Genomic DNA, 61,096 nt, shown 5'->3' on the forward strand with positions numbered 1-61,096 from the left:
ATGTGATAAACCTATGCTTGTTGGAGGAGGGAAAAGAGACAATCAGTATGGTACATGGATGCGGGCTGGGCATGGAAATAGAAAAATGTCACCTCAGAAAAACCAAACAAGTGTTAACTATAATCCCCAAAGACAGCATTGGAGCTTTAAAAACGGAGACTGGGTGGAGAAAGAGAACCAGGAAGCTCCAGTGATAAGGAAAGACAATAATGGAGTGGGTGGAGGGGAAACAGGAATACCCACAGGAAGAAACAGAGATGGGATTGTGGAACAGAGACATGCTCAGCCTTCTCCTACAGGTAGGGAGATTATTACAACGCAACCTGGATTAGGCCAAGCTACATGCAGTGGAAGGCGAAGTGACACCGAGGAGGAGGACGTTACACCTTGTGAGGGAGTCAGTAGCATTACTAATCTAGAAGTTGGGATTGATGAGACTGTAGAGGCAATGATCACAGATGAAAGAAGGCAAGAGGCTAAACAATTGGACGGTGAACATCAGAACAGGGACCATATCCATAATGATGAAGGACTAATAGAAACTGAAATAATGCTGGTGGATACTGATAGAGATAAAAGGAAGAAAGTGACAGGGCTGAAACAAATCAGAAGAATCCTGAATCCCTTGAGGCCACCACGGAACAGAAGATTATCTATAAGGGATAGTAACAATAAACATGATGATCAGAAAAATCAAGGAAAAAGGAAAATCAACGAGATGGATGTGGAGATGGAATTTGCTGGGGGAGGAACTGGGGGCTGTAAGAAAAGTAAGAATGATATTGGAGCTGGTATTCGAAGGGAAGAAGCTGAGGGGGAGGGGTCCAACCCAAATTGGACCCCAGAGAGACAATGAAGGTGTTGGTGTGGAATTGTCAAGGAGTGGGGAGCCCCTTGACAATTCCCCAACTGAGGGAGGTGAATAACCTCTCCTCTCCAAACATGATTTTTTTGTGTGAGACCAAAAACAAGAAAAAATATTTGGAAAAAGTAAAAAATATGTTAAGATTCGATGAGTGTGCAGTAGCTGAAGCCATGAACAAAGCAGGTGGAATGGCTCTTTTATGGAAAGAGGAGGTGACAGTAAAAGAGGTTCTGATGTCTGCCTTTACCATTGAGGCACATGTGGATGACCATGAAGCTAACATTGACTGGTGGTTCATTGGTCTTTATGCGAGCTGTGATAATCAGGTGAGAGGTCAGCAATGGAAAGTGATTCAGAACAGAAAACGACTATGGGGAGAAAGGTGGATAATAGCTGGTGACTTTAATGATATTGTCTCAAATGATGAAAAATGGGGTGGAAATTGGAGGGAGGAAAGAAGCTTTAGGGACTTTAAAGAGTTCATCAATGGAAACCAGATGATTGATATTGGATTTGAAGGTCACCCATGGACATGGTGTAACAATTGGGATGCTGAAGGTGAAATTAAACAAAGGTTGGATAGGGGGCTTTGCAGTTATTCATGGTATCAGACTTTCGATCAAGTCAAGTGTAGACATATGGAGACCTATGCTTCAGATCACAGCATGATCATGATAGACACACGTCCAATGCCAAGTAAGAGGAAGAAGAGATTTTATTTTGAAAAGAGATGGCTGAAAAGAGAGGACATTGGTGAGGTTATTAGGACTGCATGGGAACTGCAAACTGAAGGATCAAGAATGTTCCAAGTGACAAAAAAAAAATTAGGAACTGCAGAGTGGCTCTACTGAAATGGAAAAATTCCTTCCAAGCAAACTCAAGAAGAAACATAGATCAGATTAAGAGGCAAATGAGCGAGCTAAAGGACAGGGATATCAGGGCCAGCAAAGGCAGCATAGCCATGCTCAAGGGGAAGCTAAAGGAAGCTTATAGAGAAGAGGAAGTGTATTGGTCACAGAAATCAAGAATTCAGTGGCTCAGGGAGGGTGACAAGAACACAAAATTCTTTCATGCAACTGTGAAAGGAAGGAGGAGGAGAAATAGGATGAACAAGCTGCAAAGGGAAGATGGATCATGGACTGAGAGTGAGCACGAGCTCAGCTATGAGGTTGCCGACTATTATAGGAAACTCTTGACCAGTAGGGGAGAGGGGGACTTAACTGAGGTACTTGAGGGTATATCACACACTATAACAGTGGAAATGAATGAAAACCTCATTAAACCCGTGGAAGAAGAGGAGATTAAATTTGCTCTTTTCTCTATGAGTCCTGAAAAGGCCCCTGGGGCTGATGGTATGTCGCCAATCTTTTTCCAAAAATTCTGGGACATCATCAAAAAGGATGTAATAAATGCAGTCCAAACTTTTTTTCACAATGGTCATCTCTTAAAAAGTGTCAATCATACGGTGATCACTCTCATACCTAAAGTGCTGAATCCCACTTCTCTGAATCAGTTTAGACCCATAAGTCTTTGTAATACCGTGTATAAAATCATTGCTAAAATTTTAGCAAATAGGCTTAAAAATGTATTGCATTGTTGCATCTGCAAAAACCAATCTGCCTTCATCCCTGGTAGGCAAATTTTGGACAACATTATGCTTTCTCATGAATATTTGCACCATCTAAAAAATAAAAGGCAAGGTAAGGATGGGTTCATGGCTGTGAAGCTGGACATGTCCAAAGCTTATGACAGAGTACAATGGAGCTTCTTGGATGCAATGATGGCCAAAATGGGATTCCACAACAAATGGAGAAACTGGATTATGGAATGTTTAAGGACAGTAACCTACTCTTTTTCTATAAATGGGGATGTTAAAGAATATGTTATCCCAGGAAGAGGTATCAGACAAGGGGATCCCCTATCCCCCTATCTATTTCTCCTTTGCTCAGAAGGGTTCTCAAGCCTTCTCAGACAGGCAGCAGGGAACAAGAGGATATCAGGAATGAGAATTTGCAGACAGGGACCAAGTCTTACTCATTTGTTCTTTGCAGATGATTCCTTAATCTTCTGCAAAGCAAACGAGCAGCAAGCAATAGAACTGATGAGAGTGTTACAAGTGTACGCAGCTGCCTCAGGTCAACTGATAAACTTGGATAAGTCTTCTATACTCTTCAGCAAAAATATGTGTCCACATAAGAAGCATCAGATCTGTCATATTATGGGAAACATGCAGCAGGTAAATCAAGGCAAGTACCTGGGGCTACCAATGGTGGTGACTAGAACAAAGGAACAGATTTTTGGTTTTGTGCGAACAAACATACAGCATAGGATCCTCAAGTGGAAGAATAGACTTTTAAGTGCAGCTGGAAAAGAGACAATGCTCAAGTCGGTATCAATGGCTATGCCCACGTACACAATGTCGTGCTTCAAAATACCAAAAAGAATATGCAAAGACATCAGCTCTCTCATGTCTAACTACTGGTGGGGGGAAACAAATGGTAAGAACAAGGTCCACTGGTGCTCCTGGAAAAAACTAACTCTGGATAAGGAAAAGGGGGGGTTGGGTTTCAAGGAGCTGGAAGCTTTCAACATGGCTTTGCTGGGTAAACAGGTGTGGAGGATTCTTACAAATCCAAACCTCCTGGTCAGTAAAGTTATGAAGGCTAAATATTTCCCTAGGAGCTCCATATTTGAGTGCAAAATTCCAAAGAATGCATCTTGGATATGGAGGGGCCTAATGGCAGCAAGGAAAGTAGTGGAGCAAGGGGTTAGAAAGAGAATAGGCAATGGGAGGAGTACACAAATATGGGAAGACAGATGGATCCCAGATACTACCACTGGAAGAGTGACAACTATGAAACAAAGGGATAGCAGACTGCATAAGGTGGAAGACCTGATAATTCAGAAGAGATGGAACAGAAATTTGGTGTTCCAGAATTTTAATAAAGAGGACGCAGAACGAATCCTGAGCATTCCAATCAGTCTTGCTGGAAGAGAGGATAGTTACTTCTGGATGCACGGTGAAGATGGAAGATACTCAGTCAGTTCTGGGTACAACATGCTGGTATCCAACAAAGAAAGGTCACAAGAAGTGAGTCAGAGGGAGGTATCTACAAGCTGGGGGAAACAAACTCATAAGATGTGGAAAGTAATGTGGAGACTCAAGCTCAAACACAAGCTGAAGATTTTTCTATGGAAATGTTTGAATAATGTACTGCCTGTACGGGAGCTAATCAACGGCAGAACCAAAGCAGGTGACCCCATCTGCAGAAGGTGTGGGGAAGAAGTAGAGACGGTGGAGCATTTGCTACTGAATTGCAGAGAAACAAGACATATCTGGCACATTGCCCCAATCCAATGGGATGGGATGCAAGAACATCATGGTTGTTTCAAAAGATGGTGGATCTCTGTCACTGAGGCAAGGCATAGGGTAGCAGGATCGCAACATTTGGCCTTAACTGTCAACATTCTTTGGCACATTTGGAAGGCTAGAAATGACATGGAATTTACGGGGAAGTTTCATCAGCCTTGGAAGATTATAAAGAAAGCACAGGAGGAATGGCTACAATTTGATGAAGTTGCAAAGAAGGAAGCTAGGATGAGCACAGGAGAAACATCAACTCACAACAATGAAGACCTGCATTTAGAGCCGGAAGAGGGAACTGTGAAGATGATAGTTGCGGCAACAAGACAAACAGACAAACCTATCTTAGGCATTGGAATAACTGCAGCTGAAAGGAACCAAGAACCAATGATAGGATGGGCGCTAAGGGAAAGAAGCTCAGGGGTACAGCTAGTGGACGATGCAGTAGCATTAAAGCTGGCTATGTGCAAAGCAAATACTTTGCACCAGAGGAAGGTACAGTTCCAAGTGAAGAACAAGCAACTCCTCAATCATATTCGAACTCAGAAGGCAAGTGACAGCAGAATAGCCACGCTGGTGGAGGACATTGTACAGTTGAAAAGGTTGTTTCATATGTGCTCCTTTTGTCTAGCTCGTAGTGATAAAAATTATCTAAGCTCTAGTATTAGCATGTATGCCTTAGGCATCACAATTGATGAGGACTTGGTGTTTCCTCAGTGTTAAGTACACTGGCTGTAGAGTCAATTCGAGCATTTGCTCGCACTTGTATATTTTTTGAAAGTAATATAATCAAATATCGTTTCGGAAAAAAAAAAAAAAAAAAAACCATGGATAGATGATTAGAAAAAGTGGTCCAGCAAATAAATATGCATCAATAAATGCTGAAAGGAAAAATATAAAGAAATTGGCAGGTTGGAATTAGATAATAAATATAAGTATAATATTAAATATTAAACATGATTAGTAATTAGATATTGGTTCATCATTCATATTTGAATTATTAAATATTTGAATATATAACTTTAACTTGCAAGCATATGCTAAAAGTACATATAAAATATGTGAATTTATATTCATTAATTACTAATTTTGTTTAAGCATAGACAACTGAGATAACGGATATGAATTATATATCAACATGTTAGTGTATTATATTTTATCATTAATAGCAATCAAGTCATTTATTTGCATGGGAGGAGCGGGGGAGAAATGGATTGGATGATTCGGGGAGGAGGGTGTACAATTGATTGGTGGAAGTGTCTTCGTAGTCACACCTAATCTTTTTCTTTGTTTTGGTCAAGCGTCTTCATAATGGCAGAGTGGAAATTCAGCTCGGGAGGACAATATATAGCTAGTCAAAACTTTTTTTTTTAATCATTTCAGCCAAAAGAAAGAAGCCAGATTAACAGAGAAACTCAATTTCTTTTCTTTATCTGTTTCCATCAAATTAAACCAGCTTTTTTTTAAATTGATGCAGTATGTCAATGTCCATATACTACGAAACACTCTAGTAGGTTAATACGCCACTAGACAAGGTACCTCAACTCCTCCGAAGCTCCCACGTTGCAAAGAATCTAGATGATTACCACTTTTGTTCAGTTCTTAACTTGTTGCTTTTTGTTGGAAATTTTACTCAAAAATTATTATACTACCAGAACAAGAAGAGAAGAAACCACCGATCCATACGAAATTTGAATTGATTTAGGATATAGTACATCCTGTTGGATATTATGCACTTTGGTTCCTTTGCCTAATTGGAAATTACCCGGCCCTTTTTTTTGGTCTGCAATGGTAGCTATCTAACATATTCTCACTCTTACTTTACGGGAGGAGTTTAAATAAGCTTGTATACGAGTTTGGGGGTGAACCATTAAACCTTTATCCAATAACTGAAAAGAGCCCCTTTAAAGTTTTCTAGTGCACTAGGTTGGGAGTTCAAATCCCGTCCAATGCATTACACAAAGAACATGGTGTTTCTTGTTTTTAAAAAGTTAAAAAAATTCAGAGAGTGCATTGTAGCGTGGCCAATTAGAAATATCTGTAGTCTCATTAGAAATATCCGTAGTCTCATTAATGGCCTTTGCCCTTTATTTATTTATTTATTTTTCATTTAATATGTCGTAGCCTCATTAATGTACTTTCTCTTGAGTAGGCCAAGAAACTGCACCTGAATAACAACATTTTGAAATACGGGAAGCTGGCTGTTTTTGGTATATAGGTCCATTCAAATTCTGGATTCAGGATTTGACCCATGTAGATTTGTTGTGGTTGAAAAAAAAAAGGGATTCACGGCGGTAGTAAATTTCACCTGAACTAGTACTTTTTTTTTTTTTGGTAAAATAACGTCCTAAACGGAGAAATAATCCACGTACTTGGAGGCTTTGAGCGTTTGAGCTAGGAAATCCATTTGGGCACCATCTCAGTTCATCTTTTTATTCACCCTATTCAATTCTTTTTTTTTTTTTGGGAGAAATAATCTTGATTGATCAATTGGGCATTTATCTATTTTGAGTCAATCGAGTTCAGAAGGTGCTCTCATTCAACCTAAATAAAAAACGAAAAAAAAGATTTTTTATTTTTATTTTTTAAATTTTTTGCATCTTGAGATAAAGAGAAAGAAATGTTACTGCAACAGTGTTGGTGCCATTGTTCCTCAAGTTCGTACACAATGTGTTATTCGTAACTTAATTGTTGTTCATGATGGTATATAAGTTAACCAATAAATTTTTCTGTCTTCTCTCCGTTTTTCAAATTGCACGCTCCTTCCTTGTTCCCCCAGGTCATCCTCACCATATCCTCATCTAAATCTATTGTGGTAGTCGTGGTTCCTGGACACCGGATTTGGGGCCTTATAAGTTCTAATTCAAATTGGTTATGTGAATTTGGGTGAGTGTAAATAAATATAATTTGGGTGTAATCGAGATTTTTGTACAAATTTTGTTGCCTAAATTACATGTTTAAGTTTTACATCAAATTTATGCTAATTTACACGAGCTGTGAGAATTTCACAATTAGTTTGAATTGAATAACGACTCAACTTGTGAAACCTCTTATCCTTGAATACTTCCCTTCGTTGTTATATTGTAGAGCTCATCAACTAATTTATTGATTTTTTGAAAAACCAACTCCTCCAATACCATTATGCTTTTTTTTGTTCCTTGCAATACAAATAAATCCCACCCCCCCCGGGTGCAAACGCAATTTTTTTTGCAAGGTTCCGCTGCAAAAATACAAAAGTTCATCCGCTTCTGTATTCTTAATTTTTTTTTTTTTGTTAATCTGGATATAACCTAAATTATGCAGCAGTTCTTCTAGCCAATCTTTTAGACACCAAGTCGGAAGGATTAAATTTAAACTGCCATTCCGATGCAAATTGCAAAAAACACTTTTTTTTCTTTCTTTTTGGGGACCTTACCTACTAAATTTCTGCGCCTCACAACCTTGACTTTTTATTATTTTTTGCAATCGAACACTACGAGTCCATACTAAAAAAAGAAAGCGTCACATTGTACATTTTCAAGTCCAATCCAAAGAATAACAAAAAACCCAACCCAATTTGTTGGACGAAAGTGGGAGGGAGCTGCAAAAAGTTCAGAGTAAGAAAGAATCAAATTTTTTATTAAGTTACCATTGAATTATAACGCAACTAATCCTCGGCTTCGGTCAAATCCTGACGATAGCGTTTATATAGACCTAAAGCTTGAATGTTAACAGAATCAGCTTCGCTATACATTCCCTGTCCTCGTTTTCTAGCAAAAAAGTGAAGCATATGTGAATGCAAGCCAAGCAGCGAGGACACAGATTTGGTAGGACTGCGTACAAGCCGAATATATATGAATATGTGAAGGCCAAGCAAAGCATAGAGGGCACCCATCAAAATCCTGACGGTCAAATGTGGTAGCACTGCGTACAAGCCAAAGAGGAATGCCCCCGTCATGAATCCCAGAGCCAAAGAAACTTCTACCACAATTGCCAGGACAACAGCCAACTTAAGCCGGTAATTTTTTGTCACCATGAGCATGATATGTCCAAGCACTGCAGCTATGGAGGCAAACATTGCCAAGGAATCTAAAATAACAAATCCAATAAAAGCTGCTTTCTTGCCTAGAACTGCCATGCCTTTGTGTGGACCGTCACTGTTGTATCCACCTGGAACTGTAAAACCAGCTGCAAAAGTGACTGTTATGATCAGTGTAGCCACAATCGAATAATTCTTAGACCATTGTTCGACTCTTTTTACTTCATCAGGACTAGAGAATGCTCGTAAGATCTTCTCTACGGTTGCAACATTTCGATACCCTCGAGTGCCACCTGCTTGCTCCAACTGAACCTTGATTAAAATCTGTCAAAAACGATTTGAGAAACAAAATTGTAACAGCGAGGTCGCTGATTGCAATGGACCGCTAAAATATGAAGCGAGTCTTGGTGTTCTCTTCCAACACTACTTGCACATGTGATAGATAAGGATCTTAGATAATATGCAAAACTATTTAATGTTCACCTTGAACAAGGTTGGTTAGATAATACTGGTTATAAATCAAAGTAGAAAGCTTACGTTTAAAGCAGATATAATGTGAGGAAAGCAAAAAACAGTTCAAGGAGAAAACGGGAAACATGAGTTTAAGAAAAATAGTTTTGAAAAAAATATAGGGTTAAAAACAAAAAAGCCCCCTGTGATAAACCTAATACACAGAAAAGTCCCCCATGGTTTCAAAATATACAACACGACCCCTCATGCTTTGAACTAAATTGTAAAGGTGACGGAATCCGTTAAACTTAACGGAAATGACATATTGGAACCTAAAAAAAAATTTTTATACCTAATTTTTATCAAATATACCTATTCTACCCCTTAACTCTCAATTCTCTCTACTTAGAAAATAAAATAAATGATTTTTTGAGCTGTTTTTTTGTTGAATTATATCAGGGTATTTTGGTCATTTTGACCATTTCCGTTAAGTTTAACGGATTCCGTCACCTTTACAATTTAGTTCAAAGCATGAGGGGTCGTGTTGTATATTTTGAAACCATGGGGGGCTTTTCTATGTATTAGGTTTATCACAGGGGGCTTTTTTGTTTTTTACCCAAAAATATAAAACGAAAACAGGACCATCTTTTTCTTCTTCTTCTTTTTGCGTTTTTCTTGATTTATAAAAAGCCGCGTGGCAATTGTGTTTACACTTTGGTGAGGTTGTGTTTGGTTATTGTATTTCTTACAAAAATTTTTTTGTACACTTACATAAAATAGTGTACTTCTTTAAATATCTAGTGTATTTAGGAACAAAAATAACACTATTTAAAAGTAAAATAAAACTAAGACTTGCAATGGTACGATTAAGTGTACACCAAAAAATACGACAAGCACAACAATTGTACAACATTGCAACAAACACAATATTTTCTACATCAATGAAAGGAATTGTAGTAGCATCACAGACACGATGGCCTGAAATTTTAAATACCATCAGCGTCTTGAATAATAGGGGTGAAGATACCTAAAATTTAAGGATACGCAAATATAGTAACCATAGACTTGGGAGGATTAGTAGTTAAGAATATTCTATAACATACAATCTGACTTTCCTATTTTCTAAAAATAAAATTTTATAATAATTTAAAATTTTCAAGTTCATATAGGAAAATTTGAAAAAACTTTTAATAATCACTGTGATCACGCAAAGGGAGGAGGGGAAAAAACACATCTTATACCTGTCTTTCTGAAAGTTGATCATTCTCTACTATCTTGTCTAGAGGCGTGGAGTTGGAATCGTCAAAAGAATTGACATCCACAAAAGGATGATTCACAAGGCAATTCCCATCCAAGTTTTTGGTAGCAACATACAGGTGGAGAGGAGTGTTTCCTTCATTATCCTGTTGGTTAATGAGCTCAGAAGCCCAAGAATTTTGCAAAACAAACTCCAAGACTTCTCCTTTTTCATGCTTTACAGCTAGGTGAAGGATATTCTGACTTTCACCCGTAATCTGAACCCAGCAATCTGCGCCATGGGATAAAATCTCTCGCACCAAAACTACATGTCCATGAATTACCGCAATATGTAGAGCAGTCTTGGAGTCATCATTCTTGGCAGCAACATAGGCAGCAGACCTATCAGCAGACAGTAATAGTCTTGCAATTTCCTGATGATCGAATTTGGCAGCATAATGAAGTGCAGTCCACCCAAATTTATCGACATTCTTTATAAGATTAGGCAGCTTTTCCAAAATCAGCTTCATGGATTCTGTAAGTAGCTAATATTTTAGCACAACATATGAAGATATTGTTATTCACTACATCATTAAGATTAATTACACTACAACAACTTACATATACTGTGTGAATTAAACAAGTGTTATGATTAATGGACAAATATGTACAAACAATACAGAATACATTATTGAAGGGTAAATTATATATAACCTCCCTGTGATTTCATCTATTGCCACATGACTCCCTAACGTTTCAAAATGTCCACTTCACCCCCTATAGTTTTATGTAAAGTGAAAACTTGATGAAAAATAGCCTACATAATATCATTAGTTGAAATATCAATAGTACATTTATTTAAATGCTAAATCAATCGATAGTTTAACCATTTTGAATAAAGTATAAGGAGATTACGTGAATAAATGCAAAAATCACATGAGGTAAAGTGGATATTTATAGAAACCATAAGGTGGTTACAGGGATATTAAAATTTTATTAGACACGCTTTGAAAGCGTGTTTGGTATAAACGCTATAACTAATTATGCATTCCGTTCATTTTTCACTTTACATAAAATCACAAGGGGATTATGTGACTATTTTAAAACCTTAGGAGATCATCTACATTATATAAAATTATAGAGAGGTGTAATAAGTAATTTACCCATTTTTAAATGGTATTTTATCAGATTAATTAATTTTTTATAAATCCCTTTTAATGCATTAATCGCTTGTGCCATCAAAGTCCAAATTTCATACAAGGTAAAAAATTAATTCCCCTGTATCAAAATATGAAAATATATATAAAAAAAAAAAAAAGAAGGACCAGGAGCTCAGGAGCTCATGTTAATATAAAAAATGCTTATCCATGAAGTAACCTGGCTAATTCCAAATTGCGGCAGCATGCAAGGCAGTTTTGTGTCCGGGGCCAAGATAAGATGGTGTCTTGCAAGACTCCAAAATTAGAACCATAATATTATGGCGTCCCTTCTCAACTGCCAGATACAGAGGTGTCTCCACAGCATAATTTTGGGGATAACGAAACTCAGGATCTTCTTGAACTAACAGTTTGGCGATGTCATAGAAGTTGTTCCTAACTGCCTCGTGTAAAGCTGTATTTCCAGCCACACTAGCCATCCTCAGCATCCTCTTGCGCCTGTCAAAACATGGGGGGAACCAGCGTCCTGCTTCCGATTTTGCATAGTCAATTAGTGCTCGAACGATGCCCAAATGCCCCTTTCTTGCTGCCAAATGAAGTGCAGTCTCGCCCTGTTTGTTCAATTTCATAAGCAAACGGCCATGTCCAGCAAGGATAAGTTGGACTACATTTGCAGAGTCACATGACTGGGCTAATACGTGAAGGACTGTGTCTTTTACTGGAGTACGTTGAGAGTAGAAGTAGTCTGAAAATCTTCTCATTACAACCCAATTACCTGACTGTGCAGCTGCATATAATTCGGGTTCCATTTTCTTGCAGCCGCTACGCACTAAAGTCTTAACTGCTCAGGTGCAATGAAAAATGCCAACCTGATGATTAAAGCTGTGAAAATGGATATTCTGCAAGTTATATATCCCACTGACTAGCTAATTGAGAATGAAGCCATAATCGAAGCAGTAATCAGGACTGAACTGAACTCAGATGGAGAGTAAAGTATCAAATTTATGCGGATTGATGCTAAAGTAATCTGTAGAGAAACGTAACAAAGTGGGAATAATGCTCTGAAAATGTATATTCTGCCAATCGTGTGTCACATGACTATCTCATTGTGGATGAAGTCAAGCAGTATTCAGGACTGAAATGAGATGATGCTGAACTAAGATGCAGGGGAAAGTATAAATTTTTGCAGATTGATGCTGAACTAATATGTAGAGAAAGGTATCCAAATTGGAATGCCGACACCAAATTGAAGATCTTGTAATACATCTCCTATACGAATTTTGTCTGCCCCATTCTTTGTTATTTCCTTGTGCCAGCAACTGTTCTAATCCTCTTTCCTTTCCTTGTGCAAGCTTGCTTTTCATGCAGTCATTTAACAACGCTAACCTTTGAATCCGAGAACCAAATTAAAGAAAAATCAAATACGCTACTTACAAAAAGTTGTAACATTTTTCAAATGATTCCTGACCTTTTTCATGAATTGTGCCCGTGGATCCTGTTGGATCTGTCCACGGATCCACTTTGACATATTTACATAAACTTTCTCACCAGAGCCTGGCTCTTTGATCTGGTACAAACTAGGCCTGATCCATGACCAGATCATGCATCCGGCCCGCAGATCTAACATGATCCGCTGGCTGATCTTTAAAGGAGAAAACTCCTCTGTTGCAAAAATCCAACCCTGTGGAGCGGATTTAAAGCGGATCCGTGTGCAAATTGCCCGGATATTTTAAAAAGTTCAATAAAAAGCAAAGTTTAGAACAGCAATTGAAGATGTCATCATTTCATAATATGAACTTTACATCAATTATATAACAGCAATTGAAAATTCAACATGGATTTCACATAATTGAACATTCTACCATAACTGAAAATGAAAACACCAACAACTTTGTTACCTGTAAACTTCCTTTCATGGATCTATCACCAATTTGACCCCTTAAAATTCTTTCACACATGTAAAACGATAAGACATACCTTTAAAGATGTCATGAACAAACCACTATACGTTTTCTTTAGGTGATTGTCATGCACTTGTCCGTTTACTCCGAGCTCAAGTTTAGCATCGTTTCTGGACATGATACGGTTTTGAAAAGGGCTAATTCTTTCTATAGAGGACAAATACGACTTATCTACTCTCTCGGTCTGCTGCTTGTTACCATCTATTGCATATTATAAGAATTTTATTAGTTAATTTACCTGAAAAAATTAACAATAAATTCTTCCTATTAGTCTTTGAATCTAATTCTCCAAATAAAGCGGCTACGTAGCTATTTCTATATATATATATATATATATTTGCCTTTATTTATAAAGCACATGTATTAGTACAATATATTAATCTTTGTTCACTGTAGAAAATATCTAGCTCCATTCAGTAATGCATATGCTATAAGTTTATATTTCTGAATTCAAACTCCATGAGATTTGTTCAAATCACAGTTCAACCCTTTAAATAACCAAACACACATCAAATCATACCCTCCATTAGTAAACTAATTAAATTGATAACCACAAAATTTTTGATGAAATTCTCAAGTAGCCAACTTGTACATATAGTTACTGCCCTGCAATAGCTTCATTTGTTTGAAGCACTGCATCAATGGAGAGCATGACTGCTAGTGAATCCGAAATAACAAACCTAATAAATACTACTTTCTTCTCTAGAGCTGCCATGCCTTTCCATTGATGCAACCAGTGTAGCCACAGTCAAATAAGTCCCTGCCTGTCTTTTATTCCATTTTTTTATGTTTCTTCAGTTTTCTCTTCTGTACGGTGGCAACATTCTGATATCCTGCAGTAGCACCCACTTCCTCCAACTCTTTCTTGATTAAAATCTACACAATTGCTTTAGTTTGACACAGAATCGTAACAAGGAGCTCTCAAATTTGTAGCAATTTGTTGATTAGGTTAGTTTCTTAAGTTAAAATAATGTCCAGATCCAATGTAACCTACATTACTGGAAGGGTATAAGTATATTTGTTGTGTCATTGTACATTCTTGAGAAATACAAAAATATTTTTCCAAATCTTCCCCTCTCTCTTACATGGTACCAGAGTAGAGATGTTCAAAATACTAGTCTGATTTAGACCTACTACACTTGAAACTATGACAGAATCGTCTGAGGTGGTAGAATGTAATAGAACTCATTTTATCCTAGAAAATTTGACTGCACAAATGCTAGAATGTCATAAGCTATGTTTTTTACTCGTTAAAATAATCAAACAAAATTGAATATTATGATGTTTAACTTCTTTAAATTTATGTACACCCCTAATTCTTTTGTAATAGTGTACGGCATACAATTCAAGATCCATTTTCTTGCAGCTGCAACGTACTGAAGTCTTGACTGTTCAGGAGCAATAAAATATGCCAACTTGATGATTAATGCTTTGAAAATGGATATTCTGGAATTTATATCACACTGACAAGCTAATTGAGGATGAAGCCATAATCGAAGAGTAATCAGGACTGCACTTATCATATGATGCTGAACTGAGATGTGAAGAAAAGTATTAAATTTATGAAGATTGATGCGGAAGTAATCTGTAGACAAACGTATCAAATTTGGAATAAATTTTTTGAAAATGTATATTCTATGATTACGTATCACGGTGACTATCTAATTAGGGTGAAACCATGTCGAAGAAGCAATCAGGACTGAACTGAGACGACGCTGAAGTAAGGTATAAAGAAAAGTATCAAACTCTTGCACGTTGATGCTCAACTAATATGTAGAGAAAGGTATCAGAATTGGAATCCGGACACCAAATTGAAGATCTTTCTTGTCCTCCTTGCATGCGATTCTTGTCTGCCCTTTTCTTTGTCATTTCTTAGTGTCAGCAATTGTTGTAACCTTTTTTCTTTCATTTGATGTGCTTTCCTTAGCTGATTGTCATCTACTTATGCTGTGTACTTTGATCTCAAGTTGAGTATCGTTATTTGGCATGACATGGTTTTGAAAAAGGATGATTACGACTTATGCACAATCTCAGTTGCATGCTGCTACTCTGTGAAGATCTATTGCCCATTAAGAAAATTTTATTGCTTCATTTACATGAAAAAAATAAATTAAAAATACTTCCTATTAGTCTTTAAGCCTAATTCTCCAAATAAAGTGCCTATTTAGCTATTACTGTTCATGGCAACAAGACTGTATAATGCATCACAATCAAGTAAAATATAATTGTTTCTCTTCTTATTTTTATTGGCCTGTGTTAATAAAGTGCATGTACTATTTCCATCTATTAATCTTTTGTTTAGTGTAAAAATTTTTAGTTGCATCCACAAGTATATACGTTTTATATTTCTTTAGTCAAAGTTCAGCTACCATTTTTATTCAAGGTCTCTTTCTTTTTTCATTTTTTTTTTTACTAGGAGAGGGTTGGGATTTAAAATGTAGAGAAGAGGGAAGGAGATTTGAACCAAAACCTCTAATTTTTGGGGTTTAGACCTTAATCACTGCACAAAACTCTCTTCAACCAAAGTTCAGCTATCGTGTCTGTAAGGGTTAATTACAATTACCTTCTTTGAGGTTTGGCCAAATTACAAAACATAATCCCTAGTTTGTCGAGGAAGTCTTAATCTAGTGGCTACCTTAAGAATTAGAGGTTCTGAATTCTAATTTCCTGCCTTCTCCCCACTTCTTAAATTTTACTCCTCTCATATTGAAAAATAATTTTGAAAAAAAGAATATGAAGAAGTTTTTCCATGTATGTGTGTAGATAATCAAATTCCAATTTTACATAAAGAACATATTAACTTTAAATACAAAACAAACACTTCTTTGAGTGTCGGTACATTCAGTCATAGGCGAGAAAAGACAACTTCAAAACGAGGTCCAGGTTTCACTATTCATATCATCTTATTAAATTTTATTGACCAACACCTAATTGTACATCCAAATGTAATAGATGATTGTTGTATAAAGAAAGTTAGAATATGGTGGTGGCTGAGATGAGTCATAAGCAAAGAAAAATAGAAGAGAGAAGAGATTTTCTTGATGTTTTTCACTTCTTTCTATATCGTTTTTCAGTTGTTAATACGTGATTGTTTTCTTTTATTTGGTGTTTTATCGTTTCCTGGACAACATTAAGAGATTTTCTTCTTCACAGCTGGCTTTCAAAGGGCTAGATCGCATGTTGTTTAAACTACAAGGTCTTTTTTACGATTTGGACAACTCTCAAGGGAGATAATTGTACTTTTGTACAAGGATGTTTTCTTTGGGGTTTGGAGACTGTAGTAAAAGTAATTTATTACAAACAGAAGGCTCATTTGCTAATTCCATCAAACTGGGCTACCATAAATCTCATACTGCCACTAACAGTTGTAAGATCATCTTTCATCACTCAATTCAATATCCAAAAGAGGTTCTTCTGTGGACATTACCAATGTTTTTGTTGGCTTAGGTGTGTTGGCCCATAAGGTCGGCTTTGCCCATGCACTTCTAGGCCTATAAGCTAGCCCATGGGCGATTAGTAGTTACTTCCTATCATTGCCTACTAACACTACCACCAATTAATGGAAAGGAAAATTTCCAATTCCTTTTTTTTTCGTTTTTTTTTTTGGTGAAAATGGTAGTTCTTTTATTGTTTCACGCATAAAATGATGCATTTAGTCCTCAACAAAATTTAACATGCAGCAATTTAATCCTACATCCCATTTCCTACCACTTTTATAGTCTAGAAAAGTCCATGACTGACAGGTGCCGAACCTGTGCAATAATAAATAATAAATCCTAACTACCACCTGAAACAGCTAGTAATTAATTCGAGTACTGGAGCAGGGACTCTAGGTGTGCAATGGGTTACTTGATTCACCCTGTTCCCGAAGAGTGTGCTTAATCCGATATACCTGAATTAATTATTTAACTGAACTCCCTAACTAGTAGACAGTGGTAAGTAGGGTCGTCTCCTCAGGGACTGGAGAGATATTTGTTTCTTTTCAAATCAGGATTAATGGGGGGGTTTTGGTATCAAAAGCCAACTGAACAAATTAAATGCAGAAAATAATTAATTAAAAGAAATAATTAAAAGAAACTCTAGCCAAGGGTATACTTCAGAAATGGTTCATGCACTGATCATTGATGCAAAAATAATTCCAACATCTATTAATAGATTGGTTCTAGTTGTCTCGCACGCGCTAAACAACCAACCCTTCCTTAATTTATCGATAGCTAAGGTACGACCGTTAACTATTTCTCTAACCCAAAAACAACCCTAGGTACGACCGTAGGATTTAATTTCCGGATTGCATTAATAATTAGAAAGGCCCAATCCTGACTAACAAACACGCTACGAGGGTTCATTCAAGCCAGATCAAATATTCCCCTGACACAAATCCAATTGTGCCAGTTGCTACTGGGATAGAGGTAACGAACGATTACGGATTCAATTACCCCTATATAGCAAAATAGCCTATATAAACAATTAATTATTGCGCACTAATCAATCATGCATAAGGCTATAACAATTAGAAACAGGAAATATGTAAATACCAATAAATGAGAAAAATAATAAAGAATGATCTAGATCTCACAGTAATCGATGAACCAATTCGTCAGTTGCCCCCTTGACTAGAATTAGAGAATTAGCCCTCCATTAATGGAGGACCAAGCGCGCGTGGAGAATTGGGATACGTCGCTGTATCGGACCCCTTCTTTTGGTCAAGAGCAGAAGACCAGAGCAAGAGATTTTGATTTCTTGCACTTGTCTCCGAAAACCCAAGCGTATGAAAGGCAGAGTGTTCAATGTAGTTGTCGTCAGCAAAAGTGAAAAACCAAAGCTTAGAAAAGTCAACAACGGCGGCTATTCTTTTTCTTCTCCCAATTGCTACCAAAACATCCGAGAGAAAAGTTTCTCACTTTTTTCCTTTTCAATTTGTCAAGTCAAAACATCCAGAGTTGGTTTCTCACAAGTCAACAATAATGGCTTCTGTCCGTTGCCTTTCTACCCCTCAGGCTGCGGCGCCCCGTCTCCTCTCCCAAAACAGAGAAAAACGAAGACTCCCCTCTAACCTAAGCCGCGCCAGAGATAAATTACAAATTGTTACTTTTTTTAAATTGCAGCAAGACTCCCTAGAAATATATATTAAAATAAAATCTATTACAATTAGGTTTTTTCCGCTTCTCAAACGGGCCCCACTCCGATGAATCTTCTAAAAGTTGAATTTAAGCGCTTTTCAGCAACCATTCCTGCAATTAGCACCAAAACAAAATATCAGTAGAATCCACCCAATTAACGAAAATATTCAGTCAATTAATTATGCAATAATGCCCAAAATACCCACTAAAATGCAACCTATCAATCTCCCCCACACCTGAACTATGCTTGCCCTCAAGCATAATTACTCAGAAATACAATCGAGATACGAAGCTAATCACAGCAGTTCATACCAAAAACGGCATCCCAATCTCCCCACTAACCTCATCGAAATCAGAATATACCAAATCAACAATGCTCACAGTTCCAAATGCACTCGTTCACTCCAAAGTGTATATGAAATGTATATAAGATGGCTCTCAAATCAACACAATAGAATGACACTACCATAAGCTTGCTCATATATCATATCTCCACCACCTACTCATGAATTTAAATGCAGCAATCAAGGGACTTTGCAAGGTTGTAGTGGGGCTAGGGTGAGAAGGTAGGATAAAAAGGAGTCAAAAGGGTGCAAAAGTATAAAGAGAGTGCCCAGAAATTCATTACATAGATTCTTGCACATTTGAAATTTAAAGGCACCTCAACCATCACACAAGTGAAGCGAACTAGCACTTGCCACAGCCTTCGCCTTTTCTCCTTTTTTTTTTTTTTTTTGTTTCCAATACTCCCAACCAGCACCCTAAAAGTCAACTTTACTTGCTGGTTTCCTGCACTTTGTCTTCTTTTCACATAAAAGTCAACTTTCTCTTTCTCTCTTTCTTTTTTTTCTCTTTTTTTTTTTGATACATAAATGGGTGTAATGCCCTTCGAATAACACTCCAAAAGTCTGTATAATGAAATCAAAGCACTTCTTCACACGAGGTTCAAAAAGAAAGTCTAAAAAGAGGTTTCACGGCTAAGAGCTGGGGTCTCAAGCAACGAATAGGGGTTAAGGCTCAACTTGGCTCCCTAATGATAATAAATAATCCAAGGGTTGGTTTTAAGAAAGTCCCAAAAATGGCTCATTCCTAGGTGCCCTATCATTTCAATGCATTAAATTCATTTAAATGTGATCTTGACATGCATAACCGAGCAAGTTCTAGAATGACAAACCATGTGCACTAACCACTCAACAAAACGAAAAATTAGGCCCAAAAAAATCGCACAAGTGATCAAATGGATGTCAAGTTCAGCATATTAATCAATCAATTCAGTATCAAGGAAAGTGGAACACCCCATGGCATGAACTTACTATGTACGCTTATATCCCAATTCGCATTCATCATCGTTCAAAGAAAAGACAACTACTAAGGCAAGGAAAAACTCAATCAGACAACGAAAAGCACAACCAAAGCATAGTTAACCCTCCCCCACACCTAAACCTTTCATTGTCCCCAATGGAAGCGGATAAAGAGGAAAATAAAGCGATAAAGGCACGACACTTCCCTTAATATGGCGGGGCAGAGGTGAACTAAGGTCGTGGAGGGCACGGTGGCCGGAAACCCACGTGGTGGAGGTACTGCGCTAAATTCTGGGCCATGCCGGCCATTTGGCCCTCCATTCGATCCATACGATTGTCCATGTGTTGCATCTGGAACCGAAGAGCTGCAAGCTGGCTATCGACGGAGGAAGATGGTGGGGGTGCCGAAGAGGAAGGTCCAGGTGTATCCGTAGAAGGACCACCAGCCTCCGGGGCAGTGGATTTGGAAGCGCTGCGCTTCGGAGGAACAGAGATTGGCCCCGGGGGAGCAAACTGGAAAACGCCATTAACCTGTCGCACAAGACCCATTCGCTCCAAACAAACCAAATCGAGAGGTTCCATAGTACAAGCACGATGCAAATTATGGTTATTTAAGTCCAAAACTCCAAGATTCACTGCCAACTGAGTGATAAATGAGCCTAAGATTAATGGCTTATTTTTCTTAGTTAGCACAGTTCGGAGCTGGAGGGCAAACCAGCCACCCACATTGACCTTAGTCCGAGTGACCATGCACCAAACGAAAAAGAACTCGGGCTTAGTCAGAGTACCCGAGCTATCCTTCCTACCTGAGAAACTATAGGCCATGAATCGATGTAAATAGCGGTAGGCGGCGCTCTTAAGATAAGAGGCCTTAGACTGACTGGGGTCATAGCATTGTCGGTCAACTGACAAACCACTCCAATAATCAAGGTAATGAGAGAAAAATGGCTCCGAGTACTCGCACACACTGTGCATGTACTCCTCACTCTGGGAGTAGGGAATATCAATAAACCCAAAAGCCAAATTAAACTCAGTTATAGATTGGATGAACTCTCTACCCATTAATCGAAACCTCACTACCCCAGGAGTGGTAACGGAAAATTCATCAGGAATATTAAGTTCAAAGGTAGCATAGAATTCCCACGTCAGTTCAGTGAAAGCAGGTAAAATGATAGAAGCATAGCGGGTCCAACCTACGTTAGTCAAGTGCTGCGTGACTTCATCCCTCAGGTTTAAAATATCAAGTGTAGGGCCATGGATGTATTTACAAGGAATAATCTTCCTTGTGCAAGCCGATGCATACCGCTCCTTGTCGGCAGCCCGGGTGAAGGTCAAGTGACCGCCAAAATGGGCCGGAGAGGAGATATGAACCTCCCTATTCCGCCCAAGGCGAGTACGGGGTCCTCCAGGCCCAGTCGATGGGGAAGGTCGCTCTAAGGGGACTGTAGGCTGAGGGGTGGAAGTGGAGGGCTTGTTTTTGCCTTTATTTTTGGGTTTAGTCATTTGAAATCAGAGGGAAGGTCCAAGGCAGGGGAATGGTAACCCAACGAGATCAACTAATAGCCAACAAATAGCCAATCAAAACAAATGATCCCCAGCCACAGCTCCCAATCCCAAACAAGTGCACAAATCAACAATAAAATTACCCCAAGAGTCAATTAAACCTGCGAACACCAAAATTTTTCCCAAATACAACCAAATAAACCCAAAAATCAATTAAGTAGGTAAACACAACAATTTTTCCCAAGACTAATTAAACAGGCAATCAGGGTAAAAATTCCCCCCCAACTATCACTGATTAAGCACAAAATTCGACAATTAGCCAGCAATCACCCACGGATATAACACAGCACCCAAAATCAAGCACAAGATTTCTGTCCTGAGCTAGCAAATAAACATTCTATCATCAGCTACAAAATTAAATTCTGGCAGCGGAACCATCAGCTACTTAGTGACAGAAATTGAAAAAGAAATCACCGGAGTCGCGCAGAGGCTGCTTGGTCGCACGCACAAGGGGCGCGCTGGTGTTGGCTGCGCGCTGGCTGAGTTGTGCAGAGGTTGCGCGAGCTGCTGGGCTTGTCTGCGCACTGGGGTTGTGCTCCTGAGTTGCGACGAGTTGTGCACGAAAGGCGGGGCTGCAGGCGGAGGTCGCGCCTTCCGTCGCTGCTCGGTTGCTGGGCTGCGTGAGGGTGCGCGCGCAGAGAGAGCTGCTGGGTCAGGCTGCTGTCTCGCGCTGGCTTGGGCTGGGGGAGGCAGGCGGCAGGCGCGCGCGGTTCGCTGGTCTGGGCTGCAGGCGGGCGGCAGGCGCGCGGGCTGCTGCGCACTGTGGCAGGCGCACGGTCTGCGCCCTGGCTGGTGGATCTGGTGGTCCCCGCGGCGGCAGGCAGCGCGACGAGCTGGCTGCAGCTTGGGGGACAGCGGCGGCGGCGGCGTGCGGTGAGGCGTGTGGTGCGGCGGCGGACTAAGCAAGGGAAGGAAAAGAAGAAAAGAAAGAAAAGGAAGAAGAAAGAAGAAAGAAAGAAAAGGGAAGAAAAGAAGAAATAGGGCTACGGATGTTTTTTTTTTTTTTTTTTTTTTTTTTTTTTTTTTTTTGCTTTTACGTGACCACCTGGCGTGGGCACGCTCAACTGCCCTGAAGTTTGCAGAACCTGATCGAAAATTTCTTTCCCTGGAACGTGACCACCTGGAGTGGGCACGTCTAACCGCCATAGAGTCCGCAGAACCTGATCGAAAATTTCCTCGTCAGGCGTGACCACCTGGCGGGGGCACGTCTAACTACCATGGAGTTCGCAGAACCTGAGCAAAAATTTCCTCCGTCAGGCGTGACCATCTGGCGTGGGCACGTCTAACTACCATGGAGTTCGCAGAACCTGAGCGAAAACTCCTTTTCCTCAGGCGTGACCACCTGGCGTGGGCACGCCTAACCACTAATCTCCTGCCACAAAACATCAAACCATCAATTGACACTAATACATAACTAAAACTTCAAAAATGCATGAAAACTAAAACAAAGAGTCTTGGGTTGCCTCCCAAGTAGCGCCTTTCTTTAATGTCTTTGGCTAGACATGGCCAAAACCCTCAAGCATGAGAAAGTGGATCGTGGAGGTGTTCAACCTCTACTTCTTCAACATAGAAACCCTCATAATAAGGTTTGAGACGATGGCCATTCACCACGAACTTTTTCTCCGTGTTCAAACTCTGGATCTCCACTGCACCATAATGGAACACATTAGAAACGACAAATGGACCAATCCAACGAGAACGCAACTTACCGGGAAAAAGTTTAAGCCTTGAGTGATACAAGAGGACTTTTTGCCCCACTACAAAAGTTTTCCTAGAAACCTGTTGATCATGAAAGATTTTACTCTTTTCCTTATAGATCGTGGCATTCTCATAAGCTTCATTTCTTATCTCCTCTAACTCCTGTAGTTGCAATTTCCTTTGGACCCCTGCTTCGTCAAATCCCATGTTACACTGCTTCACTGCCCAAAACGCCTTGTGTTCGAACTCCACGGGGAGATGGCAAGCCTTACCGAAAACAAGTCTATAGGGAGACATCCCAATTGGCGTCTTATACGCGGTTCTGTACGCCCATAGTGCGTCCTCTAACTTTAAACTCCAATCCTTCCTGTCCGGGCGCACCATCTTCTCCAAGATCGACTTGACTTCCCTGTTCGACACTTCGGCCTGACCGTTCGCCTGCGGGTGATACGGTGTGGATACCTTGTGCAGTACACCGTATTTTCGAAACAAGGCCGTGATAGTCTTGTTGCAGAAATGTGTCCCTCTATCACTAACCACAGCTCTTGGCATCCCAAAACGGACAAAGATATTAGACTTTAAGAACTCTGCAACCACTCTAGCATCATTAGTACGGGTGGCTTTGGCTTCCACCCATTTAGAGACATAATCCACAGCAAGTAAAATGTATAGGAAACCAAAAGATGAGGGAAAAGGACCCATAAAATCTATCCCCCAAACATCAAAAATTTCAACAAACAACATGGGGGTTTGAAGCATTTGGTCCCTGCGAAAAATATTCCCCACCCTTTGACACCTATCACAGGATTTACAGAATAAATAAGCATCTTTGAACAGCGTGGGCCAGTAAAAACCACTCTCCAACACCTTTCGAGCTGTTCGTTTGGGCCCAAAGTGCCCTCCACATGCAAACGAATGACAGAAATTTAAAATGGAGTGAAATTCACCTGCACTTACACACCTCCTGAGCACTTGATCCGAACATTGCCTCCAAAGGTACGGGTCGTCCCAAATGTAATATTTGGCATCACTTTTCAACTTGTCTCTCTTAGCCTTGGGCCACCCTGCAGGCAATTGATTAGTCACCAAGAAATTTACTATATCAGCATACCAGGGTGTAGACGAGTTAATGGCAAGTAGTTGCTCCTCTGGAAATGCCTCCCTCAATGGTAGCTCTTCCTTATGAGCAAGCAAGCGGCTCAAATGATCAGCGACTAGGTTTTCTGCCCCACTCTTATCTTTAATCTCCAGATTGAACTCTTGGAGGAGCAGGATCCATCTGATAAGCCTTGGTTTAGCATCTTTCTTCGTCATCAGATATCTCAAGGCTGCATGGTCAGAAAAAACTATTACTTTTGCACCTAGCAAGTATGGTCTAAATTTTTCTAGTGCAAAAATCACAGCAAGTAATTCTTTCTCTGTTGTAGAATAATTGAGTTGAGCTCCATTCAACGCCTTTGATGCATAATAGATTGCATGAGCCGCCCTACCAATCCGTTGCCCCAACACTGCTCCCACTGCATAATCACTCGCGTCACACATTATCTCAAATGGGAGGCTCCAGTCTGGAGGTTGGATAACAGGTGGTGATGTCAATGACTCCCTCAATCTGTCAAATGCCACCTTGCACTCCTCGGTGAAGTCATATGCTACATCTTTTTGCAACAGCTTGAACAGGGGCGCTCCAATTTTCGAGAAGTCTTTTATGAATCTCCTGTAGAACCCTGCATGACCCAAAAAAGAGCGCACCTCCCGCACACTTGCGGGGTAAGGTAAAGCGGAAATAATATCGACTTTTGCCTTGTCTACCTCTATACCTCTGGACGACACTACATGCCCTAAAACAATACCATGGTCCACCATGAAATGACATTTTTCCCAATTTAGAACCAAATTTGTCTCAATGCATCTTTTCAAAATTAAAGCTAAATTATCAAGGCATTCATCAAAACTATCTCCATACACACTAAAATCATCCATAAACACCTCAATAATTTTTTCTACATATTCAGAAAATATACTTACCATACACCGCTGAAAAGTTGCTGGGGCGTTGCAGAGGCCGAAAGGCATCCTCCGGTAGGCAAATGTACCAAAGGGGCAGGTGAAGGTAGTCTTCTCCTGATCCTCTGGTGCTATTACGATCTGAAAATAACCAGAGAAACCATCAAGAAAACAGTAATAGACACGGCCAGCTAACCTTTCTATCATCTGATCAATAAAAGGTAGAGGGAAGTGGTCCTTCTTTGTCACAGCATTCAGACGCCGATAGTCAATGCACTGACGCCATCCTGTGGGTTTCCTCACCGGGACCATCTCACCCTCTTGGTTCTCCTCAACTGTTACTCCCGCCTTTTTCGGGACTACTTGCACGGGACTCACCCAGGGACTATCTGAGATGGCGAAAATTATTCCAACTTCTAGGAGTTTAAGTATCTCCTTCTTGACCACTTCCATCATCAGTGGGTTCAATCTCCGTTGCCCTTGTCTAACTGGCTTTGCATCATCTTCAAGCCGGATTCGATGCATGCATAAGGAGGGGCTAATTCCTTTGATATCTGCTACACTCCACCCAATCGCCTCCTTATGATCTCGAAGAAGGCGAATTAGTCTATCTTCTTGCCCTGGTGACAGGTGTGCAGATATGATGACTGGCAGTGTCTCATTGTCTCCGAGAAAAGCATACTTCAAATGCTTTGGGAGAGGTTTGAGCTCCAACTCAGGCGCCTGCACAATAGAAGGCAACAATTTTGCCTGAGTTTCTGGTACAAAAACAGAAGTAAGCTCATACCTTGGGGAAATTGGTGGGAGCGAATGCAGTGCTCCAACAGCGTGGTCTAGCTCATCATTTATTTCTACATCAAGAGTTGCTCCCAACTCAAGATGTTTGGTCAATGCCACTGCCAGTGCATCAACCCCATCCAATTCGAATATTTCCTGTACAAGGGGCTCAACAACACTTAAAGCATAAACAGAGTTAGTCTCATCTGGGTACTTCATCGCCTCAAAAATATTAAAATTTACAATTTTCCCATCAAACTCCATCGACAAGGTACCCTCATTTACATCTATTTTCGTCCTAGCAGTGCTTAAAAATGGCCTACCTAACAGAATAGGAGACGGATTTAGTGCCCTTTCATCCCCCATGTCTAGGACATAGAAATCTGCAGGAAAAACTAACTCATTGACCTGTACCAAAACATCTTCAACTAACCCTTCCGGGTAAGCATTGGTACGGTCTGCAAGTTGGATTATAATGCCTGTGCCTTTTAACGGGCCAAGATTTAGAGATGCATAGATTGTCTTGGGCATAACATTAATTGACGCCCCCAAATCCAACATTGCTTTCCTAATTGGAGTACCTCCTATCTTGCAGGGAATGGTGAACATACCTGGGTCTCCACATTTTGGTGGGAGCTTCCTCTGGAGTATAGCTGACACGTTTTCTCCCACCGCCACTCGTTCATCTCCCCTTAGCTTCCTCTTGTGGGTGCACAGGTCCTTCAGAAATTTGGCATATTTCGGTATTTGCTTGATTGCATCCAGTAGGGGGATGTTAATCTCTACTTTTCTGAATACATCCAAAAGTTCCTTTTCCCTCTCTACTTTCCTTGTCTTTTCCAACCTGCAAGGAAAAGGGGGTAAGTTAGAGCTGATAGTGAGTGGAGAGGTGGAGGATACCTTAGGATCTTCACGAACACGTCCTTCCTCCTCAATTTCCTTTTCTATCTCCTCCTCGCTTTTGCTTTTTGAATTTTTCACTTTTGGTTCTTCCAGCTCCTTGCCACTCCTCAGCGTCATGGCACTTACATTCCTGGGATTTACCTCGGGTTGCGATGGCAGTTTCCCATAAACGTGAGATTCCAAGCGGTTGATGGCAGTTGCCAGTTGACTTATTCGAACATCTTGGTCTTTCTTGTCAGCTTTGGTGTCCTGCTGGAGCTGCTCGATTTTCGCGGCCAAGGATCTGATCTCCTGTTGAAGCTGTGTAGTAGTCGTGGCCAGGTTGGTAGTAGTCGTGGCCAGGTTCTTGACTAGGTCCTCCAAAGAGCTTCCTGTATTGGAGGATGAGGGTTGAGATTTTGGTTGCCAAGGCTGGTGGAATCCTGGTGGACGATTCGGGAATGAACCTTGTTGCCTGTTCCCGTAACTGAGATTGGGGTGGTCTCTCCAACCGGGGTTGTATGTGTTGGAATACGGGTCATATTGCCTGCGGGGCGCGGGCACGCCTCCGGCCATGTTTACCTGTTCCGCCCCGTCCTCTTGCAGAATGGGGCACGAATCCGTGCAGTGGTCCATGCTAGTACAGATTCCACACACCTTTGCTCGCGGTGTGTCTCTCATGGCCAACTGCCTGACTGCAGACGTCAACTCTGACAGTTGCTGCTGGATGGATGACGTCTCTGCCTCATTTACCCTACGGGTAGGATTGCTCTCACGGAAGCCGAACTGCTGAGAGTTTTCTGCCATGGCTTCAATAAGGTCCCATGCTTCCCTCGGTGTTTTGTTCGCCAGGGCTCCTCCACTCGCAGCGTCAATAATACCCCTGTCAGTTGACTGGAGCCCTTCATAGAAGTACTGGATCAACAGTTGTTCGCTAATCTGATGCTGTGGGCATCCCTTGCACAACTTGTTGAACCTTTCCCAATAATCGTACAATGATTCCCCGGAGTACTGCTTGATACTGCATATTTCCTTTCTCAGACTCGCAACCCGGGATGCGGGAAAAAATTTTTCCAGAAATTTCTTTTTCAACTGTGCCCACGTGGTGATACTACCTGCAGGTAGGTAGTATAGCCAATCCTTCGCTGCATCCTTGAGAGAGAAAGGGAAAGCCCTGAGTCGTATTTGCTCTTCGGTGACCGCAGGGGGTTTCATGCTAGAGCAAACCACTTCGAATTCCTTGATATGTTTGTGGGGTTCCTCACCAGAAAGGCCATGGAACGAAGGTAGGAGTTGAATCAACCCCGATTTCAACTCGAATGAGGTATTCTCAGCCAGAGTTGGGAACGTGATGCACAAGGGCTGATGAGTCAGTTCTGGGGTAGCCAGCTCCCGTAATGTCTGGGTGTTGGCCATGCTCAATTCGTCTTCTATTGACTCGTTTTCAGAAAATGAGTACCCTTCTTTTTGTCTCTTGGTCTCTTGCCTTCGCCTACGTGCTGCCTTCTCAACCTCAGGATCGTATACCAAGTCACCTGTGCGAGAAGAACGGGGCATAAACTAGCAAAAGTACCAAGAAAAAGAAAAATAAAATAAAACAAAATAAAAACTGAATTCAAAAAGAAACAAATAATTCAGACGCCAGTCCCCGGCAACGGCGCCAAAAATTGACAGGTGCCGAACCTGTGCAATAATAAATAATAAATCCTAACTACCACCTGAAACAGCTAGTAATTAATTCGAGTACTGGAGCAGGGACTCTAGGTGTGCAATGGGTTACTTGATTCACCCTGTTCCCGAAGAGTGTGCTTAATCCGATATACCTGAATTAATTATTTAACTGAACTCCCTAACTAGTAGACAGTGGTAAGTAGGGTCGTCTCCTCAGGGACTGGAGAGATATTTGTTTCTTTTCAAATCAGGATTAATGGGGGGGTTTTGGTATCAAAAGCCAACTGAACAAATTAAATGCAGAAAATAATTAATTAAAAGAAATAATTAAAAGAAACTCTAGCCAAGGGTATACTTCAGAAATGGTTCATGCACTGATCATTGATGCAAAAATAATTCCAACATCTATTAATAGATTGGTTCTAGTTGTCTCGCACGCGCTAAACAACCAACCCTTCCTTAATTTATCGATAGCTAAGGTACGACCGTTAACTATTTCTCTAACCCAAAAACAACCCTAGGTACGACCGTAGGATTTAATTTCCGGATTGCATTAATAATTAGAAAGGCCCAATCCTGACTAACAAACACGCTACGAGGGTTCATTCAAGCCAGATCAAATATTCCCCTGACACAAATCCAATTGTGCCAGTTGCTACTGGGATAGAGGTAACGAACGATTACGGATTCAATTACCCCTATATAGCAAAATAGCCTATATAAACAATTAATTATTGCGCACTAATCAATCATGCATAAGGCTATAACAATTAGAAACAGGAAATATGTAAATACCAATAAATGAGAAAAATAATAAAGAATGATCTAGATCTCACAGTAATCGATGAACCAATTCGTCAGTTGCCCCCTTGACTAGAATTAGAGAATTAGCCCTCCATTAATGGAGGACCAAGCGCGCGTGGAGAATTGGGATACGTCGCTGTATCGGACCCCTTCTTTTGGTCAAGAGCAGAAGACCAGAGCAAGAGATTTTGATTTCTTGCACTTGTCTCCGAAAACCCAAGCGTATGAAAGGCAGAGTGTTCAATGTAGTTGTCGTCAGCAAAAGTGAAAAACCAAAGCTTAGAAAAGTCAACAACGGCGGCTATTCTTTTTCTTCTCCCAATTGCTACCAAAACATCCGAGAGAAAAGTTTCTCACTTTTTTCCTTTTCAATTTGTCAAGTCAAAACATCCAGAGTTGGTTTCTCACAAGTCAACAATAATGGCTTCTGTCCGTTGCCTTTCTACCCCTCAGGCTGCGGCGCCCCGTCTCCTCTCCCAAAACAGAGAAAAACGAAGACTCCCCTCTAACCTAAGCCGCGCCAGAGATAAATTACAAATTGTTACTTTTTTTAAATTGCAGCAAGACTCCCTAGAAATATATATTAAAATAAAATCTATTACAATTAGGTTTTTTCCGCTTCTCAAACGGGCCCCACTCCGATGAATCTTCTAAAAGTTGAATTTAAGCGCTTTTCAGCAACCATTCCTGCAATTAGCACCAAAATAAAATATCAGTAGAATCCACCCAATTAACGAAAATATTCAGTCAATTAATTATGCAATAATGCCCAAAATACCCACTAAAATGCAACCTATCAATGACCAATGCTGTATGGTGCATAACAATCAAGTAAAGTATATTTCTGTTTCTCTTATTATTTTTCTTGGTCTTTGTTAATAAATTACATGTACTATTTCTATCTATTAATCTTTTTTGTACTGTCAAAAAATTTATAGCTCTATGCCCATGTATTTACATCTTATATTTCTTTAGTCAAACTTCAGTTACCATTTTTTGTTCAAGGCATTTTTTTTTTTTTGTTTTCTATTCAATAGAGAACAAATGGAATTTAAAAAGTGACGAGCAAGATTTGAACCAAAATCTCTAAACCCTCGGTACTGACTTCAATCATTAGACAAAAGGTCTCTTCAATCAAAGTTCAACTACCATATTGTGTTTTTTTTGTTTGGGGGGGGGGGGGGGGGGGCTAGCTACCATACATACCATTAAGGTTTAATAGCATTATAACCTTATAGGAGAGATGAGTCATAGGCAAAAAAAAAAAGAGAGAGAGAGAGGAAGAAATTTTGCACTACCTTTTATGTCATTTTTCAGTTGTTAGCACGTGATTGTTTTCATTTAATTTGGGTTGAAGTGTTTCTTGGATAACATGAAGAGATTTTCTTGTTAGTAGTTGGCTTTCAAAAGGCTAGATTGGATGTTGGTTAAACTACAGGGTCTTTTTTATAATTTGGACATCTCTAAGGAAGATAAAAGTACTTCAGTACAAATAGAAGGTCCATTTGCTAATCTAATCAAATCTGGGCAGAGGTCAATGCAATTAACCCTATCTTTAAACACTCTGGCAGCACTGAATTTTTAGTGTAGCATTTGGGTTCATTACTTGCTTAAATTAGCATCTATAGTACAACAAAAAGAAAGCCCAGCTATTTATTTTGTATCTATAGGTTTGCACTGATACAAATTTTGCTCTCTCAAGATGCGTGAGAAGCATCTGAAAATTCTATCATTCTTGAACTATAGCTAAATACCAAATCAATCAATTGACACCAAATCTCCCCAAACAAAAAAACTAAGAAAGATATTTGACAGAGGTAATAGAAAAGATATTGAAAATAGTAGAAGAATGCCAAAATGGTTTACATAGCTCATAGCCTCCAATGTATGCGGAAAAGGAAAGCTATTATTGCAGTTTTTTGGTGACAAATTGCTACCAAAACTTATCCTCTTCAGTCAGATCTTGAACCCAAAATCTGAATGGACCTATATACCAAGAATAATCAGCCTCGGTATGTGTAAACACAGTTACATATCTACTTCTCCTAGTGTTCCTTAAAAACGGAACGAGGTCCAAAGGTATATGATAGCAAAATATAGCAGCAAGGACGCACAACAGAATCTTGATATGCAGCATTGGTAACACAGAAGACAAGCCCGTCAGAAATGCTATCATCATCAGGATCATGGCCATGAAAATTGGAGCCCTACCTCCGTGGAGCATAGCTAACTTGAACTTGTGGTTGTTGCTTTGCAAGAGCAAAATTAGATGGAGGACTGCATGAACGGAGATCATTATTGCTAAGGAATCTGAAATAACAAATGTTATAAAAAGTGCTTTGATTTAAGATATGGTACATCCTGTTGGATATTAAGCACTTTGGTTCCTTTGCCTAATTGGAAATTACCCGGCCGATATATATATATATATATATATATATATATATATATTATCTACAATGGTAACTATCTAACTTATTTCCACTCCTACTTTACGGGAGGAGTTCAAATAAGCTTGTATACGAGTTTGGGGTGAACCATTAAACTTTTGTCCAATAACAGAAAAGAGCCCTTTTAAAATTTTCCCGTGCACTTGGTCGGGAGTTCAAATCCCGTGTAGTGCATTACACAAAAAACATGATGTTTCTTGTTTTTAAAAAGTTAAAAAAAATTGAGAGAATGCATAGTAGCGTGGCCAATTAGAAATATCTGTAGTCTCATTAATGTCCGTGCTAGAAATATCCGTAGCCTCATTAATGTCTGCAGTGGTAGTATGGCCAATTAGAAATAGATATATCCGTAGTCTCATTAATGTCCAATAAGACTGCTAGCAATATCCATAGTCCAATTAGAAATATCCGTTATCTCATCTCATTAATGCCCGATAAGAGTGCAGTAGTAGCATGGCCAATTAGAAATATCCTTAGTCTCATTAATGCGTAGCCTCATATTAATGTGCTTTGTCCTTTGTTTATTTATTTATATTTAATTTAATATGTCGGAGCTACAATAGAAAAAGATATTAAGGTTGATTTAAATATAAAGATTTATCCGTCCTTTAATTCTTGCTCTCGATCTTTCATTTTTATACACATGGATCATGGACAATGGCAAGTCGTGCAATTTGCTGTGATCTTCTCCAATTTAAATCTCTCTTGTGCACTAGATTGAGGATTCAAACCCCGTCTAATGCATCACAGAAGAAGTATAATGTTTCTTGTTCTAAAAAACTTGAAAAAGTTACTATATAGAAATATAATTTAATCACCAATAGTGATTGTGTAAATCTCCAACTTTAGCCCCATTGCGACGAGCAAGTAGTGCTGCTGTGACCTTCTGCACTTTCCTTGGTTGTTTTCTTTTCATGTTTCATAATTATTCACTAGAAGCCTATACGTTGAAGCTTAACTCGTTAGAAGAATGTGAACGAAACAACTTATGCAATCATATTTGAATTTTTTTTTTTACCAATTACCATTTATGCATATATTTAAACCTATAAAATTAATTTGATTGCCCAGTGAAAAATATTGCGAACCGCTCAAGTAAATAATTTTTAAACCTGCAGTTTATAAAAAGATTATTTCATTGTTTTTTGGGTCCTTTATTTTGTCCGTTTTGCAAGGAGTGCAAAATTTTATTGCTGGAAACAAATGGTAGTAACCCTCACCATGACTTCAGAACAGGACCACGAAATTACCATGTTAAGGTCTTAAGGACGACATGTAGCGGAGTTAGGATGTTAACTAATCTAATGTGAGCCTTTCATCCTATTGCTTGAACTGTTTATTCCTATCTCTGGATTTGGACACATGGATACAGAATCATTTTATACATTTTCTCTTCGATGCTTTTGTTTGCTGACGTTTTCTTTCTACCTTCATATATCAAGTCAAATTTATGACTCCATCAATCAAGAGAAAATATATGTGTGTGTTTGTGTTAATTTTCCATATTAATGTACTATCTTGTTTCTCTCTTGAACTTGCATGTCCAGGCCTCTCGACTTAATGCCTTCCCGTATATCTAAGTAAACTATTAGCAATATGATGTAATCTCCATACCAAATGCTGACGAACAAAGTTAAAGTACTCTGTTGTTAGTTTGAACATCATCAAAAAGAGTTTTTTTATTCCTAATTTAAACTCGACAGCACTTTGCAATAAAGATATTTAAATGAAATCAATCCATTGTCTTGTTTTTAAACTCCTCCCTTTGAGTCGATTGGTTGGTTCTGGAACAAATGGGAGAAACTCTGATACGAACTCCATCAGAGACGAAACCGTATTCACAAGCCTCGGATCTAAACGATGAATACCAAGGTAAATATTGGCTATGTAAATGTTACTACTGTAAGAAGAATTTACGATTATCAAAATGTGATGCAGCAGAAATATTGGCAAGAATGGGCGAGACTTACTTGACTGTGGCCACGCGGATTGCAACAGTCACTTTTGCTGCTGGTTTTACGATCCCAGGTGTGGATAAAATAGCAGCGACGGTCCAAACAAAGGCATGGCAGTTCTAGGAAAGGAAGCCGCTTTTATTGGCTTTGTTATTTCGGATTCCTTAGCTGCTCTCCGTAAGTGCAATACTTAAAAACAAATCACGATTGTGCACATCAAAGCCCACAGATTTTAAGTTGTTTGCTCCTTTTTTTTTTTTTTTTGGTCAAAACGATAGATTTATTTATATACTGTCCCATGATGAGTCTTGATGCATTAGCATCTAAGAGTGGGATTTACCCATTCTTGATCAAACCAGCAGTTAAGAGCATGCAAGCTCAATTTAATGCTATCTACTTTCCCTTTCCTAGTCTAGGAAAGGAAGCCACAGATTTTAAGTTGTTTGCGCTTCTACTGATTAGGATAGACATCGATGGGGCTATGATATTAATGATGATAGCTTTTGTCACTGGCTTATCTATTGTGCTGCAAGTCTTGATCATCAACGTTATGTCACTGGCTTGTACATTGCGTTTGAGCTATGAAATCCATTTGGGCGTTAAGTCCTACACTATCTCAGTTCATTTTTTTTATTCACCCTATTCAATTCTTTTTTTAAAATTTATCTATTTTGAGTCACTCGTAGGTAGTAGATTCATAAGGTGCTGTCATGCAACCTAAAAAAGGTAAGGATGCTGTAGTGCAACATGAGATGAAAAGAAAGAAATATTACTGCCATACCGTTGGTGCCACCGATGAAATCCTCCATCAATACATATTTTTAGAGTTTTTTTGCCAAAATAACACTTTTTCTAAAAAATATTCCCAATGTGATTCACTTTCAAATTTTATTCCCAAATCGATGTTATTGTTGCCACCTAATTACCCTTATTGGTAGGATAACAAAAAAGGAAATATTTAATCTAGTCTATAGTTTCCAACAAAAACTAAAAATTTAAACTTTTTTATTATAGAGGCACAAAAATCTTGCATAACTTTGATAATTTCCTTATAATTATTTAATATAAATTCTACAATTATTGATCTTGCTATTATTGCTCTCTGCAATTTTTTTAAATGTATCAAACTCATTGCATATATATATTTTTTCAAAAATGAATTTGCAAAATGCAAAAATTGCAATGAAAATTGTAAGTAATAACAAGAAAAAGTTACAAAAACTTCAAGGCTATCATATTTGTTTATATTATGCTTCCTACTCTTTAAAAAGAACTTTTACAAAAAATAATCAAACTATTCTAATTAAGATGATGCTAAAGTTTCTCAAAAGTAACACAAGCCATTAATTGATGTTGAATAAATGTGCAAAAATACTCCAAGTATACGAGATTATTTGATCATATAACAGAGAGGGACTACAAATGAACATGCTTATATATGTGGCGAAAATCAAACATATTGAGCATGAATCTATGTTGTTACGTAGTTTTTCTCTTAGACATTTTATCAAACACACGGTGTGAGAAATCATTTGTTAAAATAATTAGTATTCAAAATTTTTTTGAAGGCCATAGGAATATTCCAAAAACTGCGCAAAAGAAAAGGCAAGATAATAATCTTCGTTTACCTTGAAATTATCAACTCGAGGAGAATATTTTCATCCACAGATTCAATATCAGGAATGATAATGAAGTTTTAGATGTTGTTAATATAAATATTGGCTTCTTACAATTACATTTGACAAGAAAAAATAACAAAAGGACAAAAAATAACAAAAGGAAAAAAAAGTGGGAATGTTTAGAGAGAGAATTGGGGAAGATATTAGTTGGGAAAGAGAGATGGAATGTGCCTCTATCTCTATCATGCCACATATGCAACCTATGTGGCAAAAAAAAATTATAAAGGTAATAAATTTTAGAATTAGACTACTTTGGATATATGTTTCAAAAGAAGAGTTATTTTGACATTAAACTCCATATTTTTATGGGCAAATTACACTTTACCCTCTTGTGATTTAGTATTTTTGTACATAACTCCCATATAGTTTCAAAAACTATACATAACTCCTTCATGATTTGGATTAAAGTATCAAAGTGATGAAATTTACAATCCATAATGAAGTCACCTAACATATCAAAAATATCCCTATGTAAAGTTGAAAATTAATTATCAACCATAGGGGAGTTATGTGTATTTTTTAAAAATCATAAGGGAGTTATATGGTAAAATATAAAATTGTACTGGCTTAGTATGTCATGCATATTATTTTTATATATATTGATCACTTCAACCATTTTAATTTTTAAAACAATGGTAATTTCGACATTTTCATAGGTTCCATGACGAATAATCATTTTCGTCACTTTGACATTTTAATCCAAACTATGAGGAGATTATGTATAATTTTTGAGATCTTAGAGGAATTATGCATAAAAATACTAAATCATGGAGGATAAAGTATAATTTGCCCTATTTTTATGGGTGACAGTCAATTGTTGCTTCAGTTCCACTGCCCCACTTTAAGGGGCCTAATTGGGTCTGGGTCTGCCCGACAATGTCCCCCTTGTCCTTCCGATGTGAACGCCTCATCAATTTTTAATTTATTTTTGGTACGAAATGCCTCATCGCTTACAGCTGCATCAACATTTCCTCTAACCCAATTTGTGAGTCGAGATTCCGACAACATCCTCATCCGAATCTACTGTAGTAGTCGTGGCCCTTGGACCCTGGATTAAGTTCCAATTTAAACTGACCGTGTGAATTTAACCACACCGAGTGTAAATTAATAATTTCAGTGTTCTAAATTATAAATTCAAGTTTTACACTAAGGGTCTGTTTGGTTGGAAGTAAAATATTTTCCTTAGGAAAATATTTTCTGTGGAAGTAATTTTCCATGAAAATCATTTCCCTTTCATCATTTTCAGGTGTTTGGTTAGTTTATTGAAAATATTTTCTTACTTCATTTTTCTGGTGTTTGTTTAACTTTTGAAATATTTTTACTTTTATCTCTATCTTTACTTTCTACACATTATAACTACATACTTCTCCCCATGCAAAATAAGAAAATTTATCTCATTGTTTAACTTTAAAAAATCTTGGAAAAATGTATTTATGAATAAAAAATATCTCCTTGAGCAATAAACAAATTGCTGGCCATTTAGTGTCAAATATCAATCACATGCAATACTTATTGTGATATATATCTTGCACTCTCACTGCTGAAAGTTTCTCTAGAAAAGAATGTCCCTATTATACATAATTAATTACTAGCATAGGATGAGCAGGATGAGGTTTTTTTTTATTATTTTGAATATACTAGGGGGAGGGTTGGGTGGTATGGGGGAGGGAGTGTAAGGAAGAGGTCTTGGGTTCGAGTCCTTCTGTTTACACTAAAAAAAAAAAAGAACATACTACAAGATGTTTTCAGTAAGTTTGAAACATACTACAGGCGGGATGCATGCATTTCGGAAAACAACTTCAATAAGTTTGGAAGGGAAGTTGTTTTCCATAAGATGAGTGAAAATATTTTACATAGGAAAATGTTTTCAGTAACTTTTGTGCAACCAAACACGGGAAATTAGGAAAATATTTTCCTGGAAAACATTTTCACCCAAAACAAATGGACCCTAAATTCATGTTAATTTACATCATATATGAGAATTACACAATCAATTGAATTGGATAACAACTCAACTTGTAAGGTCTCGAATCCCTGGATACTTCCCTTTATTGTTGCATTGCCGTTCTCATCAACTAATTTATTGACTTTCTTGAAAAACGAACTCCTCCTCCAATACCTTTATGCATTTTTATTGTTCCTTGCAATAAAAATAAAACCCCCTGCAAACACAATTTCTTTTTTCAGGTTCTGCTGCAAGAATATAAAAGAAGTTCCTCTGCTTTTCTTTTCTTCGTTTGTTTTTTGTTAAAGTTGGATGCAATCTAAATTATGTAGCAGTTCCTTTAGAAAAATATTTAGATACCAAGTCGAAAGGATTAAATTAAGACCGCCATTCTGATAGGTCATAATTTGTTGCTAAATTAATAATTATTTTTTTCTTGATTTTAGTCAAATATTATTTTAATTGATAGATTCTACTTATATTTGGTTAATGGTGTCAATTGTAGGAAAAGGAGCAAAACGTGATTAAAAGTGATAATTTTCCAATTAATTTGATGGTGGTACGTTTGAGACCTACATTCAAGGCCAGAAGGTTGGGATTGATATTGGACAGTCTTCCAATCCGAATCAACTTCCTAATTTGTTAGCTACCAGGACTTTCCTTATTTCGGGGGATCATTCTCAAGGAAAAAGAAAGGTGGAGGAAATTGATTTGTAATAGAAATCTTTTTAAGATTTGGATTGGTATTAGGAAACCAATCAATTAGATAATTGGGAGGAGGCAAATTCGGCAGCAATCAAGTGAGCATCTTCGTAGCTAGAGACGTGAGAGGATTGTACTTGGTCTTTACTTTTGTCTCCTTTGGCCGACTTTGGAGGGGACAATTGCTGGGGTTTTTATTTTCGTCTTTTACTTTTCTCCCTTGGATGGAATTTGGGGAGAAACAATTGGGAAGCTTCAAATAGAGTTTACATGGCTTGTTCTCCATTAATGGAGAACTAACTCCTTAATTCTAGTCAAAGGAACAATTGAAGATTTGGTTCTGCAATTATTGTGAGATCTAAATTATTTTACATGTTTCCTCCATTTATTGGTATTTATATGTTTTCTGCTTTTAACTGTTATAGCTTTATGTATGATTGAATAGTGCGTAATATTTAACTATTCACGTGGGCTATTTTGCTAATTAGGGGTAGTTGGATCCGTAATTGTTCGTTTACCTCTGTTCCGGTAGCAACTGGCATAATTGGATTTATGTTAGGGAAACATACGATCTAATTTAAACAAACCCTCGTAGCGTGTTTTGTTAGTTAGGATTGGGCCTATCTAATTATTAATGCAATCTAGAAATTAAATCCTACAGTCGTACCTATGGTTGTTTTCGGGATAGAGAAATAATTAACGGTCGTACCTTAACTATCAAGAAATTAAGGAAAGGTTGGTTGTTTATCGCGTGCATGACAACTATAACTAATCTATTAATAAATGTTAAAATTATCTGTGAATCGGTGATCAGTGCATGAACCATTTCTGAAAGTGTAACCTTGGCTAGAGTTTCCCCGATTATTTCTCCCAATTAATTATTTTGCACATTTAATTTATTTAGTTAGAAATTCATTGGCATTTAATCCTAAAACCCCCCATACTTTGAACTCTAGAAGAAACGAATTATCTCTAGTCCCTGTGGACTCGACTCTACTTACCGCTATATATAAAATCTGTATTTCTCTTGAGTAGGTAATTATTATTGTACAGGCTCGACAACCTGCAATCTAAATTATGTAGCAGTTCAATTAGAAAAATATTTAGATACCAAGTCGAAAGGATTAAATTAAGACAGCCATTCTGACGCAAATTGCAAAAAGCACTGGTCCTCCCGCATTCCTGCTCTGCTCGAGGAAGGCAGTGAAAACGGAGAGACTATGAACACCACAAGTTTTCAAACATGTAGTTTGGAAATATGAATTAGGATCCCCGTGCTCTTTTTTTTTTTTTTCTTTCTTTCTTTTTAGGGATGTTACCTGTTAAATCTTGTGCACCTCACAACTTTAAAGCAACGAAGCAAAAATAAATCATGAGAACTTTGGCTCCAACTCACAATCAAATTGTTACGGCTTGTACTAAAACTACAAAAATAAAAATTGTTGGGCTATGATACTAATGATGATAGCTTTTGTCACTGGATCGTAAATTGTCAAACTTCCATCAATGTGATCACAACCTTATTTGGTAATAAAAAGGCAATAACCTATGTATGGATGGTATGGCTAATGTTCCTCATGTGTTATTCGTATCTTAATCATTGTTCATGATGGTATATAAGTTAACTAATAAATTCTCCTGTCTCCCTTCCGTTTTTTAAATTTTATACTTCTTCCTTGTTTCAAGGGGGGGAACTAACGAGGTCGTCTGCAATTAGTGATACTTCATGGCCACTGGGCACAAAGACAAATTTGAAGCTCCCATGAGGCCTTAGTCTTATAAAATTTCCATTCAGAGTTTTTATGGACTAAAAATCTTAATTGGGTCTGAGTCCTGATTGTGTCTGCCCGACAATGGCCCCATTGTCCTTCCTGATGTGAATGCCTCATCTTTTATTTTTTATTTTTTATTTTTGGGTACGAAATGCCTTATCTTTTGCAGCTGCATCAACATTTCCTGTTACCCAATTTGTAAGTTGAGAATTCCGACAATATCCTCATCTAAATCTACTGTAATCGTCGAGGTTCTTGGACACTGGATTTGGGAACTTACAAGTTCCAATTCAAATTGATTGTGTGAATCTAACCACATTGACGTTGAGTGTGAATTACTATTATTTGGATGTAATCGAGATTTTTGTACAAATTCTGTTGTCTAAATTACAAATTCAAATTTTACATCAAATTTATGCTAATTTACACTAGATGTGAGAATTTCACAACTAATTTGAATTGGATACCAACTCAACTCTGAGATCTCGTATCCTTGAATACTTCCCTTCGTTGTTGCATTGTAGTGCTCATCAACTAATTTATTGATTTTTTGAAAAACCAACTCCTCCAATACCCTTATGCTTTTTTTTTTGTTCCTTTCAATACAAATAAACCCCCCTCCCCGGGGTGCAAACGCAATTTTTTTTTTGGTAAGGTTCCGCTGCAAAAATGCAAAAGTTCATCCACTTCTATATTCTTCAATTTTTTTTGGTTAATCTGGATATAATCTAAATTATGTAGCAGTTCTTCTAGCCAATCTTTTAGACACCAAGTCGGAAGGATTAAATTTAGACTGCCATTCCGATGCAAATTGCAAAAAACACAGCAATGAACAACGGGGAAACTTGGAGCTCCTCCTTTTTTTCTTTCTTTTTGGGGACCTTACCTACTAAATTTCTGCGCCTCACAACCTTGACTTTTTATTATTTTTTGCAATCGAACACTACAATTCGAGCAAAATGACACGAGATTCTGTCCTGCCAGCCACACTAAAATGCAGCCTATTTATATATATATATATATATATATATATATATATATATATACAAAAAAGAAAGAAAGCGTCACATTGACCATTTTCAAGCCAAACCAAAAAGAATAACAAAAACCAACCCAATTTGTTCGATGAAAGTGGGAGAAAGCTGCAATTTCTGATAGTAAGAAAAGATTCAAGTCTTTTATTATTATTATTATTGAGTTACCATTTACTTATAAAACAACTAGTCCGCGGCTTCGGTCAAATCCTGACGCCAGAAATAGTCCAATGCTATTTGTGTTATATCTAGTTGTGTGAATGTGTGACGTCCAATGCTAATGGTGCGTATCCTGTCGTGAAAAACAGTTATGAATATTTGATGGAGAAGCCCAGCAGCGATGACACACAGCACGATCATGACGGCCAAATTTTGTAGCACTGCGTACAAGCCAGTGAGAAATGCTATCATCACGAGCGTCACAGCCTGACAAATGCGTTCCCCAATTGTCCGGACAGCAGCCAACTTAAACCCGTAATTTTTTGATCGCACGAGCTTCACATGTTCAAACACCGCATCTACGGAGAAAAACATTGCCAAGAAATCTGAAAAAACAAATGCAATAAAAGCTGCTTTCTTGCCTAGAACTGCCATGCCTTTGTGTGGACCGTCACTGTTGTATCCACCTGGAACTGTAAAACCAGCTGCAAAAGTGACTGTTATGATCAGTGTAGCCACAATCGAATAATTCTCAGCCAGCTTTTCCACTCTTTTTACTTCATCAGGACTAGCCGCTCGTAAGATCTTCTTTACGGTTGCAACATTTCGATACCCTCGAGTGCCACCTGCTTGCTCCAACTGATCCTTCATTAAAATCTGTCAAAACGATTTGAGAAACAAAATTGTAACAGCGAGGTCGCTGATTGCAATGGATCGCTAAAATATGAAGCGAGTCTTGGTGTACTCTTCCAACTCTACTTGCACATGTGATAGATAAGGATATTAGATAACATACAAAACTATTATAGATCCTTCGAATTAGAAGTGTCATATTTTTTATTTTTAGACAGACTAATTAATGTTCGCCTTGAACGAGGTTGGTTAGATAATACTGGTTATAAATCAAAGTAGAAAGCTTACATTTAAAGCAGATATAATGTGAGGAAATTAAAAAACAGTTCAAGAAGAAAACGGGAAACATGAGTTTAAGAAAAATAGTTTTGAAAAAAATATAAAACAAAAACAGGACCATCTTTTTCTTCTTCTTCTTTTTGCGTTTTTCATAAACGGTACCGTGTTCTTCTTGATTTATAAAGAGCCGCATGGCAATTGTGTTTACACTTTGGTGAGGTTATTGTATTTCTTACAAAATTGTTTGGTACACTTACATAAAATAGTGTACTTCTTTAAATATCTACTGTATTTACGAACAAAATTAACACTATTTAAAAATAAACTAAAATTAAGACTTGCAATAATATGATTAAGTGTACTTTAAAATATATGACAAGCACAACAATCGTACAACACTGCAACAAACACAATATTTTCCACATAAACGAAAAGAATTGTAGTAGCGTCACAGACACGATGGCCTGAGATTTTAAATACCATGAGTGTCTTAAAAAATAGGGGTGAAGATACCTAAAATTTAAGGATACGCAAACATAGTAACCATAGACTTGGGAGGATTAGTAGTTAAGAATGTTCTATAACTTACAATCTAACTTTCCTATTTTCTAAAAATAAAATTTTATAATAGTTTAAAATTTTCAAGTTCATATAAGAAAAATTGAAAAAACTTGTAATAATCACTATGATCACGCAAAGGGGAGGGGAAAAATTATACCTGTCTTTCTGAAAGTTGATCATCCCCTATTATCCTGTCTAGAGGCGTGGAGTCGGAATCGTCAAAAGAATTGACATCCACAAAAGGATGATTCACAAGGCAATTCCCATCTAAGTTTTTGGTAGCAACATACAGGTGGAGAGGAGTGTTGCCTTCATTATCCTTTTGGTTAATGAGCTTAGAAGCCCAAGAATTTTGCAAAACAAACTCCAAGACTTCTCCTTTTTCATGCTTTACAGCTAGGTGAAGCATATTCCGACTTTTACCCGTAATCTGAACCCAACAATCTGGGCAATGGGATAAAATCTGTTGCACCAAAGCTACATGTCCATGAATTACCGCAATATGTAGAGCAGTCTTGGAGCCATCATTCTTGGCAGCAACATAGGCAGTAGACCTATCAGCAGACAGTAATAGTCTTGCAATATCCTGATGATTAAATTTGGCAGCATAATGAAGTGCAGTCCACCCAAAATTATCGGCATTCTTTATAAGATTAGGTAGCTTTTCCAAAATCAGCTTCATGGATTCTGTAAGTAGCTAATATTTTAGCACAACATATGAAGATATTGTTATTCACTACATCATTAAGATCAATTACACTACAACAACTTACATATACTGTGTGAATTAAACAAGTGTTATGATTAATGGATAAATATGTACAAACAATACAGAATACATTATTTGACAGGTGCCGAACCTGTGCAATAATAAATACCTACTCTAGAAAAATACAGATTTTGTATATAGCGGTGAGTAGGGTCGAATCCACAGGGACTGGGGATAATTCGTTTCTTTTAGAGTCCAAAGTATGGGGGGTTTTGGAAAATGAGAGTAACTAAATTACTTGGAATAAATAAAATAAAATAACTACAACTCAAATAACTAATTATCACAATAAAAATAATAATGGACGAACTCTAGCCAAGAGACAACTTCGGAGATGGTTCACTTAATTCGATCACAGATGCAAGGATTATTCCAGTTACTATCTGATAAATTAGTTATAGTTGTCATACACGCGATAAACAACCAACTCTTCCTCAATTTGTCGATAGCCAAGGTACGACCGTTGACTATTTCTCTAATCAGGAAATAACCCTAGGTACGACCATAGAAGTTCAATTCCCTAATTGCATGAATAATTAGAAGAGCCTAATTCTAACCAATCAACACGCTACGAGGGTCTCTTTAAGTTAGCCTGTCTATCCCCCTGACACAAACCCAATCATGCCAGTTGCCACCAGTTTAGAATAATTAAACAATTACGGATTTAACTATCCTAATTGGCTTCAGGTTATTGAATTAATCTAGAATCCGGGCCCTGGATAATCGAATAATAAAACAACCATATGAACATAAAGCAAAAGATAGACAAATACCAGTGAATAATGGAAATAAATAAAAACTAATTCGATCTCACAAATTTAGTAGAACCAAATCCCCCGTTGTTCTTGACTAGAGTGGTGAAATTAGTTCATGTTTGATGAACTAAACCCACCAGAAATTGCGGCAATAGCTGCGACCTTCGTATCCATGAATTAGGCAAATTCAATTCGCTCAAATCAATAAGAAAAGTAAGCTACAGGAGTTGATTGATTGCTTGTACTCTTGGCTAACATTCGAAGGAAGACAAGGAACTACTAAAAGCTAAAAAGAAAGAAAAGTCAAAAGAAACTAAGCTAAAGGACAAAAGAAACTAAGAAGAGAGTCACTGCTCTTCCTCTGCGCAACTCCTATTCCAATTAGCCTATTGCTCCTGTGCGGCGTCCGCCGCACCAGAAGAAGAAGCTCCCTTTTTCCTGCGTAATTTTCCTATATAAAGGAATACTCCTTGCGGCGGCTCCTGTGCAGGAAAGTGAAGACTTCGGCCCAATTTGCCCAACAAGGGCTCACGTTTGTTGTTCCAAAAATGCCCCTAGAATAAGTTCTATCATCTGGACTCTTTTCCTGCCAAATTAGCACCTGTTATTATATTTTCGTTCTACTCCCTGAAATAAATGTAAATTACGAAAAGTGAGTAGAATCTAATAATTAATTCACATCAGGTCAAGTAATAGGGGAAATTAATAATAAAATAAGTGAATGAATTGCAACCTATCAATTCCCCCCACACCTAAACCATGCTTGTCCTCAAGCATAAGAATAGTAAACAGATACCAAAATGTGATAATGACCATTGCTCTATCTACCAAATTGCCAAGATATCAAGAAAAATAATAATCAAGCACCAATGATCAAGTCCAAGAAATATCACTTCGGTTAGCTTCTAAACCACAAACTCCTCTAATTTCAGGTTAACTAATATAAGAAAAAGGAATGACGCACAACATTTATCAGCAAGTGGTCCAACTATTAACCAAAATCTCAACATTAAATCCATAATTCGGCAAGCTGACTAACACAACCTTCACTTTTTTTTTTTTAGCACATTTTTCTACTTTTTTTTTTGTTTTGATTGATTTTTTTTCTCTTTTTTTTTCTTTGTTTTGTTTTGATTCTTTTTTTTTTTTTCAATAGTAACAAAAGACTTAGTCGCTAGCCATTTAAGCCTTTTGACGCGAACTCCAACATTGGCCAGATGAAAGAGCCCGGTTACTCAGCTTCTATCGCCACGTGACCACGTACTCATAGGAATTACTACCTTTTGACGCGAGAATCAACACTTTTAGGTGCAGATCCCCGGTTACTCAGTAGTAACTAATAGCGGAGTACAGTCAAGTTTATTCATAGCTAAAAATAAAAAAAAACTCAATATAACACAAGAACCAAAAGAAAACTTGCATCAGCTAGCCTCATGTTCAAACATGGAGAACTAAAGTTAATAACCGGACCAATTCACATGAAAATGCCAATAATCATTCCCTATGTCTAGGAAAGTTAACCAAAAATTATAAGAGCCACATAATCACTGATATTCACCAAAGGAATGCTCTTGGATTCAACCACATTAACTCGACACATTTTTATTATTAAAACTTGGCAAAAGTAGAAATAGGGGCAACAATCCAACATCAAATTTGGCAGTCATAGGAGAGCTAGACAGATAAATGACAAAATGTAAACGAAAACTAGACAAATAACAGACTAAAAATAAAAGAAAAATATCTGAAAACTAAGAACTAGAAAAAGAAACTAGCAAAGAAACTAGCATAGCTGTCCCCCCCACACCTAGATCCTACATTGTCCTCAATGGAGGGAATAAAACAATTAAAGTGAAGAGGACAAAGAAACTTCCCTCTCGAGTGGCTAAGGGTATTTGGCAGCTGCGGAGGGAAACCAATGTGGTGAAGTACATGCCCCAGTTCTGAGACATCATAACTCAATTCAACCAGCAAATGCACAACTCTGTCCACCCAAAATCTCAACAAAGTCTCCAAGTGGATAGTTAATTTTCAACTCAGAAGTGGCAATTCCAGCAATAGTAGTATAGAAAGTAGACAATAACCACACAATCACAAGTTTTTCCTTTTTAATCAGGCAGCCAACCAATTGGAAATAACAAATGCTAATCAAAATACCCCAACCAGTACCACTGGTGCAAAACGTAGTCCAAAATCAATGAAATAGATATAACAGAGCAGAGTAAATGCTACCTATGGCCCCCAATGGATCAGCTAACAGTAGAAGCTATACAATGCCACACTCGCAACAGATACTCCAACAAAGGCAGCAAATGAACTCATTTGCAACGACTACGGAAGGCAAGTGAAATCAAGAGACTAAACACACCCAGTAAACCAAAATTAGTTAACCAACTTCAAGAAGCGATACAGGGGTCACAATGCCCTTCCGATTCAACAAACAACCCAGAAATTTGCGCTACTACAGTCCTAACAATTCAAGCAATAAGCCCCAATATTTATCCAGTAACCAGTGAATAATTCCGAATCTCCAAAGAAAGTCAACATAGGGCTAAAAGTATAATGGACAAAGCAATCAGCGGGACCCCAGATTTATAATAGAATATCTCGTGAAGCAGCATTGGAAACAATGGACAGACCACTCCCAACAATTGAAGTAAATTCGTCCAATTTCAACAGGCAACACAAATGCCACAAATTCCACCCAATTCAACTACAGGAATCATCCAATCACCTCAAAATTGCAACAAGTGGCTCCAGATGGCCAATTAAATGCACAACTTCACCCACCCCAAAAGAATTAGCAATTCCAAGCTAGAATAATCTAACCAGTACCACTGGTGGAAATCACCCAAATATACACCCCAAAAGAATTAGCAATTCCAAGCTAGAATAATCTAACCAGTACCACTGGTGGAAATCACCCAAATATGCATAAGCTACTACCAAATATCACCGACTAACACTGAGAAATTGGGGGGCAAGTGTCGAATACCTCCACTGGGACTACCCCAGGTGGCAGACAGAGAAGCGGCGTTGAAGTTGGTGGTGGATGGCTGCGTCCGTGCGCAGAGCATGGCTGCTGGATAGAGGCTGCTGCACGTCCCTGTGGGCTCGTCGCCACTTGCGGAGGGAGTCGCGTGGGGCTTTAGCAGCGGCGGCGCAGAGGCTGGGCCGCGGCTTAGTGGCGCGCCGGGGTCGCGGGCTGCGCGCGATCTGGTGGAGAGCAGCGGAGAGCGGCGGCGGGGCGCGCGATTGAGTTGAGGAAGGGGGTGGCGCGCGGTGGAGTTTGAGATGGCGGTGGGCACGAGCGGCGGACAGAGCGAACAGAGGAGAAGAAAGAAAGAAAAGAGAAAGAAAGAAAAAGAAAGGAAAGAAAGAAAAGAAAAGAAGGAAAAAAAACTTTTTTTTTTGTTTGTTTTTGTTTTTGTTTTTTCTTGATAATTGAGAAATTTTTTTTTTTTTTTTTGATAATTGAGAAACCTAGCTACGGTTGAAAAAATTTCTCTTTTTTTTTTTTTTTTTTTAATCCTTACCTTTCCCGCGAACGTGACGCGGGCACGTCATGAGGGCAAGAGAGCTCCCAGAAGTTCAGAAATTCCTGATCGTGAGCTTCCTGCACGTCACCACGCGGGCACGTCATGAGGGCAAGAGAGCTCCCAGAAGTTCAGAAATTCCTGATCGTGAGCTTCCTGCGCGTCACCACGCGGGCACGTCATGACTGAAGTTCACCTACAAATCAGCAAAAACGAAAATTAACACCCAGAATCAGTCAAATTCAAGGAAAACAGATTTAAACTATGACACGAAACCAACAAACAACTAAAAGAAACAATTGGGTTGCCTCCCAATGAGCGCCTTTCTTTAATGTCTTTGGCTAGACATTATTATGTTTTTTTTTTCATGGAGGATAAAATCTTGTGGCTCGTCTCATTGCTTCATCCTCTACATAGTCCTGATAACCCTCATAGATGGAGTAATCTTTGAGCACACGAGCTACGGTTTTCCATGGATTAGTTGATGGTGCCAAATAATCAAGCAGTGATCTCAATTTTTCCTCCACCCCTCCATCAAGAGCACTCAACGGTTCAGGATATTTGACCATAGCTACTCTTAACTTATTTCTGCCATGAGACTCAAAAACTTCCGGTATAACAAAATCAATCTCCTTAACAGAAATCATGGAATAAGAGTTAAGAAAATGCGGGTTAGGGAGTGGAGGTGGTGTCACCACATTTGATGATTCTTCACTGGATTCTTTCACTTCAATGGGTTGCGGTTGGGGTTCCATTTCTTCATTTTCGGCTTCTTTTTCAACTGCAACTGTAGATTTCTCATTTTGACATTCTTGCATCTCCTCATCCTTGTCCTTAGGGATCACAGGCTCAGGCCCTTGAATCTCTTTCCCACTCCTTAGGGTCATTGCGCTCACGTTCTTCGGATTCAACTCCGGTAGAGATGGCAGCTTCCCTTGGTTCTGGGACTCCAAACGGTTCATTCTGGTGGCCAATTGACCTATCTGATTCCTTATGTCCTGCATTTCGGAGTCCGTCTTTTGCTGATTTTGCATAATAGCTGCCTCCGTCCTTTGCTGATTTTGCGCCATGGTTGTCATCATTTGGTTCAGCATCTCCTCCGTAGATGAACCAGATTGAGGGGGCGGAGGTGGTCGGGGTTGGTATTGCTGCTGGTACCCGGGCAAGGACGATGGTTGTTGAGACTCTTGCTGTTGAAAATCCATTGGCCCGGTCGCATAATCAAAACTGGAATTATCCCACCATCCTTGATCATACCCGTTTGAATAAGGGTCATACTGCATTTGATATTGGGGTGGAAAATCTCCGAAAGTATCAATTGGAGCACTTAGATTGTCTTGAAATGCGGGGCATGTGTCAGTTGAATAACCTGAGTCAAAATAAGTTCCACAATTTGCAACAGCCCATTGATCATTAGGAAAAACATGAGTCTCATAACCCCATTCAGGAACAAAGTCCGGTCTATCATCAAAATATGGAATGCTAGCAGCCATAAACTATATAAAAAAAAATGAAAACAAGATGAACTTAAAAAGAAACAAATAACTAGCGCCAGTCCCCGGCAACGGCGCCAAAAATTGACAGGTGCCGAACCTGTGCAATAATAAATACCTACTCTAGAAAAATACAGATTTTGTATATAGCGGTGAGTAGGGTCGAATCCACAGGGACTGGGGATAATTCGTTTCTTTTAGAGTCCAAAGTATGGGGGGTTTTGGAAAATGAGAGTAACTAAATTACTTGGAATAAATAAAATAAAATAACTACAACTCAAATAACTAATTATCACAATAAAAATAATAATGGACGAACTCTAGCCAAGAGACAACTTCGGAGATGGTTCACTTAATTCGATCACAGATGCAAGGATTATTCCAGTTACTATCTGATAAATTAGTTATAGTTGTCATACACGCGATAAACAACCAACTCTTCCTCAATTTGTCGATAGCCAAGGTACGACCGTTGACTATTTCTCTAATCAGGAAATAACCCTAGGTACGACCATAGAAGTTCAATTCCCTAATTGCATGAATAATTAGAAGAGCCTAATTCTAACCAATCAACACGCTACGAGGGTCTCTTTAAGTTAGCCTGTCTATCCCCCTGACACAAACCCAATCATGCCAGTTGCCACCAGTTTAGAATAATTAAACAATTACGGATTTAACTATCCTAATTGGCTTCAGGTTATTGAATTAATCTAGAATCCGGGCCCTGGATAATCGAATAATAAAACAACCATATGAACATAAAGCAAAAGATAGACAAATACCAGTGAATAATGGAAATAAATAAAAACTAATTCGATCTCACAAATTTAGTAGAACCAAATCCCCCGTTGTTCTTGACTAGAGTGGTGAAATTAGTTCATGTTTGATGAACTAAACCCACCAGAAATTGCGGCAATAGCTGCGACCTTCGTATCCATGAATTAGGCAAATTCAATTCGCTCAAATCAATAAGAAAAGTAAGCTACAGGAGTTGATTGATTGCTTGTACTCTTGGCTAACATTCGAAGGAAGACAAGGAACTACTAAAAGCTAAAAAGAAAGAAAAGTCAAAAGAAACTAAGCTAAAGGACAAAAGAAACTAAGAAGAGAGTCACTGCTCTTCCTCTGCGCAACTCCTATTCCAATTAGCCTATTGCTCCTGTGCGGCGTCCGCCGCACCAGAAGAAGAAGCTCCCTTTTTCCTGCGTAATTTTCCTATATAAAGGAATACTCCTTGCGGCGGCTCCTGTGCAGGAAAGTGAAGACTTCGGCCCAATTTGCCCAACAAGGGCTCACGTTTGTTGTTCCAAAAATGCCCCTAGAATAAGTTCTATCATCTGGACTCTTTTCCTGCCAAATTAGCACCTGTTATTATATTTTCGTTCTACTCCCTGAAATAAATGTAAATTACGAAAAGTGAGTAGAATCTAATAATTAATTCACATCAGGTCAAGTAATAGGGGAAATTAATAATAAAATAAGTGAATGAATTGCAACCTATCATTATTGAAGGGCAAATTATATATAACCTCCCTGTGATTTCATCTATTGCCACATGACTCCCTAACGTTTCAAAATGTCCACTTCACCCCCTATGGTTTTATGTAAAGTGAAAACTTGACGAAAAATAGCCTACATAATATCATTAGTTGAAATATCAGTACTACCTTACTTAAATGCTAAATTAAACGAGAGTTTAACCACCTTGCATAAAAGTATAGGGAGATTATGCAGATAAATGGAAAAATCACATGAGATAAAGTTGATATTTATACAAATCATAAGGGGGTTACATGGGTATTAAAATTTTATTAGACACGATTTGAAAATGCATTTGGTATAAACGTCATAACTAATTATGCATTCCATTCATTTTTCATTTTACATAAAATCACAAGGAGGTTATGCGACTATTTTAAAACCTTAGGAGATCATCTGTATTATATAAAATTATAGAGGGGTAATAAGTAATTTACCCATTATTAAATGGTATTTTATCAGATTAATTTTCCATAAATCCCTTTTAATGCATTAATCGCTTGTGCCATTAGAGTCAAAATTTCGTACAAGGTAAAAAATTAATTCCCCTGTATCAAAATATGAAAATAAGAAAAAAAGAAGGAACAGGAGCTCAGGTTTGTCCCTTTTTTTTTTTGGTTGTGTAGATAATGTTAATATAAAAATTTCTTATTTATGAAGTCACCTGGCAAATTCAAAATTGAGGCAGCATGCAAGGCAGTTTTGTCTCCGGGGCCAAGATAAGATGGTGTCTTGCAAGACTCCAAAATTAAAACCATAATATTATGGCGTCCCTTCTCAACTGCCAGATACAGAGGTGTCTCCACAGCATGATTGTGGGGATAACGAAACTCAGGATCTTCTTGAACTAACAATTTGGCGATGTCATAGAAGTTGTTCCAAACTGCCTCGTATAAAGCTGTATTTCCAGCCACACTAGCCATCCTCAGCATCCTCTTGCGCCTGTCAAAACATGGAGGGAACCCGTGTCCTGCTTCCGATTTTGCATAGTCAATTAGTGCTCGAACGATGCCCAAATGCCCATTTCTTGCTGCCAAATGAAGTGCAGTCTCGCCCCGTTTGTTCAATTTCATAAGCAAACGGCCATGCTTAGCAAGGATAAGTTGGACTACATTTGCAGAGTCACAAGACTCGGCTAATACGTGAAGGACTGTGTCTTTTACTGGAGTATGTTGAGAGTAGAAGTAGTCTGAAAATCTTTTCATTACAACCCAATTACCTGATTGTGCAGCTGCATATAATTCGGGGTCCATTTTCTTGCAGCCGCTGCGCACTAAAGTCTTAACTGCTCAGGTGCAATGAAAAATGCCAACCTGATGATTAATGCTGTGAAAATGGATATTCTGCAATTTATATATCCCACTGACTAGCTAGCTGAGGATGAGGCCGTAATCGAAACACCAATCAGGAGTTCAAAGACTCGGCCGAGTTGTCACTGGAACGGGATTTTTCGATCTGATATCGGGACAAGATGATTTCGAGATAATAAATCGCAAAGAACTCGGTTGAGACGTCTCCGAGACGAATAGAAAAGGTCAAGTTGCCCCGACTCGTCCCGAGTCATCCCGAGTTAACTCGAATTTTCATTATTTTTGTTAATTTTTAACTTTTTTATCATATTTTTTTAATAATTTTTAGAATATTAAATATTTCAAAAATTTGCGTCTCGCCGAAGTCGCGACTGATATGCCGAGACCGATGTGGAATGGTCCGAACTGTGACTGCAACCGCAACCATGACTTTGAACCATGATTAGGACTGAACTGAGATGATGTCAGCTCAGATGTAGAGAAAAGTATCAAATTTATGCAGATTGATGCTGCAATGATCTGTAGAGAACCGTATCACAGTTGGAATAATGCTTTGAAAATGTGTATTCGGCTAATTGTGTGTCACATGACTAGCTCAGTGCAGTGCAGGGGACCTTAATGGCCCCCTTGTCCTTCCTGAATACAACTGCCGTCAATGCATCATCTCATACACCTGTCATACACCTGTATCAACAGATGCTTGTGGTGAATTTATGATTATGAGTGGAGGTTTCGGTGAATGTCCATATCTTTTGTAATAGTCTTGGACAACTTCCTTTGACGTTCCAGTGCTCATCAACCGAGTTAATGATTTTCTTGCTCCTCCAATAGCTTCATACGTTGCCTGTTCCTCGCCATACAAACAAAATCTGCTGCAACCACATAATATAAAAGAAATTACTCTTTTCCTGTTTTGTTAATTTGGGTATATTTCATCTGAATTAGGTTGCAATTCCTCCGGCCAATCCTTTAGATACCAACTCTGAAAAGGTTAACATTTGAATCGCAACTGCAGTTATGATGGAGAAACAAGATGAAATGATGCTCATTTGTGGAGCAAGACTTCTCAATCCATGCGAAAGTTGAATGTCAGAACTGGTAGCTCCACAAATTTTCAAATAGTTGGGGGCTGGACCCAAGTCGTCTCCTATTTATGAAATAGGATGTAGAATCTTTTCAAAATTCTACAAAATGGTACAGCTGTTTCTACCAATGGAGCGGTAAGCAGTACGGATGAAGCAAACGGACGACACGAAGACGCTTAAGAGTAAATGTAAATTCGACCAAATGTGAAGACCAGAGTGAAAGGATGTAAAGATGATTGAGAGAGAGAAAAACGTGCAAATGTGAAGGTGAATGTGTTACTGTAGTTGAATCAATTAACGAATACAATTGAAATGTACAATTAATTACACCAACCATGGATAGATGAAGGTTTTCCTCTCTCTAGTAGGGGCTCTCTCTCTCTTAGAAAGGGAGCTTTTTCTTTCCGTAGTGGGAGACCAGAAAGTGACAAAAAAGCTTTTAAGGTCAACAAGATCCAAATTGCTGGCGGTCTCCACGATCTCAGACAACCTTAAACCAAGTCTTTTGTCCGGATCTACCACGAAGGAAGCATTTAAAGCGACAATTAAGAGATATTTACTGTGGTGTGATGAAACATAAAGGCTTTCTCATGGCTGGTACCTGATCTTACCTTGCTTTGTTTTTATGCATTAGTGATAGGGGCTTTTCTACATTTTCTACTTGCTTACCAGATCTGCATTTACATAGATAAAAAGCATATTGTCTGTTTTTTTCCGTGTAGCTTTCTTGGTGTTTTCTTTTTCTGCTGTGCTAGTGTGTGGTGTACCAGTTATACCTCTTTTCAAGTCCCATGGCTGAGGAGTTGGCAGAAATACTGCAAAGCTTTGAGCTTTCGAGTAAGGAACTTCAGGTTACTGATGTGGGCAGGGAGGAGTTGGCCATAGGCATTAAGGAGTGTCAATGCAGCCTCATAGGAAAGATTATGGGCGAAAAGATTGCAAATTACACAGGAGTTAAGAACTTTGTTAGCACAGCTTGGAGCTACCCAAGAGACCTGAAAGTAGCAGAATTAGGGCCTAACCTTTTTCAGTTCATACTCCCAGGAGAGAATGACAGGGACCGAGTCATGAATGGAGGCCCTTGGATACTGGATAACCAGGTATTAGTGATGAATAGATGGTATGAAGGTATAGAGGATGACGAAACAGCTTTTAATCTGGCACCAATTTGGGTACAAGTTTGGAATTTACCAGTACATTGGATGTCTAAAGAAGCTGGGAGAAGGATTGGTGCTGTGTTCCATCAAGTGAGAGATGTCATAATCCCACAAACGGGTGGGAAGGAGGGAAGACATCTCAAACTATCAGTACTAATGGACATTGCACAACCTCTGCTGAGAGGGACAACTGTTAAGGTAGCAGGGAGTACAAAATGGGCAAGCTTTAAGTATGAGAGGTGTCCAGACTTTTGCTATAAATGTGGTAGAATAGGCCACAGTGAAAAAACATGTGATAAACCTATGCTTGTTGGAGGAGGGAAAAGAGACAATCAGTATGGTACATGGATGCGGGCTGGGCATGGAAATAGAAAAATGTCACCTCAGAAAAACCAAACAAGTGTTAACTATAATCCCCAAAGACAGCATTGGAGCTTTAAAAACGGAGACTGGGTGGAGAAAGAGAACCAGGAAGCTCCAGTGATAAGGAAAGACAATAATGGAGTGGGTGGAGGGGAAACAGGAATACCCACAGGAAGAAACAGAGATGGGATTGTGGAACAGAGACATGCTCAGCCTTCTCCTACAGGTAGGGAGATTATTACAACGCAACCTGGATTAGGCCAAGCTACATGCAGTGGAAGGCGAAGTGACACCGAGGAGGAGGACGTTACACCTTGTGAGGGAGTCAGTAGCATTACTAATCTAGAAGTTGGGATTGATGAGACTGTAGAGGCAATGATCACAGATGAAAGAAGGCAAGAGGCTAAACAATTGGACGGTGAACATCAGAACAGGGACCATATCCATAATGATGAAGGACTAATAGAAACTGAAATAATGCTGGTGGATACTGATAGAGATAAAAGGAAGAAAGTGACAGGGCTGAAACAAATCAGAAGAATCCTGAATCCCTTGAGGCCACCACGGAACAGAAGATTATCTATAAGGGATAGTAACAATAAACATGATGATCAGAAAAATCAAGGAAAAAGGAAAATCAACGAGATGGATGTGGAGATGGAATTTGCTGGGGGAGGAACTGGGGGCTGTAAGAAAAGTAAGAATGATATTGGAGCTGGTATTCGAAGGGAAGAAGCTGAGGGGGAGGGGTCCAACCCAAATTGGACCCCAGAGAGACAATGAAGGTGTTGGTGTGGAATTGTCAAGGAGTGGGGAGCCCCTTGACAATTCCCCAACTGAGGGAGGTGAATAACCTCTCCTCTCCAAACATGATTTTTTTGTGTGAGACCAAAAACAAGAAAAAATATTTGGAAAAAGTAAAAAATATGTTAAGATTCGATGAGTGTGCAGTAGCTGAAGCCATGAACAAAGCAGGTGGAATGGCTCTTTTATGGAAAGAGGAGGTGACAGTAAAAGAGGTTCTGATGTCTGCCTTTACCATTGAGGCACATGTGGAGGACCATGAAGCTAACATTGACTGGTGGTTCATTGGTCTTTATGCGAGCTGTGATAATCAGGTGAGAGGTCAGCAATGGAAAGTGATTCAGAACAGAAAACGACTATGGGGAGAAAGGTGGATAATAGCTGGTGACTTTAATGATATTGTCTCAAATGATGAAAAATGGGGTGGAAATTGGAGGGAGGAAAGAAGCTTTAGGGACTTTAAAGAGTTCATCAATGGAAACCAGATGATTGATATTGGATTTGAAGGTCACCCATGGACATGGTGTAACAATTGGGATGCTGAAGGTGAAATTAAACAAAGGTTGGATAGGGGGCTTTGCAGTTATTCATGGTATCAGACTTTCGATCAAGTCAAGTGTAGACATATGGAGACCTATGCTTCAGATCACAGCATGATCATGATAGACACACGTCCAATGCCAAGTAAGAGGAAGAAGAGATTTTATTTTGAAAAGAGATGGCTGAAAAGAGAGGACATTGGTGAGGTTATTAGGACTGCATGGGAACTGCAAACTGAAGGATCAAGAATGTTCCAAGTGACAAAAAAAAAATTAGGAACTGCAGAGTGGCTCTACTGAAATGGAAAAATTCCTTCCAAGCAAACTCAAGAAGAAACATAGATCAGATTAAGAGGCAAATGAGCGAGCTAAAGGACAGGGATATCAGGGCCAGCAAAGGCAGCATAGCCATGCTCAAGGGGAAGCTAAAGGAAGCTTATAGAGAAGAGGAAGTGTATTGGTCACAGAAATCAAGAATTCAGTGGCTCAGGGAGGGTGACAAGAACACAAAATTCTTTCATGCAACTGTGAAAGGAAGGAGGAGGAGAAATAGGATGAACAAGCTGCAAAGGGAAGATGGATCATGGACTGAGAGTGAGCACGAGCTCAGCTATGAGGTTGCCGACTATTATAGGAAACTCTTGACCAGTAGGGGAGAGGGGGACTTAACTGAGGTACTTGAGGGTATATCACACACTATAACAGTGGAAATGAATGAAAACCTCATTAAACCCGTGGAAGAAGAGGAGATTAAATTTGCTCTTTTCTCTATGAGTCCTGAAAAGGCCCCTGGGGCTGATGGTATGTCGCCAATCTTTTTCCAAAAATTCTGGGACATCATCAAAAAGGATGTAATAAATGCAGTCCAAACTTTTTTTCACAATGGTCATCTCTTAAAAAGTGTCAATCATACGGTGATCACTCTCATACCTAAAGTGCTGAATCCCACTTCTCTGAATCAGTTTAGACCCATAAGTCTTTGTAATACCGTGTATAAAATCATTGCTAAAATTTTAGCAAATAGGCTTAAAAATGTATTGCATTGTTGCATCTGCAAAAACCAATCTGCCTTCATCCCTGGTAGGCAAATTTTGGACAACATTATGCTTTCTCATGAATATTTGCACCATCTAAAAAATAAAAGGCAAGGTAAGGATGGGTTCATGGCTGTGAAGCTGGACATGTCCAAAGCTTATGACAGAGTAGAATGGAGCTTCTTGGATGCAATGATGGCCAAAATGGGATTCCACAACAAATGGAGAAACTGGATTATGGAATGTTTAAGGACAGTAACCTACTCTTTTTCTATAAATGGGGATGTTAAAGAATATGTTATCCCAGGAAGAGGTATCAGACAAGGGGATCCCCTATCCCCCTATCTATTTCTCCTTTGCTCAGAAGGGTTCTCAAGCCTTCTCAGACAGGCAGCAGGGAACAAGAGGATATCAGGAATGAGAATTTGCAGACAGGGACCAAGTCTTACTCATTTGTTCTTTGCAGATGATTCCTTAATCTTCTGCAAAGCAAACGAGCAGCAAGCAATAGAACTGATGAGAGTGTTACAAGTGTACGCAGCTGCCTCAGGTCAACTGATAAACTTGGATAAGTCTTCTATACTCTTCAGCAAAAATATGTGTCCACATAAGAAGCATCAGATCTGTCATATTATGGGAAACATGCAGCAGGTAAATCAAGGCAAGTACCTGGGGCTACCAATGGTGGTGACTAGAACAAAGGAACAGATTTTTGGTTTTGTGCGAACAAACATACAGCATAGGATCCTCAAGTGGAAGAATAGACTTTTAAGTGCAGCTGGAAAAGAGACAATGCTCAAGTCGGTATCAATGGCTATGCCCACGTACACAATGTCGTGCTTCAAAATACCAAAAAGAATATGCAAAGACATCAGCTCTCTCATGTCTAACTACTGGTGGGGGGAAACAAATGGTAAGAACAAGGTCCACTGGTGCTCCTGGAAAAAACTAACTCTGGATAAGGAAAAGGGGGGGTTGGGTTTCAAGGAGCTGGAAGCTTTCAACATGGCTTTGCTGGGTAAACAGGTGTGGAGGATTCTTACAAATCCAAACCTCCTGGTCAGTAAAGTTATGAAGGCTAAATATTTCCCTAGGAGCTCCATATTTGAGTGCAAAATTCCAAAGAATGCATCTTGGATATGGAGGGGCCTAATGGCAGCAAGGAAAGTAGTGGAGCAAGGGGTTAGAAAGAGAATAGGCAATGGGAGGAGTACACAAATATGGGAAGACAGATGGATCCCAGATACTACCACTGGAAGAGTGACAACTATGAAACAAAGGGATAGCAGACTGCATAAGGTGGAAGACCTGATAATTCAGAAGAGATGGAACAGAAATTTGGTGTTCCAGAATTTTAATAAAGAGGACGCAGAACGAATCCTGAGCATTCCAATCAGTCTTGCTGGAAGAGAGGATAGTTACTTCTGGATGCACGGTGAAGATGGAAGATACTCAGTCAGTTCTGGGTACAACATGCTGGTATCCAACAAAGAAAGGTCACAAGAAGTGAGTCAGAGGGAGGTATCTACAAGCTGGGGGAAACAAACTCATAAGATGTGGAAAGTAATGTGGAGACTCAAGCTCAAACACAAGCTGAAGATTTTTCTATGGAAATGTTTGAATAATGTACTGCCTGTACGGGAGCTAATCAACGGCAGAACCAAAGCAGGTGACCCCATCTGCAGAAGGTGTGGGGAAGAAGTAGAGACGGTGGAGCATTTGCTACTGAATTGCAGAGAAACAAGACATATCTGGCACATTGCCCCAATCCAATGGGATGGGATGCAAGAACATCATGGTTGTTTCAAAAGATGGTGGATCTCTGTCACTGAGGCAAGGCATAGGGTAGCAGGATCGCAACATTTGGCCTTAACTGTCAACATTCTTTGGCACATTTGGAAGGCTAGAAATGACATGGAATTTACGGGGAAGTTTCATCAGCCTTGGAAGATTATAAAGAAAGCACAGGAGGAATGGCTACAATTTGATGAAGTTGCAAAGAAGGAAGCTAGGATGAGCACAGGAGAAACATCAACTCACAACAATGAAGACCTGCATTTAGAGCCGGAAGAGGGAACTGTGAAGATGATAGTTGCGGCAACAAGACAAACAGACAAACCTATCTTAGGCATTGGAATAACTGCAGCTGAAAGGAACCAAGAACCAATGATAGGATGGGCGCTAAGGGAAAGAAGCTCAGGGGTACAGCTAGTGGACGATGCAGTAGCATTAAAGCTGGCTATGTGCAAAGCAAATACTTTGCACCAGAGGAAGGTACAGTTCCAAGTGAAGAACAAGCAACTCCTCAATCATATTCGAACTCAGAAGGCAAGTGACAGCAGAATAGCCACGCTGGTGGAGGACATTGTACAGTTGAAAAGGTTGTTTCATATGTGCTCCTTTTGTCTAGCTCGTAGTGATAAAAATTATCTAAGCTCTAGTATTAGCATGTATGCCTTAGGCATCACAATTGATGAGGACTTGGTGTTTCCTCAGTGTTAAGTACACTGGCTGTAGAGTCAATTCGAGCATTTGCTCGCACTTGTATATTTTTTGAAAGTAATATAATCAAATATCGTTTCGGAAAAAAAAAAAAAAAAAAAAAAACCATGGATAGATGATTAGAAAAAGTGGTCCAGCAAATAAATATGCATCAATAAATGCTGAAAGGAAAAATATAAAGAAATTGGCAGGTTGGAATTAGATAATAATATAAGTATAATATTAAATATTAAACATGATTAGTAATTAGATATTGGTTCATCATTCATATTTGAATTATTAAATATTTGAATATATAACTTTAACTTGCAAGCATATGCTAAAAGTACATATAAAATATGTGAATTTATATTCATTAATTACTAATTTTGTTTAAGCATAGACAACTGAGATAACGGATATGAATTATATATCAACATGTTAGTGTATTATATTTTATCATTAATAGCAATCAAGTCATTTATTTGCATGGGAGGAGCGGGGGAGAAATGGATTGGATGATTCGGGGAGGAGGGTGTACAATTGATTGGTGGAAGTGTCTTCGTAGTCACACCTAATCTTTTTCTTTGTTTTGGTCAAGCGTCTTCATAATGGCAGAGTGGAAATTCAGCTCGGGAGGACAATATATAGCTAGTCAAAACTTTTTTTTTTAATCATTTCAGCCAAAAGAAAGAAGCCAGATTAACAGAGAAACTCAATTTCTTTTCTTTATCTGTTTCCATCAAATTAAACCAGCTTTTTTTTAAATTGATGCAGTATGTCAATGTCCATATACTACGAAACACTCTAGTAGGTTAATACGCCACTAGACAAGGTACCTCAACTCCTCCGAAGCTCCCACGTTGCAAAGAATCTAGATGATTACCACTTTTGTTCAGTTCTTAACTTGTTGCTTTTTGTTGGAAATTTTACTCAAAAATTATTATACTACCAGAACAAGAAGAGAAGAAACCACCGATCCATACGAAATTTGAATTGATTTAGGATATAGTACATCCTGTTGGATATTATGCACTTTGGTTCCTTTGCCTAATTGGAAATTACCCGGCCCTTTTTTTTGGTCTGCAATGGTAGCTATCTAACATATTCTCACTCTTACTTTACGGGAGGAGTTTAAATAAGCTTGTATACGAGTTTGGGGGTGAACCATTAAACCTTTATCCAATAACTGAAAAGAGCCCCTTTAAAGTTTTCTAGTGCACTAGGTTGGGAGTTCAAATCCCGTCCAATGCATTACACAAAGAACATGGTGTTTCTTGTTTTTAAAAAGTTAAAAAAATTCAGAGAGTGCATTGTAGCGTGGCCAATTAGAAATATCTGTAGTCTCATTAGAAATATCCGTAGTCTCATTAATGGCCTTTGCCCTTTATTTATTTATTTATTTTTCATTTAATATGTCGTAGCCTCATTAATGTACTTTCTCTTGAGTAGGCCAAGAAACTGCACCTGAATAACAACATTTTGAAATACGGGAAGCTGGCTGTTTTTGGTATATAGGTCCATTCAAATTCTGGATTCAGGATTTGACCCATGTAGATTTGTTGTGGTTGAAAAAAAAAAGGGATTCACGGCGGTAGTAAATTTCACCTGAACTAGTACTTTTTTTTTTTTTGGTAAAATAACGTCCTAAACGGAGAAATAATCCACGTACTTGGAGGCTTTGAGCGTTTGAGCTAGGAAATCCATTTGGGCACCATCTCAGTTCATCTTTTTATTCACCCTATTCAATTCTTTTTTTTTTTTTGGGAGAAATAATCTTGATTGATCAATTGGGCATTTATCTATTTTGAGTCAATCGAGTTCAGAAGGTGCTCTCATTCAACCTAAATAAAAAACGAAAAAAAAGATTTTTTATTTTTATTTTTTAAATTTTTTGCATCTTGAGATAAAGAGAAAGAAATGTTACTGCAACAGTGTTGGTGCCATTGATAGGGTGTTAATTGTTGGTTATTTTATTGTTAATTTTCCCCTTTATTCTTGCCAAATATTGTTTTAGTTATTAATATTTACTTATATTTGGTATTGGGACTTAATTTCAGGAACAAAGCAGAAAATTACCAAAAAGGAGGGACTTTTATGGGAAAATGGAGACTTCTAAGGACCTTGGACTCTTGAATTGGTGGGGACCACAAGCTAGTGAAAGGCATTTAGTCATTTGGGCCTTTCAAAG

At 38.6% G+C, this 61,096-nt stretch overlaps 1 protein-coding gene across 1 annotated transcript; it reads right to left on the minus strand.

The window, feature by feature from the left end:
* Window positions 1-7,787: 7,787 nt before the first annotated feature.
* On the minus strand, window positions 7,788-51,385 carry LOC113752447 (ankyrin repeat-containing protein At5g02620-like). Its single transcript, XM_027296559.1, has 3 exons — window positions 50,797-51,385; window positions 9,939-10,468; window positions 7,788-8,571 (listed from the first exon to the last, which is right to left on the minus strand). The coding sequence occupies exons 1-3, from the start codon at window positions 51,383-51,385 to the stop codon at window positions 7,876-7,878; spliced, it is 1,815 nt and encodes a 604-aa protein (XP_027152360.1). The 3' UTR covers window positions 7,788-7,875.
* Between the last annotated feature and the right edge of the window lie 9,711 nt (window positions 51,386-61,096).

The sequence above is a fragment of the Coffea eugenioides genome, chromosome 11, assembly GCF_003713205.1.
Source record: "Coffea eugenioides isolate CCC68of chromosome 11, Ceug_1.0, whole genome shotgun sequence".
Lineage (NCBI taxonomy): Eukaryota > Viridiplantae > Streptophyta > Magnoliopsida > Gentianales > Rubiaceae > Coffea > Coffea eugenioides.

What these genes read in the sequence shown, in the direction of transcription:
- LOC113752447 (XM_027296559.1), bottom strand. Translation starts at nt 51,385, where the DNA reads ATGGACCCCGAATTATATGCAGCTGCACAATCAGGTAATTGGGTTGTA. An exon ending in CTCAATTTTGAATTTGCCAG is followed by an intron (nt 10,469 to 50,796) that starts GTGACTTCATAA and finishes AGCTACTTACAG; the next exon opens with AATCCATGAAGCTGATTTTG. An exon ending in ATCAACTTTCAGAAAGACAG is followed by an intron (nt 8,572 to 9,938) that starts GTATAAGATGTG and finishes CGTTTTTGACAG; the next exon opens with ATTTTAATCAAGGTTCAGTT.